The 55,330-nt window shown below is 52.7% G+C and overlaps 1 protein-coding gene across 3 annotated transcripts; it reads left to right on the top strand.

The window, feature by feature from the left end:
- The first annotated feature begins 1,102 nt into the window (after positions 1–1,102).
- IGFN1 (immunoglobulin like and fibronectin type III domain containing 1) lies at positions 1,103–36,492 on the top strand. Of its 3 annotated transcripts, XM_057315427.1 has the most exons (25): positions 1,103–1,227; positions 3,492–3,540; positions 4,062–4,184; positions 5,316–5,455; positions 6,397–6,496; positions 7,952–7,996; positions 8,278–8,323; positions 8,868–9,039; positions 9,973–10,086; positions 11,237–11,405; positions 12,560–12,832; positions 13,573–20,409; positions 20,464–23,271; positions 23,776–23,900; positions 24,844–24,985; positions 25,351–25,650; positions 26,190–26,489; positions 26,992–27,165; positions 28,197–28,325; positions 30,144–30,446; positions 31,431–31,519; positions 32,752–32,947; positions 33,660–33,959; positions 34,733–35,059; positions 35,952–36,492. In XM_057315427.1, the coding sequence occupies exons 2-25, from the start codon at positions 3,534–3,536 to the stop codon at positions 35,963–35,965; spliced, it is 13,233 nt and encodes a 4,410-aa protein (XP_057171410.1). In that variant the 5' UTR covers positions 1,103–1,227; positions 3,492–3,533; the 3' UTR covers positions 35,966–36,492. The 3 variants fall into 3 exon arrangements, with proteins under 3 accessions (XP_057171410.1, XP_048081287.1, XP_048081288.1); XM_048225330.2 differs by having other exon boundaries at positions 13,573–23,271; XM_048225331.2 differs by having other exon boundaries at positions 13,576–23,271.
- Positions 36,493–55,330: the final 18,838 nt, after the last annotated feature.

The raw sequence follows: 55,330 nt of genomic DNA on the forward strand, positions 1-55,330 counted from the left end.
TCTTTACCATGCATCTGACCCATGAGACTGTAAGCTCCAGGAGGGGAAGGCCCTGTTGTCTGCTTACCTTTGTATTCCCAGTGCCTAACACAGTGCCAGACCCAGGACCTGACACAGGGTAGGTGTTCCACACATATTTATTGACCCAGTGTCAGACCCAGCCTCTGACACCTAGAGTTAGAAAAACACAGGGGGGACACACAAATATACGTGCATGTGTGCACGTGCACACACACACACGCACACCCTGGAGTGGAAGAGGTCAAACCTGTCCCTTCTCAGAGCACACGCAGAGGTAGCTTCTATAGAATTGGCAATGTGCTAATGAGTACGTGTCAACATCCAGTGGCGTCCCTTTGAAGGTGGCTCTTTCAAAGCAGACCAGGTGGCCTTCTCGTCTCGTCTCCTGGACCTTGCTTCCCCTCCACACGCCTTAAGAAAATCTGTTAGCTGCAGCCATCCTATCCCCAATTCCCATCTCCCATCCACACATCCTCAAAGACCCAGCCATTTGCCTGCCACTTTCAGCCCCCAGCCCAACTAGCCAGACCCCCCCCCACCTTCTATCCCAAGAAAGCTCACCTTCTCCCAGAAGGTCTCCTGGCTGAACGACCCCCAGGGTCTCCCCCTGCTCCCCCTGCTCCTCTCAGGGGAGTGCACCCCCACAGCAGAGCCTTTGGGATCACGCCCTTCTGTCTACTTCCCGAAGTTTGTTGCCTGTTTGGTGCCACTTTGGGTTGTGATTCCCAAGAGGTCAGGGGCTTTATGTATTTGTGTGACTTATGGTGTCAAGGGTCTCAAGGGTTCAGCTTAGCTGCAAAATTAGGGCTTTGGATGATGTACCCCACCCCTGCCAAAAGGGGTTATCTAAATGAGGCAACATGGAACAAACCTAACCAAGCCAATTTAGTCAAGACCTTACAGCTTTGCAAACTGAGGAGCTGGATGAGCTAATATCACAGGACCCTTCTGTCTCTGAGCTCCTCAGAGGCTAGGGCATTAACCCTGGGGCAGGGGCCCTGCCCTGCCAAGCCTGGGCTAGAGCAGGAGGAGGGAGGCGGGGTGAGTGGGAGGGGCAGAGGGAGCCTGGGGAGTCCGCAGTGACCTACATCTGCTCCCAGCACTGCCTGTCCACCAGCAGTCCATTCAGAGTCTCTGGCAGTACGCAGCAGCTGGAAGCAGGGAGGAGGGAGCAGACAGGAGGCTGGAGGTCGGCAGTGTACCCAGGTAAGTAGGCACTGTGCACCTGGCTGCCTACCCAGGGCAGAGCAGGGCAGAAATGGAGATGCTGGAATGCCCTCTAACTTTTCTACTCAGGAAGGGGCAACAGTAGGCATGAGATCAGCCTGGGGAACATTTAGCTGTAAACAGCTGATTACACGATGGGGCGAAAGTACAGTCCCCTCTAAATGACCCCAGGATATTTGGAAGAGAGAATTTCAGTGAGTCCTGTCCGGGTGGTTCTGTCCTGGCTGACCTTCCAGGCACTGTTTGGCTTAGAGTATGAAATGATGACCAGGTTAAAAATCTGACTAGCTGTCTAGAATGAGGACCTCAGGTCTAGGACTTTACATCTTGATTAATAACATGGTCAAAGCAATTGAAACAAACCCCTCATTTGGCTCTTCCTGCCTCAACCCTACCAGTTTGGAAGGTGGGGGCAGCAGCTACCCAGAGGCGCAAGATGACAGCAGGTGGGGGCAGGGGGTGGGGGGCTGTGGGTCCTGGGACCAGAAGACACTGCCCCAGGGGGCCAGGGCGGAGAGTCATGGTGGGGTAGACCGAACTGAGGACACAGCTGTTGTTTGGTGCTGAGAAAAATTAGGACTTCTTCTCAAAAGAGGGAATGAACCATGGGAAGAGTATTCATTTCCTTCCCCATCCCCTCTGATTGAGACCATATCCCTCTAGTCTCCAACCAAGCAGACCTCTTGCCTGTTTGTCACTAACCTTGTCCCAAATCTGACTTCCTGGAGAGAATGGAGGTCTAGAGGGCAAGATGGCTTGACATCAGACCCTAAGTTCCCGGAGGGGTCTGCTTCTCTCTCCCTTCTCAGCTGGGACCCGTAGGCAGGAGGCTGGAGGGAGAGCAACCATGTTAGCATTCCACTTCATGTGTGGTGAACGGCAGAGCAAGTGACTGAGAGCTGGTGGTGAGGCTGATGGGGGTGATGAGGAAGAGGAAGAGGACGACTAAGGTGTCCGTGTTAAATTCAAATTACTCCGGGGCAGGTGCCAGATGATGTACTGGGGAACGGGTGGGACGCAGACCCCTGCAGCTCCCGCCACCCGCAGTCAGCTGCGTTCTCCTCCACGGGCGGCCGCTCTCCATCCTTGCCCTCCCTCCTGACTCCCTGCTGCGCAGCGGCTGTGGCCCTGTGACCGCTCCAGAACGCAGTTGGCGCGCCATGGCATTCCTGCGCACTGGGGGGCAGCCGCTGGGCTGTAGATGGGACACCTTGAGGCCAGAAGTGCCAGTGGGTGGGCAGTTGTGAAATGCAAGTGTCAGTTGGAGGGAGGAATTTGCTCTGTCATGTGTGATTCTATCCTGAACACAAGGCTTTTTGAGCAGGGAACGGCATCTTCAAAATGGAACCCATTGGCCATGGGCCAACCGCACAGGAGGTGGGACTGTTGGAGAACTCTTTCAAGACATCCCCCTTATCCCCCTCCAATTCATGGCTCTCATCAAGGCTCTCATCTCAGCCCAGAGCCAAGTCCCCTCTCTCCCCGCCGTGGCACTCCCCAGCAGCCATGATGGAAGGATGCAACTGTGAGAAAATCAGGGGGAGACAGTGGTGATGATGGTTAGGAGAAGCTGAAGGGCATTTTTGTTCACCTGACGCTATAACTCACTGGCTTCAGAAGGGAGTTGATGGATTTATGAGGATCCTGTCAGCCTGGGTCAAGAAGAACTAAAGAACAGCCAACTCAGGGATTCTCCCCCACAGACCCGGTGATCAGAAGGATTCCAGATTGGTTGAGGGTGGGAAATAGAAGACTGCCGGGCCCTGCTAGAAAATCTCAGAGTTGGGGTTGGAGCCAAGAGTCCCGGAGAATATCCCTGGAAAACTGATATTCCACAGTCAAGAGGGGGTAGGCTGCAAAACCGCTAAAGAAATCCTAGATGCCAGGCGTTGGATTTCCTAAGGTTTGGGGAGGCTGTGTCTCACCCTCAGGCCTGGGGACCCACCCGAAGGCCAGGCCACTAGCCTAGGCTGCAGGCTCAGCCCCATGGGCTCTGTTACCTGGGAAAGGTAAAACCAAGCAGCAACCTACCCTCTCTCCTTGTCTCATGGAAATCGGTTTTGCTGGGGCAGCGACTGGCAGGACACCAATCAGTACCACTAGGTGGGGTTAGACAAGCTCTCAGGGGGCAGCAACTCTACCCAGCTGCCATGCCAGAGACCAGCCAATGAACGGATGGCATGGGGGAGGTGGGGTGAGACGAGTCTACGCCTCTCATAAGCAGTTCTGTCTTCTGTTCTCAGGAGATCAGTTGCACCCGCAGTAACCAAAGAGGCACCCAAACTATGGCAGGTGAGAAAAGAGCTGACCTCCCCTCCCCTCCCCTGTCCTAGTCCTTCATTGGTGCTCCTCATGGGGTGGGGATGAGAGAAGGATAGGGCTCAGAGATCTTTGCAAACTCACCCCGTCTCTTTGTTTTTTCCAGTCTTGGCTTTTAACTTGTTTTCCTGAATAAAGGATGCACAGCGACCCCCCGCCCCGTCCTGCCCTCCCCCCGCCCCCGCAGAGCCCCTTCCCATTCTCCCTTCTCTGGCTTTACCCCAGTGATGCTCCCGGGGTCTTCCCTGGGTGCCCCCTGCCCCACTTCCCAGGGGCTCCATTCACACTGCTGGAGGACGACTGCCCAATTCCACTAGAAAATTCAAAAGCCCTGCTCACAGGCAGGAGCTCAGAGAGTCGATCCCGCCCAATGGTGGGATGGTAAGGAGGGGCTCGTGTTCCTTGGGTGCATGCGTCAGAGCGCCATTGTGTTAAAGGGCCACCCATGAGGAAGAGTAGGGAGGGTTCATCTCTGTTTCTCCCACCTTCTCCAGAGAAGCCCCTCAAGAAGTCCGCCCTTTATGGGGTGAAAATCCTGCAGCTGGTGGAGGAGATCCCCGAAGGCTGCAGCACACCGGACTTCCAGCAGAAGCCTGTCGCCTTGGCTTTGCAGGAAGGTGAGACCTGGGAGGGGAGCTGCTGAGAGTCTGCACAGTGGAGGGGGCTCGGCCCCGTCCTTCCCAGCCTACCTCCCAGCCCCCATGTCCAACACCAGGCTACACCATGTCTCCCTCTACTTGTGGGGTGCCTGCCTGCCTGCCCGGGTCCCCAGAAGGGCCAGGGACCTGAGGGGCAGAATGAGCAAAGGAAGTGAAGACATATTATGGTATGCTGAAACAAGAAATATTTGGGAACAAGGGTGGGGGATGCTTACTGGGGAGAGGGAGAGGAGGTGGTGTTTCCTAGCTCCCCTCCCCTCTCCCGCCTCTGAGCAGCCAATGTAGACACTGTTAAAATGAGGTTAATTTGGGCCACATGAGAAAAGTGCCCAGGAAAGCGATGGGAGCAAAGACTTTTGGGGGAAGGGGTGAGAATTGGTGTTCTTTTCCCAGCGCAAGTTCCTATGATACCTTGCAATTTACATCATTTTGGTATAAGAAAAAGAATGGCACTTTATTTTTCTAAATCTGACTCTAAGTTCTCACTCAAAATACAAGGGTCATGAGCACTTGTCTTTCATCACTGGGGAGGGCCCTTGGGTCTTCACTCTACACTGCTCTCTATGGAGATGTTCCTGGCAGGAGCCCAAGGAATTTCTTGAGGGTAGGCAGCTCCCAGCCTTCCATGCCAAACATGGAGCTTGGGCTCTTTCTGAGGCTGGAACCCTGTGTCTCGGGATCATCCGCCTTAAAAGTGGACATGGAACCCCCAAAAGACTCGTCCCCTTCCCAGTCTTGGGAGAGTCCTTCAGACTCCTCCCTCACCTACTTGCAAAGAAACGCACCCTTCCACCCCAAGCCCTGCTCGCCTCCCCCTCCACCGTGGACGGTCCAGCCGCATGTTTTCCTCAAGGAGCCCACACTCTGTGATACAGAAGGCAGGTGGGGATCTATCTTCTGGATGCCTGGAAACTGCTGCTCTCTGCCTGGCATCATAAGAGTCCTTGAGTCAGGGCACCAAGGCCTGACGCCCTTCTTGGAATGGGCAGTCGAAATACCTAGAGCAGTGAAAATAACAAAGTCTCAATAAAGTATACTCTTAGCCCTCCCCCAGGCTGCCAATCTTTTGACTGCCTTTTCCTGCCACAGGGAAAAATGCCATCTTTCGGGCCCTGGTGTGTGGGGAGCCCAAACCCGAGGTGCATTGGCAGAGCACCAAAGGTAACCTCAGTAACTCCAGCAAGTACCAGATCTCCTCCTTCCCAGGCAGCAAGGAGCATGTGCTACAGGTAAGGTCTGCAGCTCGCCCCCTGACCCAGGTCTATGCATCTCTCCCTGCCCCCTTGAAGGTCTCCTTGGCAGCCTCCAAGCCCCAGAGCAGCAGGAGATGTTCCCAGTTGGAGGTGAGCCTGCTCAGCTCCATCCTGTGGCTCCAGGTGTCCTGAGCCAGGTGTGCACCTGCCAGGCTCACAGGCACCTCTGCTGATAACCTGGCAGGTGGCAGAGGCTGAAGCTTAAGAACTCAAGCTCTGGAGGCCAATGGCCCTGGTTCCAATCCCAGGCCCACCACCTTGGCCTTGGGAAAGTTCCTTACTTCTCTGTACTTCTGTTTCCTCATCTGTGACATGGGGGTAGTAACAGTACTTACTTTATGGTGTTGTCATGAATATGAAAAGTTTATGTAAAGTATCTCGCCAGTGTCTGTCCTCTAGTGAGCATTCTATCCCCACCGGCCAATATTAGTAATAATCAGAGCTACCAGTCACAGAACACCTACTATGCGTGTGCTGGGCCTCGGGCTAAACATTTGACACAGACGGTATCATTTACTCCTGACCATTCACTACTTTTGGAGGCATTATTATCCTCACCTTATACGAAACTGAGGTTCAGAGAGGTTAAGTAATTTCCCCAAGGTCCCACAGACCCTAATACATGACAGAGACGATCCGCAGTCCCAGATCCATCTGACCCAAAGAAGCCAGCTCTTTCTGCAACACCACATCGGCTCTGCTGGCAAAGAGGCCCTCCCCCCACCTGCCCACGGTACATCTGCCCTCCGTCATGATCCCGCTTTCTGTTTTGGGGTCCGACTTCCCTGATGAAGCCTGTGAGCTCTCCGAGGGAAGGGCCGTGTCTTATTTATCTTGATACACCTCTAGCCGCGTCTAGTAAGTGGAGGAAGGGGGTGGGTGCTAGCCCTGTCCCCCTGGCCCGGGCCTCTCTGCAGATCAACAAGCTGACCGGTGAGGACTCGGACCTGTACCGCTGCACGGCGGTGAATGTCTACGGCGAGGCCACCTGCTCCACGAGGCTCCTGGTCATTGAAGGTGGGCTCGTCCCCCTCCCCTCATCCTGTCTCATCAGTGCTTGGGGTGCTGGCCCTGGCTTTCTCCTCAGAGAGCCCTCAGAGGCCTCAGAGGCTGGGCAGCTGGTGGGGTGAAAGGAGAGAGGGACAGCAAGGCTGCTGCTGCATCTGTGCCAGGGCCCTTGGCTTCACCCTCTTACACGCCAACGCCGCGTGTGGCCTAAAAGGTGCACACTCAGCAGATGTCCCGCTGCAGACGCCCTGACTGATATTCTCTCAACCCTGTGGCATGAGGGCAGGACCACGAGGTTGGTTTCTTGTCCTGAACCTTCTGCTCACTCCTTCCATGGGCTTTGTTTTCTTCTCCGGGCCCCAGTTTCTCCACTGTACAAAGGATACTTCATACAGGCGTATGTCAGAGATGGCAAACCAGCAATATGAAGGCTAAATCCTGTCTCGGATGTGTGTGTGTGTGGGTGGGGGGGGTTGTTTATTTTCACTCGCACAGTGCTTCCAAATTTTAAATTAACCATTGACATAAAATAAGGGGGAAGGGACATCTCTCTTGAGAAAGCAGATCTAGTCTTTCCATTGGTTATGCTTTTGCCTACGAGTAACAGAAAACCTTACTACGAATAGCCCAAGAAATAAAGACACTTGATTATGTCACATGATAACAAGTCCTGAGGTTGGAGTCCAAGGCTCAAACCACAACTCAGCGCTGTCACGGGACAGCCAGACACTTCCTGTCTCCCTGAGCTGCCACCCAAAGATGCTGGCATATAGCCTGACGGTCATAAGACGGCTGCTGCCGATCCAAACTGAATCCACGTTCAAGGTGGGAAGAAGGGGAAAGAGGTGGCCCCAGGTACAGCTGGCCCTTTAATCAAGAAAGCAAAAGCTTTCTCCGAAAGTCCTTGGAGACTTCTGTTTACAACTTATTGACCAGAACCGCGTCACACACCACTCCTGGTGGCAAGGGAAGCTGGGAAGGCAAGGATTGAGCTTTTCCAGGCTCCTTCCTCCTAGTGGGAGTAGGTGATGAGGACGAGGACGGGGAATGGCTGCAGGATCAGTCACACAGCAGGGTCGGTCTTTCTGGGCAACACTCAGCCCGTACCCTGAAATGGCAGCTCCCGGGGGGCATGGGAGAGCCGCTCCCCCTGCAGCCAGCCACAGTCGCTGCACGCATTTGTGCCACCCCCCACCCCTGCAGATGCATCAGCAGACCTCCCCTGCATGTGATGATAATCAGGTCAGCTCCACCTCAGTCACGCTAAGGCTCTGGGCATCACAGCTCGTGACGGACAGACCCTCCGCCCTGCTCATTCCTCTTGCCGAGCTGTTGCCTTGCCCTTGTGGACAGTGGGGAGGACAGGGCTGTGGCACTCAGTTCGTTTCCAGAAGCCCATCAATGCGTCTCACTTCTCTCCCTATCTGTCTACATTAATTCCCTCCTCTCCTCCTGATGGTCCAGTCGGCTTTCGGAAGAATCGGAAGAGGCACAAGGAACCCCAGGAGGGTAGGTGGAAGGGTTGCCAGAAATCTTGGGTTTTGGGGAATGGGCTACTCCTTGCCTGGTGCTCCCGACTTGGCCAAGCCCCTACCAACACCTTATGGATCATCACCAGTCCACAGAACAGCACCTTTCAAAAGCTCGGTTGTCAGCCATGGACCACAGGTCCTCAGATTGCCCCCCTCCCCCCCACACCCCTCCCAACTCCTACTGCCACAGAAAAGCCCTGCATTAGCCCCTTGGAATCCCACCCTGGGCTTGGGGCCTCATTCCTGCTCCTTTTCTAGATCTCAGGAAGGAGCTGATGGACTACCGATATCTTCTGAAAAAGAGGTGGGTCTGGGCCTGTCCAGGGGCAGGGCTGAAGTCTCCCCAGCTACCTCCATGAGCAAGCGGGGCTCAGTTCTCCCTGCACTGGCTAGGAAGCTACACTGCAGGTAGCCAATGGGAGGAGGGAAGAGAGTTCGGCTGCCTTGAAGCTCTATGTCCTTGAACGAATCACCTCTCCTCTCTGGGTCCTGACTCACTCGTTTGTGAAATGGGGTGCTCCACTAGAACAAGGATTTTTTTTTTTAAGTGTTACAGTAACAGAATAATCTGCACCCCCCATCCTTCTCAGCAATCCACAACACAAGGTGTTAGGAGCAGAGTTTCTCCCCTGAAAGTTTGCACTTTGGGGGGAAGGCCGCCCCTGCCCATGTCTGGGTCCATCGTGTACCAACAGTGCTCAGTCCCAGAGCCCAGCCTCCCTGTCCCTTTCTTCTAGTGCAGAGAGAGCAGCTCCCCACAGCCTCTCAGGGTGCCAGGCCCAGGGGACCAGCTCCTGGGGCTCCGGCTGGGCTCCCCTGGCCTCTGACCTGCCCGCCCTGCTCCCCAGGGCCCCGCCTCCCAAGAAAAAGGTGGACATGGAGCAGGTGTGGCAGCTGCTGATGACTGCCGACCGCAAGGACTACGAGCGGATCTGCCTGAAGTACGGCATCGTGGACTACCGCGGCATGCTGCGCAAGCTGAAGGAGATGCAGAAGGAGCGCGAGGACAAGATGGCGCAGGTACCCTCGCGGGCCGCGGCCCGGTGCCTCGCGGGCGCCCCCACCTGGAGCTGGGCCTAGTGCAGGGCCGCGGCCCGGTGCCTCGCGGGCGCCCCCACCTGGAGCTGGGCCTAGCACGGGGCGGCCCGCATCCAGCTCCCGGGGCCGTGTGTGGCCAAGGACCCAGGCCTCCAGGCAACGTTTTGGCTTTTAAATCTGGCTCAAATACTAAAATCTGGAGCATTGGGAAAGTTCGGGCCTCCATGTCTTGGGTTCCTTATGTGTAAAATGTGTGTTATAGTTGTACCTGCCCCTTAGGATCAGGGAGAGGATGAACTAGAGAAGGTACTTCAAGCACTTGGCCTAGTTCCTGACGCCTGGCAAGGGCTTCCTGTCCGCTGTCATCCTCCTCAGACCTTGGATACCTGTCTTATTTTTAAAGGCTTCCAGTGGAGGGCATTCCGCCGTTGTCTGCTTATCTCAGTGTCTTATAAACTGTAGAGGAATTTCTTTCCTGGGTCTAACCTAACTATAGCATTAGTCTAGTTTGTCTTCTGGAAATGCAGAACAACTAGTTTTCACCATCCTGAAAATAGTATTTTATCATCTCGACAGTGGCTCATCAAACATCCTGGGACTCAGTTTTCTGTCCTCCAAGCTTTCTCATTGACCTTAACACAGGGCTTTGCCCACAGTAGGTGCTCAACTAATTTTTATTGGCTGGAATAGCAGATGAACCGAAATGCCCTACCATGTTCTCAGAGCACCTGACACCCGGGGTCCCTTCTCACTTTGCTGCCTGACCTGATGTCTCGTCTTGGAAAATTTCTTCCCACCTGTAAAATGGGCAAATGCATGCTCGAGTGGGACATGGTGGGGGGCTGGGGTCCAAGGGTCTGGAGTGCTCCGAAGAGAGAGCTCAGAGAGATCCCCTGGGGCATTTGTCTTCCCTAGTACCTCAACGCCGTCTCCAACTTGAGACACATCAGGGTCAGCAAGGAGGGGGTCGCCACATTTGATCTGGAGCTGGATCTCAAGTATGCCGGGAGCAAGATTTACCTGTATAAGGTGAGGCTGGAGGAGTCATTGAGGAGGGAGGGAGCTGGCAGGGATGCTGCTAGTCCTGGGGATGGAACTATGGGTCCCATGGATGCCCCTCTGGGAGCAAGTCGAGTACGCAGATGGTGAGTCCTGCATGCCCTGGAACTCCTGATTGGAGGGAGGTCAAACTTTGGTGTAGACATTTCAGACTCCTCTTACCTCTCACTGAGCAACCAGGTTCTCCAGCCAGGGCACCAGGGGTAAAAAGAGGATTCTGAGAAAGGGCCCCCCTGCCCCCCTGCATCCATTTCTATGCTCTAGCTGATCCTGCTGCCTGTCACGGTCTTCCCTCGGGATCCACACGGCTATTTCCCTCCCCCGCAGCCGGACGTCCCCTGACCACCCTGTGTGACACTGCTGTGTTCCCCCAGCCACATCCCGCATCCCTGAATCCGTATCCTCCTCTCTCTTTTCTTTTTTCCCTTATTCTATCTCTTTCTAATATACATTATATTATCTTATGGTATGTGTTATTTGTCTGTGTCCTTCCTAGAATTTGAGCTCCGGGGTGGGGGTGGGGGGCAGAAATCTTTGTTTTTTTCACGGATAGGCCCCAAGTACCTAACCCAGTGCCTAGTACACAGTGGGCAGCTGAAGGCGAGCTGTTGTTAATACCTGGCAAGGGGCAAATTTATCTAGGCTTTAGTTAAAGGGGGCGTGTGCATGGATCGCTGGGTGTCGTGGAGCCCTGAAGATACCCGACAGTACTCTCTCATTCCCCTCTGAGAATGACTGTGCTGGGGCCCCTAGGGCCCTCAGTGTTGCCTCCTTGCCCCCTGGCAACTCCGTGGCATTGCTTGGATAGTTGCTCTACTCAGTCTGAGCTGAGGTCTCCCACTCTCAGGTGTCTCTTGTGTGGCACTTGATTATTTACTCCACGGCCAGAGTCAGGGACCCTCCTAGTGTGGTATTCCTTCACCTCACACTCCCTGTTCTCCAGGCCTCCGAGCCCTGCTCTCCACCCCCTCCCCGGCCCCCCTCCCCATCCCCTCGGTGGTTCCTGGAATGTTGTCTGGTGCCTGGGCCAGTGGGAGAAAACTGCCAGAGTGGGGTTGCAGCAGGAGGTGCTGGGGACCCGCTGAGGCCCTGAGCCTCCCTCTTCCTTTCTCGGACTCAGGATGGTGAAATGGTCCCCTACGGCTTTGACAACCAGACCAAGCACTGTCTGCGGCAGCTGGGGAAGCGCTACCAATTCCAGATCCGGGACCTGCAGCCCGAGGACGCCGGCATTTACCAGGTCAAGGTCGAGGATGCAGAGATCTTCTCCACGGAACTGGATGCTAGTGGTGGGTGCTCTTCCCCTGCGGAAGTTGGAGTGGAGGAGATCGGGGGGGGGGTAATAAATGTGATATGCGCCCCCCCCCCCGGCCTTGCAAAGACTGTGAGGGAGAGGAATGCACACCCAGGTGGTTAAACTGAAATGATCTCTGCTTTCCAAAAGTCTTGGTCCGAGCTCTGTGTTCTCTTGATGCTGAGCTGCGCTGTCCTGAGTTCCAGCCGCAGACATGCCATGTCCACACCATGACCCTGCTCACAGACGTTCTGCAGTAGAGGGTCTGTCTCCCGATTAGAGCCAGGCTAATTTCACAGGCTCTCTCCACAGCCTCACTCCTTTCTGCTGCAGACTCTCACCTCCCACACTCGCCAGCAAGAAGGTCCACCCAGGTTAGGCGTCCTTGTGCCCTGTACAGACCTCTTCCTTCTCTGCCTCCCATGCCCCCTCCCCACCTGGGAACTGCCCCTTCCTCTCTCATCAAATTCTGTCCTATCCCCTCAAGTAACTGTGTACGCATCACCACCACCCCCTGCTGGAGCAGATCCGGAGGCCTCCTGGGAGGAGAAGAGGCCTGGAGAAGAAAGCTTTGGGCAGATAGAACATCTAGAACATGGTTCTAAATCAAGGTTGAGGAAGAAAGAGGGCATGAGAGCTCCAGCAGGCCTGGTATGCCCGGACAGGGCTTTGAAAAGCTGAGAAATGGCGTGGCATAGGGGGGAAGGAGCAGGGGCTCTGGCGTCAGCCAGACCTGGGTGTAAATTCTGCCCGGGCTGCCTCTTAGTTGGGTAAGCCTGGGTTTCCTTACTTGTGAAAAGGAAATAATAATACCTATCTGGGCGGTGGTCCTAGGATTTATAAGAGAACATGGCGGTCAGCATATCAGTTTTCTTCACATACCCATCTTACCCCCAGACATAACCTCTGAATTTCGGATTACAGAATTCCAGAGCTGGAAACAGTCCTACTGTTCATAACCTCATTTAAACTCCTCGTTTTATGTTGGCAACTGTCACCTGGGGTAAGGAGGGGACCTGCCCCAGGTGACACAGGGGGTCTGTGGCTGAGCTGGTGTGAACCTGGGCTTCCGAGCTCCTGGCCTGGCTGCGTCAGGTCACGCTGTGTCACGCTGCCACGCTGACGCCCCCACTCCTGCTTCCCCAACAGCCATCCCCGCCCGAGTGGTGGTCCCGCTAGCTGAGGTGCACTGTGAAGAGCAGAGTGATGCTGTCTTCGAGTGTGTTCTCTCCAACCCCTGCCCCAACGCCACCTGGAATTTCCGGCACCGGCCACTCCAGCCCAGCAACAAATATGAGGCGTTTGTGTCCCCTGATGGGCTGACCCACCGGCTGGTGGTAAGGGGGGTCCGTTTCTCAGACATGGGCCCCTACTCACTGGGCACTGGGTTCCACGGCTCTACTGCCTGGCTGGTGGTTGAAGGTGAGTGGCTCATACCTCTATCTTTCCCTGCCTCTACCAAGGCAAGACGGGGGGCTGAGAAGGGCACGAGAAAGGCCAGGAGCGGGGGCTTCCCTTGGTCAGCCATTTGCTCTTGAGTATTCCTTCTTTCTCCAAGAATGAGGAAGGCCCCTGAGATCTATTTCTGACCCACTGCAATGCTGGGCCTTTCCAGCCAGCCCGGTCCTTCTCAGCTGTGTGTGTTCCATGGTCCTCTGGAAGTATCTCTGGGGGCACAGATTCAAGATGGCCTGAGGGTCCTGGCCAGGGCTTGGCTCAGATTCAGTATGGATGAGAACCTGGGTCAGGCCAGAGAATACCCTTAAATTCCCCTATGGATTTGGGTTCAAGGTGATCTCAGGACACTGTCAAGTGGGCATTTGTAAGGCAGATGGTGAGCAAATAGATCTTTTAAAAATCATGCAGCTGTTCATGGCAGTTTGATAAGCAGGGGAGTTTTAGGTTATGTATTTTCTCCAAAACTCCTCATGAACCACATAGCAGGGCAGGGTGGGCTGTGGGTACAGGGCTGGGGGAGGTGGTGATAGGATTCATCTATCAGTGAGCTGGTACACCCTGGCTTCCTTCTGAGATGGTCAACGTTTTCTCTACTGGGGAAACTGAGGGTCAGGCAAAGAAATTGGGGCCCGACAGGTGCCTTGGCCTGACTTAACAGGTCTTTTCTTTTGTCTCTCAATGGGGGCATTGACCTCTCACCAAAGCAGGGAAGGATAAAAGCATTCTGACCACAAGTGCTGACCGTCAGCTGCAAGCCCAAGGAGCCCAGACCTCAAAAGCAGAAGATTCCAGGAGCATCACCGGCAAGGGAGGGGAACCCAGAGAGCAGGGCCCCCTGGAGGGCTCCCTCAATGGGGCCAGGCCTGCTTCCGGGCTACAGCTCATAGCTGGTCTAGAGACAGGTGGCCTTGGTGGTCATGGCTACTCCCTGATAGGGAGTGATGGGGCAGCTGGCTCAGCCTGGGGCCCTGGGCGGGCAGGAAAGGGCTTTCTGGAAGCAGAGGGAGGCATGGTTATTCCCCTTGGGGAAAATCAGCTCCACAGAGAGGGAGGCTGGGTCAGAAGCCTTCCAGGGAGCCCCTATGTACAGGGAGAGGGCCTAGAATCAGGTTTGGGTCTCATGGAAGGTCAACAGCAAGATCATGGCAGAGACAGTGATGCAGACAGATGCGGTAGGATATCAGGAGGCTGGGAGGCTGAATCCAGGTACCCTCAGGCGGGAGGACTGGGGAGCAGTGGGGAAGGAAAGGAGTACAGAGAGGACCATGGGAGTCCCCTGGACAGGGATAGCCAGGAAGAACCCTTCAGTGCTCATTTAGGACCTGGGAGAGGAAAGACAGCCCTGAAGGGATCCCAGTCTGGTCCTGTGGGCTCTTGGTCAGAAGAGGGAGTGATGGAGATGATTTTGCAGGGGGAAAGCCTAGCTGAGATGGAGGGAGAGGGTGATCTGAGCAGGGAAAGACAGAGAGGAGCCACAAGGGCAGTGTGGGGCAGGGGGACTGGCCTGGGGGAAGCTGGAGACAGCAGTGGGGCAGGTGGTCCTGGGGCCCAGGAGTATCCTGGAAAAAGAGGCTCCAAGACAGGCATAGGCCCTGAGTCCTGGGGCTTTCAGGGAGGCAGAGATGCTGATGATGGGGAAGCAGGGGGCTACTGGGGGTCAGAGGAGTCTCGAGGGCAGATATCTATAGGAGAGAACGCCCAGGAACCATCAATACCTGGTAGCAGAAAGTTCCTCCTGGGACGAGGGGGGCCTGAGGCCAAAGCTGAGGGGTCACTACAGACAGCTGATCAAGGCCCAGGGAAGTCTGTGGGTGGGAGAAAGGGCTACAAAACCAGCCCTGCAGGCCCAGGAGTTCCCAGGGGCTGGGAGAGGGGCCTACAGGGGCCCAGGAGAAGGGAGGGCCAGGAGACAGCTGGAGACTTGGGTGAGGCAGGGTATGGCTCTGGAAGCTTCCAGTATTCCCAAGGCTGGCCAGAAGGTCAGTGGGAAGCAGAGGGTGCTGGCAGAGTAGAGTCTGAGAGCACAGGTCCTTGGGATGACACAGGGTCCAGCCTCAGCCAAACCAGGACCCACCACAGGCCTGGAATGTTGGGGTCTGGTGAAGGGGAAGGTGGTGTGGGTGGTACCCAGTGTGCTAGACTGATGGGGTCTGGTCAGGGGGTGGATACCAGAAGCCACAGGCTAACTGGGTCTCCAAGCCTGGGTGCTCAGGAGTCTGGAGGGACACTAGGAGACACTGATGGATTAAGAGGTCCAGGGGCAACAGGTTCTGAACCAGATTTCTGGAGTGGGTCATGGAACTCCAGAGGAAAAGGACCCACAGGTGAGACAGGCTACCAGGATGGCTTAGGAGGTCCAGGGAGAATGGCATCTAGGTATGGCGATGGCGTAGGCTATGCGAGAAGACTAGGTCCTGAGAATGGGGCTGGCTATGGCGACGGCTCAGCAGTGTCAGGAGAAATGGGATCTGGTTATGGCACTGGTGGCAAAGTTGCCTCTGGGGCACCTGGGGGAACAGAGTCTGAGGAAGGGGGTGGTTATAGGCATGGCTCAGGGGTGCCTGGGGGAATGTGGTCTGAAAACAAAGATAGTTATGGTCCTGCAATAAGGGGTTCTGGGAAACTTGCTAATCTCGAGGGTGGCTCAGGTAGCCCTGATAGAGGACCCATGGATGAAGCCAGGGTGCCTCCAGGGGCCAAGGATGCATCCAAAGCCTGGGGAGATACTGGCCCTGGGGGAAGGCATCATTCCAGCGGTGGCCTAGGGCGTCCTGGGACAGTGGGGTCTGTGGGTAGAGGGGGCCTTGGGGCCTCTGAAACCATGGCAGCTGTTGGGGAGGGACATGTAGAAGCAGAACCAGGGGTCTCTGGAAGAATAAGGCCTTGGGATCAGACTGGAGACTATGGGGACTTCAGAGCCTCAGGGGCTCTGGGGGCCTTTGGAGAAGGAGGCCGTGAAGGTGGTTCAGGGGAAGCAGGAACCATGGAGCTGAAGGCAGGAGACAAAGTGAATGATGGGGTTGGCACCAGGGACCTTGGTGTTAGGGCCTCTGGAGCTGGGGCCAGTTCTGAGAGCCAACGGGCTTATGGGTCTGGTGGCATGCCTGGTCATGGGGGAGGATCAGGAATTCAAGGGTCTCAGCAAATTGGAAGCAGAACAGCTTATAGAGGAAGATCAAAGGGTCTTGGGTCTGGGGGGATGGGGCCAGGGGATGAGGCAGGTTATAAGGATGGTGTCAGGGTTTCTGGGGGAATGGGGTCTGTAGATGAGGCAGACTATAGGAAAGGTTTGGGGACTCCTGAGGGAATGGGTTCATTGGGTGAGGCAGATCATAGGGATGATTTAGGGGGTTCTGGGAGAACCAGGTCAGGGGGTGAGGCAGGTTATAAGGATGACTTGGGGGGTTCTGGGAGAATGGGGATGGGGGGTAAGAGAGGTTATGGGGATGGCTTGGGAGAATCTGGGAGAATTGGGTCAAGGGGTGAGATAGGTTATGGGGATGGTTTGGAGGGTTCTGGGAGAATGGAGATGGGGGGTGAGACAGGTTATGGGGATGGTTTGGGAGGTTCCAGGAAAATGGGGTCAGGGCGTGGGGCAGGTTATAGGGATGGCTTAGGAGGTCCTGGGAGAATTGAGTCAGGGGGTGAAGCAGGTTATAAGGATGGTTTGGAGGGTTCTGGGAGAATGGGGATGGGGGGTGAGGAAGGTTATGAGGATGGCTTGGGGGGTTCTGGGAAAATGGGGTCAGGGGCTGAGGCAGGTTATAGGGCTGGCTTAGGAGGTCCTGGGAGAATTGGATCAGGGGGTGGGACAGGTTATAGGGATGGCTTAGGAGGTCCTGGGAGAATTGGGTCAGGGAGTGAGGCAGGTTATAAGGATGGCTTGGGGGATTCTGGGAGAATGAGGATTGGGGGTGAGGCAGGTTATGGGGATGGCTTGGGGGATTCTGGGAGTATTGGTGCAGGGAGTGAAGCAGGTTATAAGGGTGGACTGGGGGGTTCTGGGAAAATGGGGATGGGGTGTGAGACAGGTTATGAAAATGGCTTAGGAGGTTCTGGGAAAATGGAGTCAGGGGGTGGGACAGGTTATGGGGAAGGCTTAGGAGGTCCTGGGAGAATTGGGTCAGGGGGTGAGGGAGGTTATGGGGATGGCTTGGGGAGTTCTGGGAGAACTGGATTAAGGGGTGAGGTAGGTTATAAAGATGGCTTGGGGGGTTCTGGGAGAATGGGGATAGAGGGTGTGGCAGGTTATAGGGATGGCTTAGGAGGCCCTGGGAGAATTGGGTCAGGGGGTGAGGGAGGTTATGGGGATGGCTTAGGGGGTTCTGAGAGAACTGGATTAAGGGGTGAGGTAGGTTATAAAGATGGCTTGGGGGGTTCTGGGAGAATGGGGATAGAGGGTGAGGCAGGTTATGGGGATGGCTTAGGGGATTCTGGGAAAATGGGGTCAGGGGGTGAGGCAGGTTATAGGGATGGCTTAGGAGTTCCTGGGAGAATTGGGTTAGGGGGTGAGGCAGGTTACAAGGATGCTTTGGGGGATTCTGGGAGCATGGGGATGGAGGGTGAAGCAGGTTATGGGGATGGCTTAGGAGGTTCTGGGAAATTAGGGTCAGGGGGTGGGACAGGTTATAGGGATGGCTTAGGAGGTCCTAGGAGAATTGGCTCAGGGGGTGAAGAAGGTTATAAGGAGGAACTGGGGGGTTCTGGAAGAATGGGGATGGGGGGTGAGGCAGTTTATGGAGATGGCTTAGGGGATTCTGGGAAAATGGGGTCAGGGGGTAAGGTAGGTTATAAGGATGGCTTGGGGGTTTCTGGGGGAATAGGGATGGGGGGTGAGACAGGTTATGGGGATGGCTTAGGGGATTCCGGGAAAATGGGGCCAGGTGGCGGGGCAGGTTATAAGGATGGCTTAGGAGGTCCTGGAAGAATTGGGTCAGGGGGCAAAGCAGGTTATAAGGATGGTTTGGGGGGTTCTGGGAGAATGGGGATTGGGGGTGAGGCAGGTTATGGGGTTGACTTAGGGGATTCTGGGAAAATGGGGCTAGGGGGTGGGGCAGGTTATAGGGATGGCTTAGGAGGTCCTGGGAGAATTGGGTCAAGGGGTGAGGCAGGTTATAAGGATGGTTTGGAGGGTTCTGGGAGAATGGGGATTGGGGTTGAAGCAGGTTATGGGGATGGCTTAGGGGATTCTGGGATAATGGGGCCAGGGGGTGGGGAAGGTTATAGGGATGGCTTAGGAGGTCCTGGGAGAATTAGCTCAGGGGGTGAAGCAGATTATAAAGATGGCTTGGAGGGTTCTTGGAGAATGGGGATTGGGGGTGAACCAGGTTATGGGGATGGCTTAGGAGTTTCTGGGAAAATGGGATCAGGGGGTGGGGAAGGTTACAGGGGTGGTTTACGAGGTCCTGGGAGAATTGGGTCAGGGGGTGAGGCAGTTTATAAGGATGGTTTGGGGGGTTCTGGGAGAATGGGGATGGGGGGTGAGTCAGGTTATGGGGATGGCTTAGGGGATTCTGGGAAAATGGGGCCAGGGGGTGGGGAAGGTTATAGGGATGGCTTAGGAGGTCCTGGGAGAATTAGCTCAGGGGGTGAAGCAGGTTATAAAGATGGCTTGGAGGGTTCTGGGAGAATGGGGATGGGGGGTGAAGCAGGTTATGGCGATGGCTTAGGAGTTTCTGGGAAAATGGGGTCAGGGGGTGGGGAAGGTTATAGGGATGGCTTAGGAGGTCCTGGGAGAATTGGGTCAGGGGGTGAGGCAGGTTATAAGGATGGTTTGGGGGGTTCTGGGAGAATGGGGATAGGGGGTGAAGCAGGTTATGGGGATGGCTTAGGGGATTCTGGGAAAATGGGGCCAGGGGGTGGGACAGGTTATAGGGATGGCTTAGGAGGTCCTGGGAGAATTGGGTCAGGGGGTGAAGCAGGTTATAAGGATGGTTTGGAGAGTTCTGGGAGAGTGGGGATTGGGGTTGAAGCAGGTTATGGGGATGGCTTAGGGGATTCTGGGAAAATGGGGCCAGGGGGTGGGACAGGTTATAGGGATGGCTTAGGAGGTCCTGGGAGAATTGGGTCAGGGGGTGAGGCAGGTTATAAGGATGGCTTGGGGGGTTCTGAGGGAATAGGGATCGGGGGTGAGATAGGTTATGGGGATGGTTTAGGAGGTTCTGGGAAAATGGGGACAGGGGGTGGGACAGGTTATAGGGATGGCTTCGGAGGTCCTGGGAGAATTGGGTCAGGGGGTGAAGCAGGTTATAAGGATGGTTTGGAGGGTTCTGGGAGAGTGGGGATTGGGGGTGAAGCAGGTTATGGGGATGGTTTAGGAGGTTCTGGGAAAATGGGGTCAGGGGGTGGGACAGGTTATAGGGATGGCTTCGGAGGTCCTGGGAGAACTGGGTCAGGGGGTGAAGCAGGTTATAAGGATGGTTTGGAGGGTTCTGGGAGAGTGGGGATTGGGGGTGAAGCAGGTTATGGGGATGGTTTAGGAGGTTCTGGGAAAATGGGGCCAGGGGGTGGGACAGGTTATAGGGATGGCTTAGGAGGTCCTGGGAGAATTGGGTCAGGGGGTGAAGCAGGTTATAAGGATGGTTTGGAGGGTTCTGGGAGAGTGGGGATTGGGGGTGAAGCAGGTTATGGGGATGGCTTAGGGGATTCTGGGAAAATGGGGCCAGGGGGTGGGACAGATTATAGGGATGACTTAGGAGGTCCTGGGAGAATTGGGTCAGGGGGTGAAGCAGGTTATAAGGATGGTTTGGAGGGTTCTGGAAGAGTAGGGATTGGGGGTGAAGCAGGTTATGGGGATGGCTTAGGGGATTCTGGGAAAATGGGGCCAGGGAGTGGGACAGGTTATAAGGATGGCTTCGGAGGTCCTGGGAGAATTGGGTCAGGGGGTGAAGCAGGTTATAAGGATGGTTTGGAGGGTTCTGGGAGAGTGGGGATTGGGGGTGAAGCAGGTTATGGGGATGGCTTAGGGGATTCTGGGAAAATGGGGACAGGGGGTGGGACAGGTTATAGGGATGGCTTAGGAGGTCCTGGGAGAATTGGGTCAGGGGGTGAAGCAGGTTATAAGGATGGTTTGGAGGGTTCTGGGAGAGTGGGGATTGGGGGTGAAGCAGGTTATGGGGATGGCTTAGGGGATTCTGGGAAAATGGGGCCAGGGGGTGGGACAGGTTATAGGGATGGCTTAGGAGGTCCTGGGAGAATTGGGTCAGGGGGTGAAGCAGGTTATAAGGATGGTTTGGAGGGTTCTGGAAGAGTAGGGATTGGGGGTGAAGCAAGTTATGGGGATGGCTTAGGGGATTCTGGGAAAATGGGGCCAGGGAGTGGGACAGGTTATAAGGATGGCTTCGGAGGTCCTGGGAGAATTGGGTCAGGGGGTGAAGCAGGTTATAAGGATGGTTTGGAGGGTTCTGGGAGAGTGGGGATTGGGGGTGAAGCAGGTTATGGGGATGGCTTAGGGGATTCTGGGAAAATGGGGCCAGGGGGTGGGACAGGTTATAGGGATGGCTTAGGAGGTCCTGGGAGAATTGGGTCAGGGGGTGAAGCAGGTTATAAGGATGGTTTGGAGGGTTCTGTAAGAATGGGGATGGGGGGTGAGGCAGGTTATGGGGATGGCTTAGGGGATTCTGGGAAAATGGGGCCAGGGAGTGGGACAGGTTATAAGGATGGCTTAGGAGGTCCTGGGAGAATTGGGTCAGGGGGTGAAGCAGGTTATAAGGATGGTTTGGTGGGTTCTGGGAGAGTGGGGATTGGGGGTGAACCAGGTTATGGGGATGGCTTAGGGGATTCTGGGAAAATGGGGACAGGGGGTGGGACAGGTTATAGGGATGGCTTAGGAGGTCCTGGGAGAATTGGGTCAGGGGGTGAAGCAGATTATAAGGATGGTTTGGAGGGTTCTGTAAGAATGGGGATGGGGGGTGAGGCAGGTTATGGGGATGGCTTTGGGGATTCTGGGAGAATTGGGTCAGGGGATAAGGTAGGTTATAAGGATGGCTTGGGGGGTTCTGGGGGAATAGGGATCGGGGGTTCGACAGGTTATGGGGATGGTTTAGGAGGTTCTGGGAAAATGGGGTCAGGGGGTGGGGAAGGTTATAGAGATGGCTTACGAGGTCCTGGGAGAATTGGGTCAGGGGGTGAGGCAGGTTATAAGGATGGTTTGGGGGGTTCTGGGAGAGTGGGGATTGGGGGTGAGGCAGTTTATGGGGATGGCTTGGGGGATCCTGGGAGAATTGGGTCAGGGGGTAAGGTAGGTTATAAGGATGGCTTGAGGGGTCCTAGGGGAATAGGGATGGGGGGTGAGACAGTTTATGGGGATGGCTTAGGGGATTCTGGGAAAATGGAGTCAGGGGATGGGACAGATTATAGGGATGGCTTAGGAAGTCCTGGGAGAATTAGCTCAGGGGGTGTAGCAGGTTATAAGGATGGCTTAGGGGGTTCTGGGAGAATGGGGGCAGGGGGTGAGGGAGGTTATAAGGATGGTGTGGGAGGTTCTGGGAGAATTGGATCAGAAGGTGAGGCAGTTTGTGGGGATGGCTTGGGGGATTCTGAGAGAATTGGGTCAGGGGGTGAAGCAGGTTATAAGGATGGTTTGGGGGGTTATGGGAGAATGGGGATGGGGGGTGAAGCAGGCTATAAGGATGGTTTGGGGGCTGCTTGGGAACTGGGGACCGGAAGTGAGGCAGATTATAGGGAAGGCTCCGGAGGATCGGGAGAAATAGGGTCAGAAGGTGAAGCAGGCTACAGAGACGGTTCAGGGACGTTCAGAAGATCAGGCACTCAGGCTGGAGCGGGTTTTGGAGGTGGACCCCGCAGCCAGGAAGCCACCGAGCATGGGTCACAATATTGGATGGCATCAGAGGGGTCTGATGGTGGCACAAGCTCCAAGGATGGTTCAGAGAGGGGCAGAGGAAAGGGATCTGTGAAAGGGGCAGGTCCTGGAATGGGCTCTAGGACAGCTGGAATGCCGGGCACTGCAGATGGCACCGTGTGCGGGCATGGCCCCTGGGACCCAGAGAGGCAGGGGATTCAAGGAGGTCCACAGATTCTTTCAGACAGCCAGGGCTCCAAGAATGGTCTCAGGGCCTCTGGAACCTCAGGGGTTCCTGAGGCACTAGGAGCTGTTGGCTCTATGGGAAAATCAGGTGTCAGAGAGTGGCAAGATGCTGCTGGGATCCCAGGATCTTCTGGGGACAGAGAGGCTCCCAGTAGGGAGGGCAGGTCTGTAGGCCAAGCAGGGGGTATGAAGGCTTCTGGGTTTCTTGATGGTCGAGGGACAGTGGAGGGTGAGACCAGGGCAGGGGCAGTTGCTCAGGAGCCTGGACATGAGCAGGACTTCTGGAAAGCAGGGCCTGGGACAGCAGACAGGAGTAGAGCAGCTGGCCTGGGGGGACTGGCACCTCAGGCAGGTGGGGACTCACTGCTCGGAGGCAGAAGGGTGGGAGCGACATGCGGGAGCTCGGTGGGCACAGGCCAGGTTCTGGACAGTGGCGGGATGCCTGGGGAAAGGGGTAAATCAATGTCAGGTTCTGCGGATGGAGGAGGGGTAAGCCACACTGGGGTCCCAGGCAGGGAAGACGAGGGGTTTGGCCAAGGCAGCATAGGTGTTGAGAATCAGTCCCCAGGCTCCAGAACTTCTAGATCTCTGCAAGAGAAAGATGCCACTTTCAGGGGGATCCATGAAGGGCCAGAGGGCTTCAGGGGCAGGAAGGGTGCTCCAGGCCAAGAAGGGGCTGGTGGGTGTCAAGACCCATGGTTCCTGGAGAGCAAAGGTTCAGGTCCTGGATGGGGAAGGTCTACTGGCTCGGGAGACTCAGGCATCCTGGATAAGGGGAATTTCACTGATAGGGAGAATGGCCTTACCCCAAAACCTGGGGATTTAGGGCCTCGGGGAGCCTGGAATCATCTAGATGACACCTTGGGCAGAAAAGACTCTATGGAGAGATCAGGGGGCATCCAGGGCCTGGGCTTTCAGCTAGACAAAGGACAAAGAGGAGAAAGAGGGTCCCTGGGCTATCAGGGGTCCCTGGGGGCTGAGAATGACAAAGCCCAAGGTCCAGGGGCCCTAAAGGAGTATGAGGGATGGGGAGCAGAAGAGTCTGGAGGGTCAGAGAGAAGGCCTGGCCAGCTCAGGAGCAGGTCTCAAAGACAGTCAGGGGTGGAGGCTGGAACAGCAAAGAGAAGGGGAGCAGATGAGGCCAGAGGTTCTGGGCAGCCACTGGGAGGAGAGGACAGAGAGAGCCGAGGGGTGACTCTGCACGAAGACCAGAGCTGGGAGCCCCTGAGTCATCTTGGCAGCAGGAGAGGTGACCTGGAGGGCAGATCGGACATCTATGGCCAGGGGAGAGATGCCTCCCAGAGTCCCAGATCCAGATACAAGCCTGGCACTGGCGGCTTCCCCAGGGAGACCCAAGGTAGGTGTTTCTCAGGGGAATGGCTCCAGTGGGGTAGTGCCTAGGGGGACAGGGATGACTGTGTCGGTCTCAATTCTGCCTCCAGCTCCAGGAGTTTGCCCTGCCAGTTCCCCCCATTTTCAGGGATCTCTTCCCACCCAGAAACCAACCTCTCCTTCCTCGTGCAGGTGGGCTCCAAGCCCTGAGGGTCTCAGAGGTCTCTGGGTCTCTGTCTTAACACCCTATGTCCAAAAAACTAGAGGTGTTGAAATATTCTCTGTGGGTTACTCAGACTTCTCATCTGTGTCACTCAAGGGAGGGGCCTTCAACCACCTTGCACCCCAGGTCCCCTATACTAGCCTAGACCCTGCTGAGAAAATTGGAAGGTTTGGTTTTGCTGGCATGGGCTCAGCCCAGTTGGCAGGACATGGTGCCCTCCCAGAGCTCAGGCCATGGTCTGGGAGGCTGCGCCTTGGGGGAAATCCTTGGGTGACCAGCCCCCAGACTCCTTCTGTGTCTCTCCAGGCCCCAGGGGCCACTTCTCCCAGGGCCTGGCTGACATGGAAGTGCAGCAGGGAGAGGCTGCTGTGTTCTCCTGTACCCTCACACGCGACCTGGGCCCTGTTGCCTGGTTTAAAGATGGAGTCAAGGTACTGCCCCCCATGCTTTACCGACCAGTTTATGGGTGGAGGGAGGGGGGAGGGGTGTGGATGGGGAGTAGTGAAGCAACAAGGAGTAGAGGGTAGGGGCTTTGCAAGAAACATTTTTCATTCTTTTTTTTAAGATTTTACTTATGAGAGAGAGAGAGAGAGAGAGCACGTGCACGCACAAGCCGGGGGGAGGGGTAGAGGGAGAAACAGACTCCCCAGCTGAGCAGGGAGCCCGATGTTGGGCTCGATCCCAGGACTCTGGGATCATGACCTGAGCCGAAGGCAGACACCTAACAGACTGAGCCACCCAGGCGCCCCAAGACTTTTTATTCTTCATTTCACTAGAGCACCTACCCTGGGAGAAGCCTAAAGCCAGCGCACTGGTGTTTTTAAAATAAAACTGGGTTTTTATGTAGATGTGTACTCTCTTCGCTCCCCCCTGGACACACCCCTTCCTCTCCCAAATGCCTCTTCCTCATCCAAAATGCCGGTCCTGTCGCAGCGCCTGTTGAATTCTACTGTCCTTCAAGGCATGGTACAAACGCCACCTCGGCCCAACCAGATGGGCCTTCTCCTGCCTCTGCACAGCCCTTCTGTCCTCCGCCACGCCTGTCCTCTTAGGAGGATGGACATCTCAGTGGTTCAGAGCATGGGCCTTGGCATCAGCTAGACCGGGGCTTCAGATCCCAGCACTGCCACCTACCTCTGGTTTCACACATAAAATGGGCCAATAATAGTACTGACTCCATAAGGTCGTTGCAACATTAAATGAGGTACTAAGTATGGAGAGTACTAGCACACGCCTGGTGCATCACAAGCGTTCCATCGACGTTGCTGTGATTACAGTTCCTACCTTGCATTCGTAGGGGGCCCTGCTTCCCCCCGCCAGGAGGAGCTGGACAGGGGTGGGGATGACGGGCTCCTCCGCGGCCCTTGTTTGCAGCTCAGCGCCCGGGATGGAGTCGTCTTTGAGCAAGATGGCCTCGTGCACAGGCTCCTCATTGACCGTGTGCAGGGGACTCAGGCTGGGAGGTACACCTGCGTAGCCGGCCACCAGCGGAGCGAGGCCACGCTGAGCGTCCACGGTGAGGCTCAGCCCTTCCCTTCCCTGCTCAGCAGTCTCTGTGCGCCAGGTGGTATGTGCCACCTCCAAACACCTGTGTGTGTGGCTAGTCTGCAGCCAGTGCCTAATCTCATCCGCAGTCCGAGAAGGTGATTTTAAAAAGCCAACTGTATCCTCCCTGTTCTTTGTCAGGAAGTCCTTGAGGAGGTCAAGCCCTGTTCCCTCCTGCTGCAGATGAAGCCCCTCCATCCCCTCGGTTGTCCTCACGGGGGGGGGGGTGGTCTTTACTCTCAGCCTACACTTCCTTCTCCAGGTCCTTTTTTCCCCATTCCCCCGGTGCACAGTGCCCTGGCTGCCTTGGACTCTCTGACCCTGTTATATCCCTAGATCGCCCTGTCATCGCTCCTGATGTCGCAGAGAAACTGAGAAAGCCACTGGTGGTCAAGGCTGGGAAGCCGGTGACAGTGAAGATCCCTTTCAAGAGCCACCTCCCAGTCCAGGCTGTCTGGAGAAAGGACGGGGCCGAAGTGGGCAGCAGCAGCCGCCACGGGGTCCAGGTGGCCCTGGGGGATGACTTCACTCGGCTGTGCCTCCCTAGCGCTGGCAGGAAGGACGGTGGCCGGTATAGCGTGACACTGAAGAGCGAGGGAGGCTCTGTGCAGGCCGAGCTCACCCTGCAAGTTATAGGTGCCAGCCCCAGCCTTCCCCCCAGCCAAGGCCTAAGGGTCCCGGGGTTCTGGGTCCTCCCTGCCGGCAGGAGCAGGCCCAGAGTGTGCCCCCCTGCTCCAATCCTCATTTGCATGCTGTTTAAGATCCACACCTGCTTCACTGTGTCCTCTCTCCCCTCCTCAGACTGGTTAGGAAGACAGGGCTGGGCTCCCTCTGGTTGGGCTTCTCTGGGAGCTAAGGCACTGGGCCCAGGGGGATCGCTGGGGTGGGGGGGTGGCCCCCAGCCTTGAACAGTGCCAGCAAGTTAGGACTGCCTGTGGCCAGAGGGCTGAGCAGGTGCCTCTACCGCCCACAGTGGTGCCTTCGAGTCACCTCTGTGGGTGTATGTGTGAGTTGGGGGGTGGAGACCAGGGACACTTCCAGGTAACGCCCAAGGCTCTCTGGGTACTCTACCCCACCGCAGGCTTGTCCGCTGATGAGGGGGGAGGTCTAGCACCGCTCCCCTCCAGCTCCTTTGACCCCCCCTTCTTTTCCTGCTCCTCTCCGTGGGACCGCAGACAAGCCCCAGGCCCCACAAGGTCCCCTGGAGGTACAGAATCGCCAGGGGGCTGGGGTCTGCCTCCGCTGGCGGCCCCCAAAGGACGACGGGGGCCGGGCCGTGGAGCATTACGTGGTGGAGAGGCAGCAAGCTGGCCGGAGCGCGTGGCTGAGGGCGGGCCAGGCCCCTGCAGACAGCACCACCTTCACCGACGCCGACGTGGAGCAGGGCAAGAAATACACGTTCCGAGTGCGGGCTGTGACCTCTGAGGGGGCCGGGGAGGCCTTGGAGTCCACGGAGGTGCTGGTGGCTCCCGAGGGTAAGAGGATGGACGGGGCCCCAGTGTTCCCTGGCTCTCCACCATGCCCAGAGGGTGGGTGGGACTGCCCCAGACTCTGAGCGACTCGGGCGGGTGTTGGGGGGGTCTTGGGGCCCTTGCAGAGCACTGTGGAGACTCCTTACCTCATCTTCATTTGGGATTTGGCAGGCAATCAGGAAACGAGGTTTATGGGGTCTTCTCCCAGCCGTGGCTCTCTGGGAGTAGGGGTGGACAAGCAGAGCCCACTTTCTCAGGAACCTGGTGGGGGGGCAAGCACCATCATCCATCACATGCCCTCCCTCCGGGGACTTGAGGCTGAGGGGCCTCAGGGCTGCGTCTAGGCTCCTAGGCCACAGCCAGAGCTCAGCCCCCCTGACACTCCCTAGGAAAGAACAGAACGTGGCCCACTCCCAGATGCCCCACTCCCTGTCCCCTAGGACCTTACTGTGAGCTGGCACCTTGCCTCGGCCTCTGGCTGACCTGCCCCTTCTCGCTCCTCCAGCTCTCCCCGGGCCCCCTTCAAGCCCAACCATCCAGTCGGCCTCCAGCCAGGGCATCACACTGACGTGGACAGCGCCCCGGGGCCCTGGCAGTGCCCACATCCTGGGCTACCTGATCGAGAAGCGCAAGAAGGGAAGCAACACCTGGATGGCAGTGAATGTCCAGCCCGTGCCTGGTGAGTGGGCCTGAATGGACGATTCACATCACCCTGGCCCCCAAAGCGTCCCTAGATGACCTCCTGGCTCCAGGGTGCAGCGGCACCTTCTTGCCAGATCCCTTCCTACAGTGCGTCTCACTTGGGGTGGTTTCACGCCCAGGGGACAGTTGACAGTTGTCTGGCCATTTTGGGTTGTCATAACTGAAGTGCGGGAAGGTGGGGGTAGCAATCGAGTGTGAAGAGGCCAGAGACGCTGTTAAACAGCCTGCAGTTTACAAGGCCATGCCCCCGTCCTGTCCCCATGTCCTCAAACAAAGAATCAGCTGGCCACAAATGCCAACAGTGCCAAGGTTAGGAAACCCTGGTTTAACAGAAGTCTCAGGATGGAAGCCAGAGATGCAGCTGTTAGCCCTGGCCCCTCTCCTTCTGGCCTTGACCTCAGGCAATGCACTCTTCTCTCTGGATCTTACCTTTCTCATCCATTAGATGAGGAGACGTGGCCCCTGTCCTACTACCTTCCCTACAGTTTCCAGGAAAGTGCTTTCGGAGATCAGAAAGAACTCAGAAACGTCCAAGCCAACATTTGCAGGAGAAAGAACAGGTTCCAAGCCCTCAGCAGGTTGTCAGGAGACCAGGTTTCTAGCCAGGGCTGTGCCACTTAGGACCTCAGGATCCTCATCTCTGGAAAGAGGGTAGTGAACTAAGGTCATTCTCCCAACTTCACTATCTAGTCATTCTGTCAGATCTATAAATCTATATAGATTTATAACAACATTTAGAAGTCCATAAGGCAGAGAGAACCAGAGATGAAGGCACTTGTGCAAAACCACTCAGCAAGTTAGTGGCAGAACCAGACAGGGATTGGGGCCTCTCACACCCTGGGCAGTGCTCTTTGGAGACAGCGAGTCACCCCTAGCTGGCTGGCTGGAGAGGAGGAATGTGTTGGGGCCCTAGGCTTGGTGTTTTCCAGAGCTTGGAGGCACCAGGCCATCGTGTGCCCATCACCTGGTCCTGTCCCGGGGAATGAACGTGGGATGGGCTTTTCACAGAGAGGAGGTGGACCGTGGTGGACGTGCGGCAGGGCTGTCAGTATGAGTTTCGGGTCACTGCTGTGTCTCCCTCTGGCCCCGGAGAGCCTGGGCCCCCATCGGATGCCGTCTTTGCTCGGGACCCCATGAGTAAGTAGAGCACTAACCCAGGCTGGGGGTGGCGGTGGTGATGAGCAGGGGATAGTTCTAGAGCCCATGGGACAGGACATGGGCTGTAGGAAGGTCAGAGCCTGTCCTGAAGGACATGGTCAGGAAGGCTGGAAGACAGGGGTCGAAAGGCCGCTGGGGAAAGGCATATTTTAGGGACCTTGGGGAATTAAGATCAAACAGGCCCAGAGGCCAGGCAGTAGGGATCAGAAGAACCCCTTCCTGGGAACGCTTTCCTCGCTCCTCAGCCTTTGGGCAGGTCAGTCCTCGAGCTGGCCCACCTGCTCCTATCCTATAACCGTCCGCCCACCCCAGTGAGGGCTTGTCATCGCCGTGGGGCAGGTGGGAGGTCGCCGTGGAAGCTCACCACTGACTACCCAGCAGATCCTCGCTCATCACCTCCATCACAATGGCTAACATTGTGCCAGGAACTAGGGAAATAAAGAAGAAGCCTCCACTTCTGGTCTAGAACAGCATTTCCTTATCTGGGATTTCAGACATCAAGCCACAGAGAGATGTCAATAGATATGTTGAGAACAACACAAACAGCCAAAAAGTTCTGTGATCAAAGATGCTTCTAACACCTGGCCTATGATATTTCTAGGCCCTACAGGGAAGGGACCTGTCCTACTTTGAGCCAAATCTCCCAAATTGGAGGAGAGAATACCTTTTCCACAAACCACCCATCAAAAATCTCATTCCAAGCATACGGCTTGGAAAAGGCTCTGTATGTCTCTGAGGAGCCTCTTATCTCGTGAGCCCTGTGAGCCTGCTAATGACAAGCCACAGGGCAGCAGCACGTTTCTGGCACTCGCTGAATTGGCCACATGGTCACCTCGAGAGCACCTTTGTATCCCTACAGGGCCTGGCACACTGTAGGTGTCCGGGCTGTTGGAATCAATCCAGCAAAAATAGAATATGGTACAAGTTTAATGACTCGAGTGGCGTCTAAGTTTTTGTCCTAGAAAGGGCAGAATATGGGATGGGGAGGGGAAAGCAGACACATGCATTTTTTTCCTTGCAAGTGGACCAACCCCATCCTAGTTTATCAATCTCTCTCTCTCTCTCTCATCACTGATAGGGAGTGGAGACCACAAGTAGCATAAGCAGTATCCTTCCTATAGTAGCCGTCCCAATCACGACCGTTCCGAGGCCCTTGCTCCCGAGCATGAGCCTTGGGCCGGCAGCATTACGGGGGCTTGTTAGGAATGCAGAATCTCAGGCCTCACCAGGCCTTCTGTATTAGGATCTGTAGTCTTAACCAAATCCCCCGGTGGTTTATGAACAAATTAAAGTTTGAGAAACACCATCCTCGCCCAGATTTAGAAACACCTGGGCAGCTCTTGAAACTCCTACTGTCCGGGCTGTACCCCAGACCAATGAAATCCACGTCTCTGGGGATGGGATCTAGAAACCAGCGTCTTTAAGGCTCCCCCCCTCACACACATCACACCTTTGTTCCAAAGCCCCTGTGGGTAGGTAGGCCCTGTGTTATTCTCCTTCCCACTTAACAGGAGAAGAATAAATATGGACTGAGTGCCCAAAGGGCAGTCTCGACTAATTCAGAGCTCAGAATCAAAAGATATAGAATTCTAGGCTTCTGGGATCTTGGAGCCCAGGAAGTCATCAGCTGAGATACCAGATTTCAGGAATTACAGAATGGGAGTTAGGGGACGTGGGTGAACAGGTGGGTGAAGAGACTCCCAGCCCCCCACGGGAAAACTAGTGAATATCCCCACTGAGTGGCCTCCCTCCAGAGAGGGTGATGCCATTCCTGACCTTCCCACGGTGCCTGGCCAGGACCCCCTGGGCCCGTGCGGGACCTCCAAGTCATAGACACATCGCACACCAGCATCACCCTGAGCTGGGCCCAGCCGGACGCGCAGGATGGGGATAGAGCCCAGGGATACGTGGTGGAGCTGCGGGGCTCAGACAGTCTGCAGTGGAGCCCCTGCCACGAGGGCACCGTGCCAGTCACCACCTTCACAGCCAAAGGGCTTCGGCCCCAAGAGAGCTACTTCGTGAGAGTGACAGCAGTTAACGACGGGGGCCGTGGCCAGCCCACCGCCCTGGACACGTTAGTGCAAGTCATGCCTGTTGCCGGTGAGTGCCATCGCCTTCCCTTCCTGCTGGCCCTTCCCGAGAGAGACCTCTGAGCAGCAGCCATGTACTTGCTGAGCCAGGATCCCCTTCCCTGGTGTAATGACGTGTCTTTTATCAAGCACCTGTTAGAAGCCAGGCACAGGACTAGGCAGGTCCATTCAGAACTGTTTTCTCATGACAACTCATAAAAATCCTACAGGGTTAATGTTTTTACCCCCAATTTACAGATAAGGAAAAACTGAGGTCAAAGGTGCTTTGCCCTGGGTCACGCCACTGGTATGTGGCAGAGCCAGGATTTAAACCAGGTGACTCTGACTCCAGAGTCCAGGCCCCCTCCGGGATTCTTTGCTGCTTCCCGAGCGTGACCTAAGAAGGTCTAAGTGCTGCTCAACACCCGCGGTTCATGTGCAGAGTAGAAGACCCCAGCTCCCTGTTATCCAAAGGTGGATTGTCTTTTCCCTTGGGTTTAATCGCTGGAAGCAGCGGCCCTGGGCCATCCCAACAGGCCCTAGTTGACACAGTTACAATTAGGGAGACGAGTACAATGAACGGCCCACTGCACCTGGAGTCCAGAATCCTGGAATCTTGTCCTGGCTCTGCCCCCAGCTGGATGTGGGCTCAAGACTGTCACTCCCTGCCTCCCATCAGTGTTTATTTCATCTGCAAAACAAGAGTTAGATGACTTTTTCACTGTCCTCTGTTCTCCTAACCCTACTCCTCTCCCTGATGGCTTTCCTTTCTCAGCTCCCATTCCTTCCTGGCTAGCATCTCCCCACCAGCTCCTGCAGGTCCCTGCCCCGCACCCCCCAGAATTCTCCTCCCAGCTCCCTCTACAGTTCCTTCAGAGCCCCTCTCCCACCCCCTGCATGGATCTCTGCATCCATTAGTCTGGCCCAGACATCCCCCTCCAGCTCTGCCTTGTTGGAGACCTGGGGCTGGGACCCAAGTGTGGAGGGAGGTGACGAGCCATCTCGTGTGTTCCAGTCCGTCCCAAGTTCCTCATGGACTCCAGCACAAGGGACTCGCTGATGGTCAGAGTTGGGGACACCATTCGTGTGCCTGTCTATTTTGAAGTGAGTATATCTCATGGGGAGTGGGGAGGGGAGCCAGACTCAGCCCTGTGGTTCTCTTTCACCCCGCTCCTTTTTGGTCCCCAGCCAGTGGCCCAGGCCTGTGCTGGAAATCAGGCCAGAAGTGAGGAAGGGAGAGGGTCCTCCTTGAAGGCAGGGTCCCCCTTGAAGGCAGGGTCCCCACCTGGCCACTCGGTGGCCATTCTGCGCTTGTCTACAACGCCCTCTAGTGGTAGCTTCTGTTAGTGCACCTCTAAACTGTGAAGCCCACTGCTCTCTGCCTCTCTCCTTGCTTGGTCTGGGAATTCAGTGCAGCTGCAGCGTGGATAGTCCCTTTTGACTTTAGAAAGACCTGAGTATTGAGTTATGAGTATTGCACAAGCACGTGACATCCTGCGTTTGCCTCAGGATGATCTCCACCAACACCACCTGTGCTGTATGGATAGGATAGCTGCCGAGCAGTGTGGGGGCTGGAAGCTCAGACTGCCTGGGGTCAGATTCTAGCATCATTACTCACTAGCTGTTTGACTTCCGATAAATGTCTTAACCTCTCTGTGTTCCAACTTCCTCATCTGTCAAATGAGGATAATAGTAATTTATCTCCAAGGATTTTTCTGAGGATTCAAGGAATTACAACATTGGAAGCACATAAGTAGTGCCTGGCATATGGCAAGCACCCAGTTTGTGTTATCTATTACTAATTGTTGTTGTTAAAATCATCATCATCTGTGTGGGAAGTCACAGGTGGCAGAGCCTGATTCAAGCCCACATATAACTCTGAAATACACGTTCTTAACTATTAGACCATAATAAGGACAATGATGGTGCCAAAAATATTTAACACGCACTGAGTGTTCCTCGGCCCTGTACTCCATGCTTTCCATGTATTATTAACTCCTTCAGTCCTCAGAACGATCCTGTGAGGTAAGTTACTGTCCGCATCCCCACTGGCCTCTGATGCCCAGGGTGACCAGTGCCAGAGGATCTCACGGGGAGTTGGGGGTTTGCCTGACTCCTCCTTTCCTGCTTCCTCCCTATCCCACAGCCTCCCCCACGCCTCCCTGGATCACTCCCTCTCAGCCTCTCCCCGAGTAGGCATGTCCCCCCTCTGTGCTTTTGCACCAATATTTCTCCTCTGGAAGGCTCTTCGCCCCACTTAGATGTTAGGCCCAGCTTCAATGCCATCACCCCCACAAAACATCCCCTCCTTACCTTTCTTTCCTCTTGTTTCCCAGGCTGTCCCCATGCCTGAGGTGACCTGGCTGAAGGACGGCTTGCCCTTGCTGAGAAGCAATGTGACCTCCACCAAGGATGGCCTCACCCAGCTTCTGATTCCTGTGGCCAGCCTCTCCGACAGCGGCCTCTACACCGTCGTGCTGAGGAGTCTGAAGGGCGGGGAAGTTGCCTACCGCTTCTCCCTCAGGGTGGCAGGTGAGGCTGGCCCGGGCAGGGGCTCCTGGCACCGGCTCACCACTCACCAGGCATGGAGCTCTCCATCTGGCCTGGTCACAGGTCTCAGCTGCTGTCCCAAGCCTGGGTGTACGGAGTGACCACACCACCAGCCCTTCCTAAGAGCTGGAAGAAAGGAAGGAGGAAAGACAGAGGGAGAGTCTGGGGTAGGGCGGGGTGTGGGGGGTCCATTGTTCTGCCTCAGGAACTTAGGGACAGTTAAGTCAGAGCCCTTCCCCGGTCTGTGACTGTCAGTGAGCAAAGACAGTCACCGCCATTACCTCACTTGAAAGAGCCTTGGAAGCATTGTCTGTGGTCCTCATACGAGATAAACGTTGCCCTCCCCCACTGGGACTCCCACACAGACCCTGCCCACCCTGCAGGAGCTTCTAGAATACAGAAACGACCAACAGCTAACAATGGGGGCTCTGCAACCTAGTCTTGTGAAAGCCCCTCCACTGTCCATGTCCTGTGTCATTTTACTTACAAGCCAGAGTGTATTCAAATGATTCCTGTAGGAGAGGCTTTCCACGCTCTAGAGATAACCGTAGACAGCTCCAGCTGCCTGCACGGCCAGACTGCATTCCCCAGGACCCCAGAAGACTTGGGGACCTGGAAGAGGGCCATACAGAAGTCCATTCTGGGGTGCCCTACTGGGTCCCCCCAACTCGGCTGCCTTTGCTCTCTCGCGCAGCATGCCCGAAGGCGCCCGGGCCCATCCGCCTGCAGGAGAACGTGCCCGGGACGGTGACGGCTGAGTGGGAGCCTTCTCCGGACGAGGCCGGGGACGTCCCCCTGTACTACGAGGTGCTGACCCGCTCCTCGGCGCACGGGCCCTGGCTCCAGGCGGCCGACCGCGTGCACACCAACCACTTCACTCTCCTGGGCGTGCTCCCCGGCCACGAGTACCACTTCCGGGTGGTGGCCAAGAACGAGCTGGGGGCCAGCCTGCCCTCCGACACCAGCCAGCCCTGGTGCATCTCCCGGCAGCGAGGTGAGCTCTCGGGGATGCGGGCTGCATCAGCGGCAGCTCCGGCAGAGGGGGCCGAGCGCGGCTCAAGGCTCAATGTGTCGCTGGCTCCACCACCAGCGGGAGGCCAGGAGCTGTTGCCCTGCCCACCTCCCCAGCTCCCCAGCTCCCCACCTCCCCAGCTAGCTCAACCCACCTGCATTGCTGTCCTGTGTGCCTGACTCAGGGAGGATCCAGAGAGAGCAGAGGGCTGTTGGTGTCTGCGTGTCCAGGATGCCTTTGGGTGGCCTCTCAAATCAGCCGCAGGCCACAGGGCAAAGAGAGGTTAATGTTTCTCTGAAAACCAAGTGTATTTTACAGTCAAACAGGTGTGGGCCTTCAAAGTAGTCACTAGAAAAAGCAGATTATAAAATCAAATGCGTGATTCCATATTTCTGAAACACAAAAATGTCTGGAAGGTTCCACACCAAATTGCTAGCTCTGGTCATCGATGGGCAGTGAGGTTATGCTTGGGTTTTATTCCTTTGCCTTTTGACTTTCTCACACGTTCTAGTTTGTCCACAGGGAATGGGCGTTAGCTTATAGTAAAAAATAAAAAATAAAATCCAAAATGTATTTTAAGAAAAGGATAAAAAAAAATGAGTCAAGCCACGGGGGCCAAATTGACAGGTAAGATGTGGCAGAAGGACCCAGAAAGTGCGTACGTTCCACCGGAAACTTGCCCCCCCGACTCACGCCTCGGCCATCCCTTCCTCGCTTACTGACCCAACTCTCTCTCGTCCTGGTTTTTGCCACAGACAAGTTCACGGTGAAGGCTCCAAGCTACCGGGAGCCGAACCTGAGCCAGAAGCCCCGGTTCCTGGTGGGTCTGCGGCCCCACCTGTTGCCGCAGGGCTGCGAGTGCTGCATGAGCTGCGCCGTGCAGGGCTGGCCGCGGCCGCATGTCACCTGGTTCAAGGACGAGCAGAGCCTGGCGGGAAACCCTGCAGTGTACAGCACCGACCTGCTGGGCGTGTGCTCACTCATCATCCCCAGCGTCTCCCCCAAGGACAGCGGCCTGTACAAGGCAGTGGCCGAGAACGCGCTGGGCCAGGCTGTCAGCATGGCCAGCCTCATCGTCACAGGTAAACGTGCCGCCCTGGCAGAGGGGGGAAGGGAAGGAGAGTCAGAGGCGCAGCCGCCCGCCTGCCTTCGGGGAGCCCTCCCTGTCCCCTCAGAGAGAGTGGCTGGGTTGGGGGTCAGGGTACCAGGGTCGTCTAACCGCCGTGTCCACAGGAACTCCGTGACTCCAGCTGGCTGTCAGTCGCCCTCCTGGGGCCGTGATTTGCCTGTCTGCACGACGCAGTAATGAACTAGATCATTGAGGACTAGCTCTTGGCTTAGGGGGCCATGCACCCCCGACCTAAGTTTCCCCGTATGGCCTGCGACATGTTTCAAGACAAGAGATAAAGGGCTCCTTCTGCCTTCTGTGTTACACCTTCGTAAACATGCCCAGACACAGCCATTTAGTGCCCAAAAAGCCTTGCTGATTTCCTTACTGGGAGTCTCCTTTTCAGTAAGGAAAATAACCTATGTTAATAAGAAAACGTTTTTCCTTTGTAGCACTTAAACCATCTTCTATTTTGAATAGAAAACAAAGTAACCCCCAAACATTTTAAATTATTCAGAATTGACCTTTGTGCAAAAGCAGCCCTTCCGGCCCTGAACCAGAACACCTTTTCTCTCTGCGGCGTCTGTGCCAAGGCCCTTGGGAAGCCACTCGCAAAGTGCCCCAGGGTGTGCACACGCCTCATCCTGAAAGGGTGTTTTCAAAAGTGTCTGGGAGTGGTTGCCAGGGGAGGAATTTGCCCAAGCTCAGCGAGCACACGGTGTCTCTGGATTTGAGCCCATGGCCCCTGATGGCAGAGCCCCCGGGCCTGACCGTGTCACAGTGTGACCTTCCCCATGGAGCAGGGGCAGGAGGGGCAGGTGCCCCCTCGGGACTGGCGGAATATCCCGGTGCTCTGTGTCTTGCAGAATCTAGCTCCTAGCCCCGCCTCACCCTGGGATGGCCCTGCCTGGCCCCACAGCCATGGGATGATGACAGATCCCTGAAACTTCACTCTTGACATCCACACTGGCCCAGAGAGCTGACCCTAAAGGATGGAGGACACCGGTCGTGCCCGTAGCACCAGGGACTGGAGTGAGGGGCAGGAGGGCATGGAGTCCTCGGGGAAAGAAAAAGAAGAGGGGCGACATTCAGCTTCTCCACGCCAAGCCAAGCCCTGAACGTGACCGTGAGCCTCCTCCACTCTCTCCGTGGGGCTTCTTTCTTCACTTCTTCCGGGAGATCCGGAGAGAACCCATCTGCAAGAGAGAGGCCAAGTCCTTGTTTTCTGGAAGCGGGTTCCTGGAGGGAGAGCAGGAAGAGTGGGGCCTGCTGTGAGCGCAGACGGGAGGAGTGGGGGTCAGAGGACAGGAGTGAGGGCCAGGGCATCCAGGGCATGTGTGGAATGGGTGCTTTCTGTACCTTTCATCATTAAAACATTAGGCTAACACAAGCTTATCATTTGCAAGGTAACTTGGCGTTGGCGTGTTGGAAGAATTCATACCAGGCTGCCGCAGGAAGGATGGGTGGGTTCTGCGCCGCGGCTTCCGAGAGGGCTTGGAGGGTCTGCAGGGTGGAGAGACTTCCCTCACTCCTTTACCTGTGTGTCCCGCACGCCTCTGGCAAAAATCCCGTGAGCAACAGAACGAGAGGCTTTCCTGGGTGTTAGAGTGTGGGGGACACAGAGCCAGGGCTGCCTAGGATCGCTCCCTCCCCGGGGCCAGAAAGAGTCTGGGCTGGGGAAAACCCTACTCAGGATGTGATCCAGGGGCCCCTGTCGGAAGGCGCTGAGAGAGACCATCAAGTGCATGGGGCTTTGGTCTCATCCAGGGTTCTGTGGGCCCCTCTCACCTCCTCCGCAGCCCCTCCTGCCCTGTGTCACACACAGGATGGGATGCCTCCCTTTCCAGAGGAGGACCTCTATGTGACCTCCCATAGAAGCTCTTGTCCTCCTCCATCCTTAAGGCCCCTGAACCTCCCAGGCTCCCAGGAAATACTCCAGAGTTCCTGGGGGTGGGAAGGAAGGAGGGAGCCTCAGGAAGGCTGAGCCCCACTCTGTCCCAGTGTCGGCTCCAAGGCCTAGCAGGTGGCCTGACCCCGGGTGCTCTTCACTCCCTCCCCTGGGATGCAGGCTTCTGCCTTCCCCTGTCTCCTCTCATGCCGGACTGCAGGTCAGACGCAGGAAGGGGGGAGCACAAGCCACCAGGAGGGATGGAGGGTGGATGTCAAAAACACCTTTCTGAGGCATGGAAACATGTAGCCCAGGGAAAGTTTTCTGGATGCCAGAGATAACTGTCCACCCAAAAAGACCAAGAGTGCCCCCAGAGGCAGGGGGATGGACTAGATGAATTTGTACAGGCCACCGTTCACTCCTGCCCCCACCAGGGAAACCTGCAAGAGCTATTTTCTTTGGGTTTTCTCTTGCCATCTCTGCCTTGCTACCGCAGCAGGACAAACTAGGGCCAGGAGCAAAGAAAGAAGTTCTTAGAAACTGTGAGGCAGTAGCCGAACACCTTGGCCTGTATGAACTGTTCTCCTAAGTACTTTTCTTGCTGCAGGGTCCTGCAGGGGGCCGGGAGGGCAGGGCTTTGGCTCAGACTGCAGTGCAATTGGGAGAAGTGGGGCTTTGCACAGAGGGGATGGCCCAGTGCCTGTGGCCTGCCTGGCCCTGATTAGGGACTCACAGAGCAAGGATGAGCAAAGAGTCCTTCCTACATTTCTAGGGGTGGAGTGGGGGCCTGACCTTCCGAGGAGATCCAAGGACAAAAGACCCTCACTCGCGATGGCTTCTCAAGATCCATTCATTCATTCGATGGGCCCTGAGCAGGCGCCGTGCAGGGAGATACAAAGACAACTCAGACATGGGACCTGCCCTCAAGGTGCCCACCTTCTGGAAGGGAGATAAGACTAACAAAAGATCCAAGAAAGTCCTGAGGACCTCAGAGGAGGGGAGACCTGCAAGCTGAGAGCATCAAGGAGGGCTTCCTAAAGGAGGCAGGAGCATCCTTGAGGGATAAGCAGGAAGTGGGCCTGCAGAGAAGAGGAGAACATTATGAGCACAGGCCGGGCGCGGGGGCTGCAGGAGGTTTAGATTGAACAACTCGTCCCAGGACAGTGGAAAGCCGTGGTCTGTTTGGTGGTGGACAGCAGTGTTCACATCCGGGGCAGGTGAAGCCATCTGTCCCTGGGGGGCGGGGCCTGCACACTTGTATGACCAGAGCAGAATGTGAAGGGGAAGGGAGCAGTCATGGGCATTTTCATTCACTTCCACACAGAGCCCAAACCCTTGCCAGTCAAGTACGTCAAATCTGAGTATGAATTTAAGGGTTCGAAGACTAGTTCCGCTACCTAACTGGTTATGAGACCTCAGCGAGTTCCTTATCCTATTCTATGACTGAGTCCTCATTTGTAAATTAAGAAAACTAGCTCCTAACCCAGGGTCCCAAGGGTTTTTCTCCTGTTTTCTTCTTGAAGTATTATGGTTTGAATTCTCACTTTTAGATCTAGCCCTTTTGAGTGAAGTTTTGCATGTGGCGTGAGGTAAGAGTCGAGGCTTTCTTTTCTTCTTTCTTGATTATCCACTTGGCCCAGCACCATTTTCACAAAGAGATTTTCCTTTCCCCACTGAATTACCTTGGAGCCTTCATTGAAAATCAGTCGACCGTATATGTGTGGGTCTGTTTTTGGATTCTGTCTTCCCTACTTCTTTTCTACTTCCTGGAAAAGTTTATATAGGATTGACATAGTATCTTCTTCAAATGTTTGGCAGAATTTACCAATAAAGCCGCTGGGCCTGGAGTTTTCTATGGGAAGGATGTAACCACAAATTTAATTCTTTAACAGGCATATAGGGCTATTCAGGCTATCAATTTCTTCTTGAATGAGCTTTGGTAATTTATGACTTTCAAAGAATTTATTCATTTCATCCAGGTTGTTTAATTTGTCAGCATAAAGTTGTTTATGATATTCCCTTAGTATCTTTTTACTATCTGTAGGATCTCTAGTGATATCTTCTCTTTCATTCTTAATATTGGTGAATTGTGCGTTCTCTCTTTTGTTCTTAATTAGTTTGGCTCCAGGTTCATCCATTTTATTGATCTTTACAAAGAACCAGCTTTTGGTTTCATTGATTTTCTCTGTGCGTTTTCTGTTTTCAATTTCATTGATTTCTGCTCTTATCTTTGCTATTTCCTCTCTTCAGCTTACTTTGGGTTTAACTTGCTCTTTTTTTCCTTCCTGTTAAGGTCAAACCTTAGATCACAGATTTTAGACCTTCGTTCATTTATAACACAAGCATTTAATACTGTGAATTTTCCTTTAAATGCTGTTTTACCTATATGCACGTTTCGATACATGTATTCATTTTCATCCCATTCAAGTTATTTTCTAATTCACTTTATGACTTCTTCATTTAGCCATGGATTATTTAGAAGTGTGTTTTTTAATTTTGAAATAGGTGAGATTTTCCAGGTATCCCTTTTTGACTTCTACTTTAATTCTACTTCAGTTAGATAACACACTTCTATGATTTTACCTTTTTAAAATCTAATGCAACTTGTTTCATGGCCCCAAATATGGTCTGTCTTGTTAAGTATTCTCTGTGCATTTGAAAGGATGTGCATTCTGCTTTCGTTGCGGGGAGTGTCACGCAAATGTCAATTAAGTGAAGTTGGTTGATGGTGTTCTTGGAATCTTCTGTATCCTTACTGATTTTCTTTCCATTTGTTCTCTCAGTTACTGAGAAGGGAGTGTTGACGTAGCCAACAACACTGTGGATTTATCCAGGGTACATAATATATATCTTTAATTTATCACAGTTTACATTCAAATAATACACCTCTTCCTGTACAGAGTAAGAACCTCATCAGGGTACTTGCGTTTCCTCCTCCCGTCCCCTGTGCTATGTTATCATGCTTTTTACTTCTACATAAGTTATAAACCCCAAATACACGATTATTTCTGCTTTAAAAAACTCAACTGTCTTTTAAAGATATTTTTAATGAGGGGAAGAAAGTGTATATTTACCATTTGCCGTGTTTTTCATTCTTTTGTGTAGATCCAGGTTTCCATTTGGTATCATTTTGTTTCTGCTTAAAGAACTTCTTGGAACATTTCTTGTACTGCAGGGCTCTTGACAATGTATTTTCTCAGCTACCATTCATCTGAAGAAGTCTTTATTTCCCCTTCATTTTTTCCAGAGCCTACCAGAGAGATAGTTATTCAATGTTTTATTATATAAACATTCACAGAAAAGCTGAAAGAATTATACAGTGACCCATACGCCCATCACCTGGATTCTACAGTTAACATTGTTTTATCTGTTTCATCAAGTATCTAACCACCTACGCAACTCTCCATTCATCCATGAATCCATCCTATTGTTTTTTATACATTTCAAAGTAAGTTACAAACAAGAGTACACTTCACACCTGAACACCTCAGCATAGCAAGACTTTCGTCAGGTAAAGGATTTGGCCACTAGGGGGCTGCCAAGTGCCGTCAAAAGCATTAGAAGGTACGTGAGTCTAAAGTCTAAAAGTGTCATGTGCTGGGGAAGGTCTGAGGAAAAAGTTTCCTGAACTGTAAGGGCATCATTTAGAAGGAGAGACTCCATCTGCAATCCAGCAAGAAGAATGGAACACCTTTCATCTCCACCCTCAGGACTCCTCTCCTTGTTTTGCAGTTATTTCCATTATAAAAGAGAAAATACATCATTGACCACTCTTTCCTTCAGATGATTTGTGCTATTAAAGACAGAAATTCTTTAGCTCAGAACCTCAGAAAACTTGAAGTCAGGGTGTTATACGTGGGGAAATGAGCTGATAAAATGAATTAAATGTTCAAAAGATGAATTAAATGTCAACTTGTTGATTATTACTCTCCATGAGGGCAGGGACTTAGTTCATTAATTATCCCCAACATGGAGATAGAACTCAGACACACACTAGCGCTCAGTAAATATTTACAGAAGTAATGAGTGAATTCAAGTGCTTAATTCCAAATACAATATTCATATGTGTAAAGTTGTTACTAATAAAAATTAACACAATAGGTCTACTTTTGAAGGAAATAAAAGCTATGTAATATAACGACTATTACATTGCAAAAGGGAAAACAATTCTAAAATGTAACTCTTCCACTTCAGAAATTTTGAGGATTCCACTGAGAAGTTTTCTGGGGGAGTTTTGGGGATACGTGTGTCCGTGTCCGAGTGTGTGTGTGTGTGTCTGTGTTAAAACAATAAGGCTTAATAAAAAAAAATAAGAGTATAGAGTTTGCCCTGGAGATGGGGTGCTACAGAAATAACCCTGTTTTCCACATGTGTCCCAGGACATTCAGCTTAAGGCAACATTGCATTATCCCAGTCCCTAACTTTTGAAAAAAAAAAAAATTGGGAGGGGTATAGAGTCCTAGGTTGACAGTTCTTTGTTTTCATTCCAATTCTCCAAAGATGTCACTCCATTATCTTTTGACTTGTAGCTTTGTTGAGAAGTCTGCTATCATTCTTATCTGTCTTCCTGCACACGTGTGAGTCTGTTTCCTCTCCAAATAGAATATCGATTCTATGGAAGTAGGGACTGGCCGTTATTCATTCTTGGATCCTCCTCTTCTCACTTAGTCCCTGGCATAGAGTGAGCGCAAATATTTATTGATTATTCCTCGAGATGGCAATACCTCTTCCAATTTCTCAAAAGGCCCACATACAGAGATTCAACCACACACATATCTTTTCCTCTCTTGACTCAATGAATAAAAGTGAAAGAAGGGGGATGATGAGGCAAATGAATAGAAATGGACGTAACTGTTTGATTTAAATGCAACCTCCAGTCATACTGGACTGAGGCCATTTACCTAATTCTATGGCAATGGGGAGAAAGACTTTATCTGAACAAATTCAAAAATGAAATATTTACTGTTATTTACAACAGATAATGGCTTTTTTAAAGATTTTATTTATTTGAGAGAAAGAAAGAGAGAGAGTGAGAGCACAGAGGGAGAGTGAGAGGGAGAAGCAGACGCCCTGCTAAGTGGAGGACACCCCCCAATGCAGGGCTCCATCCCAGGACCCCTGGGATCAAGAACTAGACCGAAGGCAGATGCTTAACAGACTGAGCCACCCAGGCGCTCCAGCCTTTTTCAATAAGTAGGGAAATGGGGCTTGGATAATTAATAAACTATTTGAGAAAAAGTAAGTCAAGGCTCCCTTCATACCATATACCAAAATACATTTTAGATGAACTAAAGGACAGTAATAGAGTGAGTGTGCATGTAAAAATAATAGGAAAAATAATGAGTTGTTATTCGTTTCATCTTGGTCCTGGAAAAAAAGACTTGCTAAACCTTTTACATCAAAGATAAAAACTTTGTGTAGAGTTGATTATATAACGAGATAACTTTTGAGTTTTAAAAAGACCAAAAACAAAGTTAAAAGGCAAATGGCAAATTAGTTTTAAATTTTTACAGCACCAAGGCACCTGGGTGGTACAGTTGGTTAAGTGTCTGACTCTTGGTTTCGGCTTAAGTTGTGATCTCAGGGTTATGAGGTCGAGCCCTGCTTCGGGATCCCTGCTCAGCATAGAGTCTACTTGAGATTTTTTTCTCCCTCTCCTTCTGCCCCTCCCTCTCATGCTCTCTCTCAACTAAATAAATAAATCATTTTTAAAAAGAAAATTACAGCATATATGACAGTCAAAAATTTAACTATAAATAGAGTTATCAGTCAATAAGAAAAAGACACTGTAATATGCAATTGCACAAAAAGGAAACATGTAGTTTATCAAAAAAAAGTATGAAGCAGGGTGCCTGGGTAGCTCAGTCGGTTAAGCGTCTGCCTTCAGCTCAGGTCAGGATCCCAGGGACCTGGGATTGTGCCCCACATCAGGCTCCCACCTCAGCGGGGAGTCTGCTCTCCCTCTCCTTCTGCCCCTTCTTCCACTCATGCTCTCTCTTGCGCACTCATTGTCTCTCAAATAAATACATAAAATCTTCAAAAAAATAGGAAGCAAATTTTACAATTATGTGCCCCTTATTACCACTCAATTTAACAAACATTAAAAAGAATCACCTAGGGGAGCCTGGGTGGCTCAGTCAGTTGAGCTTCCAACACTTGGTTTCAGCTCAGGTCGTGATGTCAGAGTCCTGAGATCAAACTCTGCGACAGGCTGCATGCTCAGTGGGGAGTCTGCTTGAGATTCTCTCTCCCTCTCCTTCTGCCCTTCCCCCGTTCGCATGTGCTGTCTCTCTCTCACATGTTCTCTCTCTTTCTCAAATAAATTAATAAATCTTAAAAAAAAAATAAAAAGAATTACCCAATGTGTTAAATATATAAATTTCCATACACTGCTGGTCTATAAGTTGATATAATATCTCTCCAGAAAAATGAATTAACGTGTATCAAAAGCCTTAATATGTATAAGTCTCTCAGTGATACAGTAATTTTACTTTTCTATATTTATTATTATGAGGTCAAAAGAGACTTTTTCAGAAAAACAGAGAATTTACTACCAACAAACTCAGAATAATTTCCATTCTACCCTTCAGATAGAAGAAAAATGATTCTAGAAATAAGTTCTGAGATGTAAGAAAGAATGATCAGCAAAGATATTTTTAAATATTTGGGTAAATAAAAAGCACTGGCTGCAAGTAATAATAATCATAATATTTAATAAGAGACTACAATCCTGGAAAAAATTAGGCGTAATTTGGGAAAGGAGTGATCAGAGATAAAATATAAAAGGATATCTATTATCTTTAAACTTTAAGTGTACCTATTGGGGATAACTAGAGTAATGCCTAAAATAATAGACCCAGAATATATAACTTTCAAACAAAATACAGAAAGAGTAAAATAACTTCAATCAATCCAAAAGAGGACAAGTAAGAGAGGAGGAGGAGGAGAGGAAGAAGAGGAGTGACAGAAGGTGGGGAAAGGTGGAGGAAGACAGAGTAGAAACAGAAATACTGGGACAAATATGAATAAATAATCAGTAATCACAAATAGTTTAAGTCAAGTTATCCAGTTAAAAGACAAAGATCATCAGACTGGATTTTTAAAAACCAGTTATGTCCTCTTTACTAAAGACACAGTTAAACACAGGACTCCAAAAGGTGGAAAGTTGAAGAACAGAAAAAAGATATTCCCAAGTAAATACTAGCCAAAACCAAAAATTAAAACTAAAACAAACAAATAAAAATAACCCTTGATAAAACTTTGTTGGTAACGGATAAAATCTTTAAGAACAACACCATTACTAGAAGTAAGTGGAGTGATTACAAAAGGTTAAAATGCTTATGTTCACTAGGAAAATATAACAATTCTGAGCTGGTATACACCTCAACACAGAGCCCCCAAATATCTTTTAAATATAGCTGCAACATTGTCCACAATAGCTAAATCATGGAAGGAGCTGAGATGCCCTTCAACAGATGACTGGATTAAGAAGTTGTGGTCCATATATACAATGGAATATTACTCAGCTATCAAAAAGAACGATTTCTCAAATTTGCTGCAACATGGACGGGACTGGAGAAGATTATGCTAAGTGAAATAAGTCAAGCAGAGAAAGACAACTATCATATGATTTCTCTCATCTATGGAACATAAGAACTAGGATGATCGGTAGGGGAAGAAAGGGATAAAGAAAGGGAGGGTAATCAGATGGGGGAATGAAGCATGAGAGACTGGACTCTGAGAAACAAACTGAGGGCTTCAGAGGGGAGGGGGGTGGGGGAATGGGATAGACTGGTGATGGGTAGTAAGGAGGGCACGTATTGCATGGTGCACAGGGTGTTATACGCAACTAATGAATCATCGAACTTTACATCAAAAACTAGGGATGTACTGTATGGTGACTAACATAATATAATAAAAAATATTATTATAATAAAAAATAAATAAATATAGCTGCAAAACATCAAAAGCAAGAATTGATAGAATTACAAGAAAAAATAACTAATCGTTGTGATAGTGTACCACTCTTCTTTCAGCAGTTAATATATCAAGCAGGCAAACAAGTAACAAGGATATAGAAGATGTGAACAGCACTATTCACGAGCTTCACATACGGATACACATAGACCATTGCGCCCAACAAATAGGGAATAGCATTCTTTTAAAGCACACATGAAACACTTACGAAAGTCACTATGTACTCGGCCATGAAGCTAGCCTGAACAAACTTTAAATGATCGACATCGTGTAGACCACACTGACCACAATCCAGTTAAGTAGGAACTCAATAATAAAAGATACACAGAAAAAAATCTCATACAATTGGGAATTTAAAAATACTTTTATAAACAATTGATGATTCAAACAACAACCACAAAAAGCATAGTGGAAAAGAGAAATATATTTAGAATTAATGATAATAAATAATATTAAAACTATATATACAAACTTGTAGACGTCAGTGAAAATCAAAGGTAGAAGGAAATTTTTGACTTATGTGCTTATTCTGAAAGAGAAAAAAAGGCTCAAAGTCAATGAGAGGAGGATTGGTGTCAGAGACAATTTATCTACTCTTCCGCGGTTGATATGATCCTGACACTGAGTTCTGGCCAGTGGCGTGTGGGCAGATGTAATGTGAATAGCTTCTGGATCTAACACTTAAAACTTGCTTTGCAAGCATCCACTTTCTAGATGCAAGGAATCCTTTGTAGGACTCCCTGGCTCTAGAGCATGGTGGAGCCAAATGATGAAAGTTGCTCAAGCTCCTGAATGACTTTAGGTAGAGCAAGGTCATGCCTGCCAGTCCACTGAACTGTGCCATATTAGGCTACTGAGGTTTGGAGGTTGTGATGGCAGTTAGCCCATCCTAATACAGCAAATAACCTTTAAAAAACAAAAAACCCAAAAACAACAACAACAACAACAACAAACAAACCAACAACGTTTAAAAACTTAGACGAAAACAACAAAAGATAAAAATAAATGAAATAAAACACATCATAGAGAGGATAATCATATTCAAAGATTATCTCTTTGCAATGGTTAATCATATTGACAAACCTTTGTCATGATTAATCACAGGGAGAAAGAAATGACAAAAATAAACACTAAGAATGAAAAAGGATGCATAACAGACTGAACAGAAACAAAGGATACTGTTTAAAACTACATGTTAATACATTTGAAAATTGTAATGGAATGTGTGAATTCATAGAAAAAGATCATTTACCAAAACAGACTCAAGAAGAGATGGAAAGCCTGAATAGTCCTATATCATTGAAGAAATTCAGTTGGTAGCTAAGCATTTTCCCCACAGAGAAAACATAGTCCAGCAGTTTGATAGGTGAGAAGTTCTTCCAAATGTTTGAGAACATTTACAATCTTTAAAAACTTCTCCAGAAAGTAGAAAAAGGAGTCCTCTCCAACTTGGTAAGTGAGATTAGCCTAACCCTGATGCCAGAACCAAAAGGACAGCACAAAGGAGGAAAACTGTAGGCCAATCTAACTCATTAGCATCGATGCAAAATCCCTAACAAATTATTAGCAAACTGAGTCCAGTACATGACCAAGATAGGTTTCTATCAGACTTGCAGTACTAGATTCATATTAAAAAATGATTCATGTAATTCGCCACACTGATAAAATAAAAGAAAAGTCATACAATCCTTTCAACAGATGTACAAGAAGGCTTCAGTGCAATTCAACATGTAATGACGGGTAGCAGAGTGTGTTACAAACACGGACTCTGGAACCAGGCTGCCTGATTTTGAATGCTGACTGTACCATTAGGACCTTTGTAACCTTCAGCAAGGAATTTCATCTCTCCAAGCTTCCATTTCCTTCTTATCTGTAAAGAAGAAGATAATAATAGTACTTTCCTCATAGGTTTGTTGTGAGGACTAAAATAATTTATAAATGTAAAGCATTTAGAACAATCCTTGCATGTGGTAATACATATTTGCTCTTATAATATTAGTGATTTAAAAAAACTCTTAGCACACTAGGAAAAGAAGTAAACATCCATACTGCCCATAAAGGGCACTGACAAAAAACCTGCAGCAAACATCATAATTACTGTTGAAATTTTGAAAGCGTTCTCTTTAAAATCTGAAGAAAGACATTGTGCCTACTGTCATCATTTATGGTTAACATTGTACTGGGGCTCCTAGCCAGTGCAAGAAAAACAAATAAATCAGAACTGGAAAGAAAGAAACAAAGCTAGCATTACTTATGGACACTAGGATTGCCTATATGCCAAATGCAAAATAATCTACAAATTATACAAATCGAGAAGAGAATTTAACAAAAGTTATGGATAAAATAAATAATATACAAAAATAATTTGTATTTTCATAAACAGCTATACACAATTAGAAAATGTAACTTTAAAAAGATATCATTTAGAATAGCAATAGATCATTTAGATCTATTCCTATGTATTTTTATGAAAATTGAAAAATTTTAAAAGGCATAGGTAGATAGACATACTATGTTCCTGGGTAGGAAGACAATATTACCAAAACATCAGTTCTCCCCAGAGTTATCATTAGATTCAATGCATTTCAATTTAAAAAAATCCCAAAAGGGTTTTTAATACAAATTAATAAAGCAATTCTTAAATTTATGTGGATGATGGGACGCCTGGGTGGCTCAGTCGTTAAGCGTCTGCCTTCGGCTCAGGGAGTGATTCTGGGATCGAGCATTCTGGGATCGAGCGCCACATCAGGCTCCTCCACTGGGAGCCTGCTTCTTCCTCTCCCACGCCCCCTGCTTGTGTTCCCTCTCTCGCTAGCTGTCTCTCTGTCAAATAAATAAATAAAATCTTTAAAAAAAAATAAAATAAATTTTATGTGGATGAACAGAGTCCAAAAAAAAAAAAAAGTCAAAACATTCCTGAAAAAGAATAAAAAAGAAATAAGGAGACTTGTCTTATCAGTTATCAAGATTTATTCTCTCTACAGACATTAAAACAGTGTGATTTGGGTGTACCAACAGACGTACAGAAACAGCAGAACAAGTAGACACGTGTCTATTTGGGAACTTGATTTATGGCACAGTGGGCATTGTAAATCAACAGGAAAGAGTCAACTCTTTACTCTGTTCTAGGACAATCGGTCATCCAGGTGAAGTCAAATCGCTACCTTTACTAATCATAAAAGTGAATTCCAGGTATATTAACAATTTATATGTAAGTGGTGAAACTATACATCTTAGAAGAGACTGTAGGAAAATGTCTATTTTACTTTGATGTCTGGAAGGATTTCTTCAACGAGATGCCAAAGGCAAAGCCATAAAGGAAAAGAGTATAAATTCGACTATATTAAAATTAGGCCTGTGTTTTCATCCAAAGACAACAAAGTGTACAAAAGAATAAGCCAGACGGTGAAAGATTTGCACATACATGTGTCAAAGAGTTATTTTCATAATTAGTGTCTATGACGACCCCTTGAAATAGATGCGAAAAAGATAAACATTTCAAGAGAAAAATGAGCAAAAGACAACCAGAGCTTTCATACAAGAGGTAGTATGAATATGGGTTCATAAATATATGGGAAAGTCTTCAACTTCATTTGCAGCTCTAAACTCTAAGCCCTAACTTGTAACACTTAAACACACAATCAACGTTAAGCACACAGCTATGTAACACTTGACCTCTGCCAGCCTGGCGAACATCAGCTCTCCGTTCAAGCGCGGGTAAGACCGTGAAGCATGGGAACTCTCACCCGCGGCTAGTAGGGGTGTGAATTCAAGAAGTTCCGCCATTCCCTCCTCAAGGTGACCATGACAATCGTATTGGCGAGCGCTCTCCAGAGGAACAGAACTAATGGGATATATAGAGATTTAGACGTACGTAGAGATTTATCATGAGGGATCCTGGAGGCTGATACATCCCACGGTCTGCTGTCTGCAAGCCGGAGGCCCGGGAAAGCCGCTACCGTAGGTCTAGTCCAAACCTGAGCGCCCAGGAACCGACAACTGGGGGAGTCAATGCTGTCAGCCCTGGCCTGAGCCTCAGGAATGTTGGCTGATGGATGCCAAGTTTTAAGCAGAGCGCAAATTTGCCCTTCCCCTGCCGTTCTGTCTTTATTCAGGCCCTCAACGGGTTAGGTGGTGCCCACCTGCACCGGGGAGGAGCGCCCTCTTTCCTCAGCGGACAGAGTCAAATGCTCACCTCTTCTGGAAGCACTCTCATGGACACACCCAGAAACCGTGTTTTGCCAGCTCTCTGGGCATCACTTATCCCAGCCAAGCTGCCACATAAAATTCCCCATTATAGGAATTCCATCTTTTGAGGCAGCAACCCCGCTCCTGGGTATATATAGTCTAGATGAGAAACTTTTGTCTATGTGCCCCGTGGAAAAGGACATTCATTGCCGCATCGTGGCTCCTACCATAGCCGCAGACTGGAAACAACCCAATATCCATCAACAGTAGGATAGATGGAAAAAGAAAATGCAATGTAGTAAAGCTTAGAAAAGAAATGAAGACGTGCTATGCTGGGTTCTAGAGCCACGGCCTGAGGCTTCTGGAGCGAAGAGCTTACCGAGCTTCGGATGGCCCCAGTCAAGCTGCCGCTGAAGTTCCCAGAAGCCGCAGGGGTGGCCGAGCAGGTATGGGCCAGTGTCCCTCCACAGAGACTGGCCCAGGCGCTCTGCGCCCGGGAGAAGTGGCAGGTCAGCTGGTGAGGCTGCAGGAGAGGCTGTCCCACTTGTCCCGAGGCTGCTCCGCCCAGAGCTGGGCTGGGTCCAGGCATCAAGCTCCTGCCTGGAGTGCCTTGTCCAGTCCCGGCCACCAGCCTCTGCAAGACCCTGCTGATACCCCAGTCTCTGCAGAAAGGAGTGTGGGAGGCCCAAGAGGCTGCCTGGAAGCCAGAGCAGAGGCTGGGGTGGGACCCAGGGAACCTCAGAAGCAGAGAGGGCCGTGGGTGGGAGCAGGGGGCCGGCTCTCTCAGGCTCTGCAGCCGCAGCTGGACAGGAACGGGGTGGGGGGCGGCTGGGGAAGGTGAAGGACGGGGTGATAGAGCCGAGGGGTGGCCCCAGGGTGCACCAGCTGGTGGGAGCAGGGTGGGTCAGACAAACTGCACTGAGCATCGCAAGGCTACCACTGCCTCCTGGGGACCTGGGGCGCCTCCCTTAACCACCCCGGGTCTTGGGCTTTCCCCTAGTCGGCTGATACTGCAGTCCTGCCTGCCTCACAAGGCCACGAGGCAGTACGAGCACCCAGTGGTGTTATAACCGGCTCCCCGGTGCGTGGCCTTCATCGCCCTGCCAATGGCAGCTGATGGCAGCAGGCCCTTTGGTGGCAGTACTATTGGGGCAGAGAAGACCTCATGGGCTGGCTCACCCCTTCCCCTGCGGATTCTTTCCTAGCTCCGAAGCCTCAGGGTTCCCCAAGCACTATCTTCATTCATGTATCGATTCCCTCACCTGGTTGTTACTGAGTGCTTATGACGTGCCAGGCCCCAGCTGGGAGCTAAGAGAACAAAACACAGTCTGTTCTCTACGGTAGAGCCCCTGTTCCAGGAGCGCACTGGCCAGTGACCGGGCAGGTGCACTCCTGCTGAGTCAGTGCAAGCTTACAGGGAAGCACGGGGGCCACGGGAAGGCACCTAACCCAGCTGAGGGGAATCAAGGCAGGCTTCCTGGAGACAGTGGCACCTGAACAGAATCCCAAAGACAAATTAGCAATTAGGGTCCTAAGGAGGAGTTTCTAGAGAGAAGTGCCAGCAAACAGTGGGCACATGTGGGAGAAAGAGAAGTAAAGTTTGGGGTTCACAACTGAATCTTCAGGATGGGGCCTCACTGTCAGCTGAGAGGGGCAACGGGGAGGGGAGGCCACACACGAGTGTCTGGTACATCCAGGTGGTGAGGCTGACCAGGAGTCGGGTAGGGGATTGGGACTGGAGATGTCCCTTTGGTTAGGAGAATGTGGGAGTGGGTGTGGTCGCTCTGGGGTAGGATGTCAGAATGGGCCCCAAGGTGGACCGAGGGCTCAGAATTAGCCAAGGGGGTAGGAAGGAAACCAGTAGAGTGTTAAGGAGGAAAGGATCTGGAAGCCTGGAGGCTCCGGAAGGTCAAGGAAGGTCAAACCTGAGAAGGCTCTATTCAGTGTGGCTGGAGTGGAGAGAACCGTCTCTTCCAGAGCAGGCATCTCTATGGGGCCTGTGGGGCAGGAGGGACAAAGGGGCCCCGCGGTGGAGGGGCTGGGGGTCAGGGGGTTCTGGCCTTTCTTCATGGAGCCCCTGTGGGTGAGGGGCCCAGCAGGCACTGTTTGGAGTGGACTGGAGAGGGAGCAGGCCCGGGACCCCAGGTGAGCCCAGCTGGGCTACAGGACTGAAGCTTCCTACGCTGCCAGCCCCACAGGAGGTGAGCATGAAGGCATGAGGACAGCTGCCCCACACCCACCGTGGGGTTTGGCTAAGAGGCTGTGAAGAGCTTGGGGGTCACAGCATTAAGGATGTTGGCAAGAATGGGCCACCATAGTAGGGGCATGGCCAGGAGAGCAACTTGTGCTGGGGGCCTTCATGGAGGAGGTGACATTTCACCTGGAGCTTGATGGATAGGAGGTCAGCGAGGAAGAACATGGACCAACAAGGAAGAGGATGACTCAGCATCCTTGGGGCCCTGGAATGAATCTGGGGTGGCGGCAGGAGGGGAGGCCTTGAGCACACCCTAAGGGATCGGGCATTCATCCTTTGGTCCATTTGTCTTTGGGTAGCAGCTAAATGTTTTCGCCAGGAAGTGACCTGGTTCCTGGTCCAGCTTGGCCACTTGCTCTATGTCCAAATGGGTAAAGCAAGCGCAGCCTGCCCCCTCCTGCTGGACCCTTGCGAGGACTGAATGGGATCATATAAGCAAGAAGGCCAGGAGCTCCAGACCAGGTCGCCGATGGCCATGGGAGATCAGCACTGCCCAGAGGGGGGTCCTCCCCGCACCATTCTCCTCAAGAACCCCCCCCCCAAGGGTCAATGTCGGCCTCTTACAAGAGATATCTGGAGAGGGAGCAGAGAGAAGTCCTGAGAGCTGCCCAGAAGCCTACGGCAACAGCCTGTGCCTGCCTTCCCTCCACCACTTCATGCCTGCAAACCTCCCTTTCCCCACCTGTCAGAGGGCGGTAACAGGCCTGTGTTTGGGGGTCATGAGAATGAAGTGAGGAAATGTGTGCAGAGCGCTTAGCAGGCAGCAGGTGCCCACGATGTGAGAATACATGGTCATGAATAAGGGCAATCATAGGAGGCTTCATTGCCAGGTTGCTCAGGATCTCACTGGCCCAGGGAACAGGGGTTGGCCTGGGAGAATGGAAAGCTGGGGAGGGGGCTCTGCTCCTGTCTCCTCCTCCAAGAGCCCTCCCCACCCCAACAGCGGGTAGTGGGTCAGGGACTCTCTCATTGCCCTGGAGAGCCCTTTCGTAGCACCTGAGAGCACAGCCAGTGGAGAGCCCTGGGCCAGGACACCTGGCCTCTGAGCTCTGAGAGACTTTGGGCAAGCCCCTCCCCTATCTGTGCCCCCAAGGTTCCTTCCTATTTGGTCCGTGTGTCTGATACTCTCTGGCCGTCGTGGGGCTGTGCCTCCATTCCTCCCACACTCCTGAGTACATCTCCCCAGGCGTGTGCACTCCTGCCCAGGGGAGGAAAACACGACTTATATGGCAATGGTGTGACAGTGTTACCGGCACCTTCCCCAGGGTACTTGTGACATGGAGTCCTGGGAGCCAGCAGGTCAGGCTGCAGTCGGGATTTGAGGAGACCCCACGGCAGCCTCTCCTCAAGCCCTCTGTGAGGCGGGGAGGCAGAGCTGCTGTCCGGAGATGGATGGGGGGCTCGGGACAGGGGAATGAGTGGAAGCAAATAGGCAGCCAGGTGCTGTTCCTGAGTAAACATGAGTAGGTGGCAACAGTCATGTCAGGCCATGCACGGACGTTCTTAAGGTTTTTAAGTCTGCCGCGGGCCTGGAATACGGTAACAATCAGGTTCCCGCTCCGTGAGGCTTGCTAGAAAGCCTACAGCCAGAGAGTTCCATATTCCATGTGAGGTGCTGGCGGTGTGCGGCCACATGGCCCAGGGACCTTTGCTGGTCTGGGTGAGGACTGGAGGGTGGCATGTTCCAGGCAACGAGGTGAGGGAGAGAATTCTGGGGGGAGAAGAGCCTGTGCATTCTCAGAGGCCAGGAGAAGTGCCTTCCAGTCACCAGAGAAACGCCCACGGTGGCTGGACACCATGGTCTGTGGGAGTAAGAGAGGGGCTCTGAAGGGCACATGATGAGGGGAAGAGACATGCCAGGGTGCTTCCCAGAAGGGGGAGAGCTGGGGCAAGGAAGAAGGTATCACTGAACACTGACCCTATGGCCTTTGAGTCCCGTTTCAAACACCACATGTCAGAACCCCAGGACATCATGCGATGACATTTTGGGTACTCAGTGACCTGGGAGAGCCAGGGTGTGCTGCAGCTGTCCCGGCCCAGCCCTGGGTGAGCAGCCTGGATCCCCAGGCCACAGAGGATGGTCTGATCTGACTCCCTCGGGGGATGCATAAGGCCCAGAGAAGGAACGTGCCCTGCCCAGAGTACCACAGCAAGTTAGTGGCAGAACTGGGAGTAAAATCAAACTCCCAGTTTAGTGTTCTTTCCACTCTCCCCTCCAGGGCTTGAACTTGTCCCAGGGGTGAGGCTGCAGGTCCCGCAGGCTCTCTGCACCGAGCGGGAGCTCTGGCTGAGCCGGAAGTGGGCTTCAATCCCAACGCCATCGCTTACTAGTTGTGGGGTCTGGGGCAAGTTGTTTCATATTTCAGATCCCTGAGCCCAGTTCCTTATATGTACCATGGAGATCATCCTAGAACCTCCCCCAGTGTGCCGTTGTGAGGATCCAACATTACTCCATACCCCGGTGCTGGTATTTCTAAATCTCCTCTCACACCCCAGCTGGAGGTCCAGGAGGCCCAGCTCTCCAACACCACTGAGTGGCTGGAGCGGGCGGAAGGCAGTCAGGGCAGTGGGGCCCACCAGTGGAAAGGCCTGGAGCTCCAGGAGAGCGCAGGTGGTGGGGAGGGGACAACAGAGACCTCTCAGCTCTTCCTCTGAGTCCTGGTTATCACATGTCCTGCCATCCCAGACTTGACCACCAGGTGGTACCACAGGCCTTGCAGGAGCAGGGCTGGAGAAGGAAGCCGCTGGGACAAGGAGAAGGCCCTTTGAGAAATCTGGTAAGGGGGGGCGGGAGGGGGACAGGGAGGAGGCTGGAGCCCAGAGGAGGTGGTGGGCACTAGCAGGTTCTCCCCCCTCCAGGTCTCTCTTGGAGAACTTCATGCTGGACCCAGGACCCCTATACTGAGCCTGGGTGAGGGATATCTCCTTCCCCAGCCCACTCCCCTCATCACCCTCCATGGTCCTCAGCCTGGCCAGACCCTTAGTTTGAGCAGACCCTCAGCCTGAGATCTTCTGGGGGTCAGGCCTAGGGCCCTGGATGGCACTGAGAAGAGCTTCTGAGTGGAGGTCAGGAGGCAGGAACCTTGGAGGTCTGGGTGTCCTGCATGGCCTGTGGGTGAGGACAGTAGGCCTGCCTACAAGTAGGACCCAGCCGGACACCACCCTCCCTCTCCTGCTGCTACATGGACCTGTTTGGCCTTCTCACCTCTCCTCAGGTGTACTTCTCTTTAACACCTTCCCTCCAGGATCCTGGGCAGGATTCCAGACTGCGTCCCCCTCTCCCCCTGCTGGACCCTGGATAGGACAGGGTTAGAACAGAGGCCAGGCCCACAGAGCGGACCCACTTCTCTTCTTCCCGAGTCCAAAGCTGGGGGTCTCCCTGAGGGTCAAAGAGTGGTGCCGGGGGCAAGGCCAGAGTGGAGCTCCCTTGGGGCCCAGGCTCAGATGGCCTGGACAGGACTGTAGGATGTCCCGACAAAGACAGGGTATGGCGACCGCCAAGGAAGAATAGATGGGGCTGATGGCAGAGAAAACTGACACCAGTCCTGGCCAGGGGCTCAGACCCAGGGCTGACACTTGGCTGCCTGGCAACGTGTCCTTCCTGGACAATGAAGTGGGACCCTCCCTCCACCCTCACCCACCTCAGTTGGGGAGCTGCGCAGTGGCCCGGGAGGGAGGCACCCCCAGGGCGCAGCCTTCACTGCTGACAGCTCTGTCGCACTCCTAGGACACGGTGTCCTGGGTGAGGTGACTGGGATGTGGGGCAGGGGCTGGGCACAGGCTCAGGGAGGGTGGGGTCCCCAGGAGGAGAGAGACAGGTGCTTCTCCTCAGCTCTTGGCTGCAGCTGATGCTGGTGGGGTGCTGCCCGCACGGAGCTGTGGGGACGGGCTCCTCCCAGTGCAGAGTGAGCTGCCCGTCGGCCTTGGGTGATGCTACC

Source organism: Ursus arctos, unplaced genomic scaffold (assembly GCF_023065955.2).
Source record: "Ursus arctos isolate Adak ecotype North America unplaced genomic scaffold, UrsArc2.0 scaffold_2, whole genome shotgun sequence".
NCBI classification, from domain to species: Eukaryota; Metazoa; Chordata; class Mammalia; order Carnivora; family Ursidae; genus Ursus; species Ursus arctos.

What these genes read in the sequence shown, in the direction of transcription:
- IGFN1 (XM_048225330.2), top strand. An exon ending in GCACAAGGAACCCCAGGAGG is followed by an intron (nt 7,997 to 8,277) that starts GTAGGTGGAAGG and finishes CTCCTTTTCTAG; the next exon opens with ATCTCAGGAAGGAGCTGATG. An exon ending in CTTCTCCCTCAGGGTGGCAG is followed by an intron (nt 32,948 to 33,659) that starts GTGAGGCTGGCC and finishes TCTCTCGCGCAG; the next exon opens with CATGCCCGAAGGCGCCCGGG.